Source organism: Miscanthus floridulus, chromosome 14, assembly GCF_019320115.1.
Source record: "Miscanthus floridulus cultivar M001 chromosome 14, ASM1932011v1, whole genome shotgun sequence".
Classification (NCBI taxonomy): domain Eukaryota; kingdom Viridiplantae; phylum Streptophyta; class Magnoliopsida; order Poales; family Poaceae; genus Miscanthus; species Miscanthus floridulus.
Genome location: NC_089593.1, coordinates 41,215,299 through 41,287,387, shown reverse-complemented (window position 1 = coordinate 41,287,387; position 72,089 = coordinate 41,215,299). Strand labels below are relative to the sequence as shown.

The window sequence follows — 72,089 nt, the reverse complement described above, 5'->3', positions numbered from 1 at the left end:
ATCACATGAGTCAACCTACACATAGACTCCGTCCGGCCTCTAGTTACATTACCCATGGTTTTGTTCCACGATAGCAAATATAGCCAACCATGCTTTGGTATCCACCTATATCTCGCAGATGTCAGGAAATCACCCGACTTCTACCGGTCTAAGCATATATTCGATCCTAGACCTACATAGGGTTAAAGGTATATATATATGGACAAGGTAGTTCTATGCATCAAGTGTTTCCAATCAACTCTTATAACATAATGCATCAAACATAAAGGACTCAAGTGATATTTTATAAAACATGGGAGGCTTAAAATACTTCGGGGCTTGCCTAGGATCCAACACAAGTCAGTTTAGTTAGCTCGCACCGTCTTGATGACATCTCCAGTCCTAGCACTTGCTTAGTCCTTCCATCTTCAGGGACCATACACCATCTTCGGGTTAGGCTCCAACATCACGTCCTTCACGTGGTGCATCTAGTGTACCTAGATGAGATGCAACAATGCAAGTGCATGAATGCGAAGAATGGCAATATGAGATGCCTCACATAAAATTATTCAAGATGAGCACAAGGTTGCGCCGAACATATATAAGCACTCCACGTTACTTAAGTAAATATCACACAACCTGTCATGCTAGGATAGTAAGGAAGGCAGCACCAAGCATGACACAAGTTTCACAAGGATTTAGGTATATTAACTCAACACCATCAAAGGCATGAGCCACACTTAGCAACACACAAAGCAAAGCAAGGTGAAGCAAACAATTTTAGGTACAAACACATATTCTGAACAGCAGCACCACATTGTTTTTACCATACCCAGAGTTCTAGGAATGCAAAAAGTGTGATCCTAGACTTTCTGGAAAGCTAATGAAATTATCTAAAACTTTGTTCTTAACACCAGAAGCTAATTCAACAAATAACAAGGTCAAAATACATCATGAAGTAGAGTTTATACATCTAAGGACAGAAAACTGATAGTAACTTCAGAAATGCATATCTCAAGTTACATTCATCCCACAAGCATGATCCTCAACTTTATAGAAAGATTATTAAGTTATATATAACTTTATTAGTATCATATTAAGATGATTCTATAGCTAACAAGGTTAAGCAACCCAATAAAGACATCTCTATCCAGATTTGGACAGAATATGACATTCTGCTTTGAACATCAATAACTAGAGCTATAGACCACTAAAAGTAGTGATATTAGACATTTTAGAAATTTTAGGAAAAGCAATACAACTCTCCTATTATCACCAATAAATGATTACATGTTTAAATAGGCCAAAAAATACAATCATTCAGATCTATTTAGAGCATATGCAAAAGCTGACAGCAAACTTGTAAAATCTATAACTCCTAAACCAGCAGGCCTAAAATCATGAAATTTTAAGAAAAACAATATAAGTAATTTATCTACAACTTTAGTATTCAACACATTCATATAAAACATCATTATCACCACGAAATTAATTGCTTAACCAAAACTGTACATGCAGCCCAAACAACAGAGGCATACTGCATTCATCTACCATTTAGTTGCTACAAACTAACATATTCATGACATATATGCTACCCCAAACATCTTGGAATCATATTCAAACAATCATAGCATGTAGGAATAGCTACTAGAAGCATCACATGACAATAAATACATGTATATGCTCACAACGTTCATCCTCTACTTTAACAATACAATATATGTATTATTTTTAGTACTATATGAGAACAACTAGTTTGGGTCTGAGACTTTTATGAGTGGTAGATGTTATCAAAACATAGCTACTGCACAAATTTCATATGCTCAGGTTTTATAATTTAATTGCTATGAAAAAGACAAATCTTAATTATTAATAAACATATGAGAACAAGATAAATCTAAAGATCATTATTTTCTATAATCATATAGTCATATTAGGGTTTCTCAGACCACATTATCACTATGCAAAGGAAAAGGAACCACATTTCACATTTTTGCATATATAAATTATTTATAAACCATTTAAAATCATTTATCAAGCATTAATCAAGTTAAATTAACAACTCAACCATACTGCATCTAATGAACAAGAAATTTTTACCACAACACACATATAGCATCAGTAGCCTACCATAAAAATTTCACATCATTTGGAGAACATAACTTTAGATATGAATTTATTCCTAGAAAACACTAATTTACAAAGATAAATATGTGCAATAAAAACTTTCTACTAAAACATATGATATTATAACTCTACTGCATATATATACTCTTAAGGAATCCAAAAAGTCTTCATTTGCTATTTTTCGATTTTTCTACAATTTATTATGATTTTCCAAAGTTTTAGCCGATTATATGCATGAAAAAATAAAGGAAAACCATCTTGCACAGAAAGCCCCTGAGCTATCCACAAAACAAACTACAACAGAAAGGTCCTTCTCTGTACTATTCCCCTAAGTCACGGCTATTCACTTCACCCCTGTCTTTTCTTCTATTCGAACTTGAGGCCCTTCTTCTTCTTCTACCTTCAGATCGACAGAACGAACACAGAGCAGGGTCGGGCTTAGGAACTCCGGTGGGGGAGCGGCCGACGGCAGTGGAGGAGGGGCTAGCTGGCCTGGTCGTGGCCATCTACGGCCCGTGCCTAGCTCAAGCCCGATCGGCTGTAGGCAGCCGCGACCTGGCATGACAGCAGGCGGTTCGGTGCGCCAGTGGTAGCAACCTGCAGGCGGTCACACGACCGAGAAGATGGTGAAGAGGCGGTAACACGATGCAAGGAAGGGTAGGGCAAGGTTGGTTGAGGCTGTAGGGTGCTTGGTGGCGGTCGACCATGGAGCTCCAGTCCCTGTCCATGCCGAGCGCGTGCTCTAGCACGGAGCAGAGCGAGGAGGAGAGAGCGAGAGGTCGATGGAGTGAGTGAGGAGTGTCTGGGGTAGCTCGGCATCTTCACATCGCGAGCGACGATGTGTGGGCACGAGGTCGGGGACGCGGCGAGTGCATGAAGGCCACGCGTCCATAGCACCGAATAGGTGGCGGGCGTGATTCATCTGATCATGGAGGCTGTGTTTGGGCTGGCTACGGGCTGAACTAGGCCATGGGCCTTAAAGCAAAGTGGAAGCCCACAAACTGCTCTACAAATTCTATTAAGGGTGCCCAGCTAGTAGAGTTTCCCATTAGCGGCTAATTAAGCTCTAATTTGACAGTGTCAATGACTTAATGAGGGTTAAGCCTTGCTCTGCTTGAGCTCGAATTACTTGGTCAAAACATGGACAAATTTCATCTAACTTTTGTGTGTCCTTCTCCAAGATGTAAACTCCAACTTTTATATTTGGCTCAACTTGAGTTGTTTAACAAAAATCCGAGAACACGAAATGCCAACCATCATCAACATTGAAATCTCGGACTTAGCCAAAATTTCAAGATCCCAAAACAATACTGGATTCGATCTTGGGATCCTTAATTGGCTAGGTTGGAGGCTAAACCAGGTCTTGGTACCTAAACAAAAGTTGTTCTACTTAATGTAATCTGCAACTTTGCTTAAAGGATCATGGACTAGTTCAGCCTGGTTAGGAAGACATAAGGCTCCAAAGTGGGGTACACAAAATTGAAACCGAGATTCAGTTAACTCCTGGAAACAGTTAGTCTTTGCTAATTTTGAAACTAACTTCGAAGATCCAAATGAACTCCAAACTTGATGAGACTTGCTTCATTATTTCCAGCACAAAGTGTACTTCAACTCTTATTAAGGAATCCAGTTGGGTTACCATATGAATTTGGAAGATAAAAATGTCACAACATGTCAACTCCCAGCTGTCAATCAGGGACTTAGAAATATTTCAGAGAGGCCAAAACAGCACTGCATCCAAACTTGAGGCCACTGTTTGAGCCACTTAGGAGTTGAATCAGGGCTTGGTCCAAAAATAAAGTTTGTTGTACTCCATTCAAACTTCAACTTTTATTTAAGGTCCAACTCCATGCAAGCACTCCAAACAATTGGTCAACACAGGTCAAAACCATACCATGAAAAAGATAATTTTAGCCATTCCCACACTTAGAAGCATTTTCTTGACATTTGCTCAACACGAACCCTTCATGATTTTTGTTCATGAGTTTTATTAGAGTTTGCAAGGTTTAGTTGACATCCCATGTTATAGTTCACTTAATGAAGCAATTCAAGCAGGGATATAATACATCATTCCATGTGACTTCTTGATTCCAAACTTCATGAAAATTTTCCACTGGTCAAGATAGGTGCATGTTGATGCAATGTACATGAAATAAGCATGTTTAGCATTACTCATGCCTAATCTTAACCAGGGTCCACATGTAAGCAAAGGTGTGTAGTCCAAGTTCAAGTTGGGAGTCAATTTCATAGATTGGACCTCAACACCTTCATCATCGCTTCAAAATTATGAACTAGAGATCATAATCATTGCTTGACATATCCTACATAAGTCCAAATTTGCTGCTTAACTTGTGACTAACACCTGGGATGTGTTACAGAGAGCACCCAAGAAGCAAAAAATAGGGGTGATAAAGAAATGACAAACAAATGAACTTAGTATTTACAAAAACATTATATTGTCTTGGGGACAACACCTCATAGTTCGACCACAGAACACATGCTGGTTGATCTCTTTTATCTCGCAAGAACGGAGGAGGCACCGTGTGTGACCATCACCCTTCGTGATCCGGAGAAGGGTCATGGAGGACCGCCTCTAGCGGGCCAATCTCTAGGACGGTGTTGGTGGCCTCCTCCAGGCGGGTCATCATCAACGCCATGTCAGCAGCCCTGTTGCCCCTAGGGAGTCCCTCTACCACTTCACTAATGTCCACCAGGCCGGGGAAGCGGAACTACACCACAGCCAATGCTGAGGCTGCCCCCTGCCAGATGACATCCTCCATGGCCTCGTGGAAGCGCGCTGGCATGGCGTGGAGATGCTTGTTCACCTCCATCGCATTATCGCGCACCCCTCACGGGATGAGGGCATGATAAGCCCCTAGAGCCATGACCTGAAGCTCCCTCGACTCCGTGCCTCGAGACTCGAGGTGGGCTCGTAGCCTACCAGCCTTTTCTTGGGTCCCATGAAGTTGCTCCATCAAGCGACATACCTCCTCCCTTGACTCTACATCGACAAGGACATGGGGCGTCAAAGCTTAACACTAGAAGCGTAGCCCGTAGGTTGGTATTTGTGTTATGAAAGAGGGGAAGGGAATGACCCATACCTTCAAGCTCCATCCTCATATGGGCCACCTCCACCTACGCTGCATCACGGATGTTCTCTGCCATCACCGCTACCAACTGCTCCTCCTTGACCTCCCTCCAGGAGTCCTCGGTGGCCCCGAGGGCATCCTTTGGCTCCTTTTGCAGTGCCACGACCACCACCACGTGGAGTGTGACTGAGGCACCATGGGAGAGCACCCCCAGTGAAGGAGCACACCGATCTGATTTAGCCATCGATGAAGAGGGTGGTAGCAGGTAGGCCTAGAGTTGAGGAGGCTCACCGCCGCTCGAGGAACCGACCTTGATGAACGTTGTCCTAGGAAAGCCCCTACACGTGACAATGACACTATGTCAAAAGTAGTGATGAAGATGAAGAGAAGCAAGGACTACTCTTACCTATCCCTTCAAGGGGATGACGGGTGGGATGGACTCTACCCATGCTTGGCAGGACTCCTCCGGTGCCTTTGTGACCCTCCGCCAACCTCCACTACGTGGACCGCTAGAGCCAGAACCGCCATTGGAGCTAGAGTCGCTGCCGGAGGTGGACTGAATGCCAGCACAGGAGCCTCTAGCATTCCCATCGGGGGCGTCATCATCCACATCCACTCCACCCCAAAAAGGGAAACTAGGGGCTCTAACACCATCCTGGCGAGCGGATGGCCCATGGGAGGGGGTGTTTGGCGTTGAAGGGAGGAGGCCCGACACCCAACCTGGGTACTCTATGCTGATGGCTCTGATCATCAGCACTCTAAATAGCCCCCTCTAGGATGGGGTAGGGAAACTCCATCATCGAGTCGGTGATCCCCTAATGCAGCCACAATGGGTGCGCCCGCTTCCTCAGCGAAAGGATCCGGTGATGGAGAGACCAATTAATTCTAGAGATTTCTCATGTGAGCATGGATTTGATGAGGTGTTCATGAAATAACTTCCATGCTCATTGATGTTATCTTCCTTTTCAAGCTCTAAGGGTGTTTTTTCATGAATGTCTACAGGCGGAAACAGTGTCTCTATCATTCCATGCCTATGACATTCATTGGACTTATTATTGTCCAAGATTTCCCATGGATTGGTGGCTCTCGGGTTGATCTCATCTAAGGCCTCCTCCAAACTTGGAGGAGTCATGTTTATTAAAGAGATTGATTTAAGCTCACCATTTAGATCTAAGCTAAGTTTGGATTCTACCCATAAGGCTTCGTCCTTGTCCATCCATTCTTTAGCAATGGCATACAAGTTCTTAATACATTCCAGCCATTTTCGTTGCTCTTTTTGGTCATCCTTGTGGACTTCATGACTCCTATGCTTTGGTTGTCTTAGCGGATTTCTAGGGTCATCATGAGACTTAGGAGAGAGAGCATAAGAGGGATCATTAGGGTCAAGGATGGGTTGAAAGATGGGTTCAGATGAGACATCTAATGTGGACATAGAAGGGGAGAGGATAGGAATGGCTTCTAGATGGCTCAGCTCTCCTTCTATGGTATTACTTGAAATGCCATCATTGAATTCTTTCTAATGTCCTATATGGGAATAAGGAAGCTTCCTAAGAGATCCCTTCTTGAGAGGATTTGAATTATATTCACTCGAAGGTCTCTTATGAAGATGAGAATTTAATATTCTCCCAAAATGAGCATCAAAGAGGTCATCCTTAATTTCAACAAGGATTTCCAAAGGTGGAATTCCTTCTTGTCTTGGGGGATTTTAGGGTATTGGTGGTTCAGGATTGATAGCTAAATCTTGGGATTGAAGTGGTTGTGATTTTGCTATCAGAACTTCCTCTTCTTGATTGGGAGATGATTTCTTCTCTTTCTCAGGGAGTTCATTATGAATGCCAGTGCAGGAAGTCCTTCCACTAATTCTATCAAGCAAAGCCCTTGCTTCACTAGTAGGCAAATGAAGGAAAGCTCCTCTAGAGGCTGCATCAAGGGATTCCATGGAATCCTTGCTAAGACCCATGTAAAAATGTTGAAGAACTATAGGGTCATGAATGGTAAGGTCTAGGCCAATGATGATGGGTTCATTAAAATGATCCCATGATGTACCAAGAGATTCTTCTTCTAGTTGTCTAAAATTTAGAATCTCTTTCCAAAGGCTGACTACATTAGAGACAGGAAAGAAACATAGACAAAATTTAGAGCATAACGTTTCCTAATCTCCTTGTATACTTCCTACGGTTTGACTGTACCATTGTTTAGCTCTTCCCATCAAAGAGAACAAAAACAACTTCCATCTTATAGTTTTGTTAGACATGCCAGTGATACGTAAGCATGCACAGGTCTATTCAAACTCTTGTAGATGTGAGTATGGGTTTTCATCGCCTTCTCCTGAGATGGATTTAACTCGAATCAATTTTATAAGACACGGGCGCAGCTCATAGTCTAGTGTTAGGATGGGCTCTGAAGATTTTGGTGGCTCTAGGCTTGCGCTTGTGGGTTTAGCATATTGATAGATAGGAGTGGAATCCATGCTAATTGAAAAAGTAAAAGAAAGAATATAAGATAAAAGGTTAAGATAGGCTTGTAGTTAATTCAACAACCATTTCCTCGGCAACAGCACCAGAAAGCTTGTTGGTATATTTAACGCACACAGATAAACCCACAAGCGCATGGGTACCGTAGTAGCTTTCACCCATAGGTATTCCAAGTATCATATCCATAGGGAAACGTGTGAGACTAACTATGGTCTAACTTAACTAAGGGTAGTAACAAGGTTAGGATGAATAGGAGCATAGAGAGGATAACTAAAGTTCTCTAGTTCTGACTTGGGTAAGCTTATGTCTTCTACTATTCAACTAGGGACATTACTAGGGAAAGTCACCAGCAGAGGATGCTTTCCTTTGTAGCCGCATCCTATGTGTGCCTACAGAGAGGAGGTGGACTACAAAGGATCAACGAAGCTATATAGTACAGGCAATATAGAACTTATGTCACTCACGCGATCTACCACCTTCCGAAATACAAGGTGCATCCATGATTAACCCAAGTCTAAGCACCAAGCTTACACTTATGATTAATACTCTACTCCCTATAGAATAGGAATAAAGCACTCAAAAGAGTCATGATCCTGATGAACAATATAAACAAGATGCTTACTCGAATTAGAAGTTGATTACCAGAGATATCTCGAAGGCAAGCTCAAGTAGAACTTGGATCCGCCAAGGTACAAGCCATAAAAAGAGCACCGACAGGCCGACACCTCCTCCAAACTCTTCCCTCACTCTCTATCTGACTATTTCTATTCATAAGACTAGATACTATAGAGGACTAATCTTCTCTTGATAGCTAGCTCTGATCCTGATAAGGAGATTATGAATTAGGGTTTTAGGATGGCTCTAGGGAGGGTGGCAAGGGATGGTATATATGGGCCAAAGTGTCCAATGTGAGCCCTTGGATCAAACCAACTTAAAGGACAACATAGATGCAACCTAGGAGGTGGTGGATAACTGACATAACAATGGGAGGCTAACATGGGGAGCCCACAGGTCGAGTGGCCCCTAGGTGGGGCTGGTCGGCCCCACATGTTAGAGACATGGCCTCTGCTTTGGTGATTCACATTCTAGAGCCTTTTAGAGTCTTCCCACGTCGATTACGTGGAGGAATTTCATAATTTCCTTTGACGAATAGGTCCCCTTGACAATTTTCAGGATAAACCCTGCTAAAAACATAGATTCACCAAAACTCATGGAATTTATTAGTTTAAACCCCTATACCTATGTTTGGTGATGGAATTAAGTATAAATATGGGTTATGTTGATGGTTTTATAATTGATGTTAGTGACCGCCAACAAGGACAGAAGCCCTCGTGTGAAGGGGTGCAGAGGAAGGCTGAGTCCCACCTAGTGGAAGTTAGTGATGGAAGCGATCTCCTAGCCATTGGGTGCTGGCGCCAGTGCCACGATGGTAGGAGGACGCCAGCCCACCACCAAGGCATCCTCTAGGCCATCTCGTCCTCCTCCATCCTTTAGATCTTTGCCTCGGACACCTCTAAAGGCTCCCATTCCATCACGGGGGGAGGGCAAGCAAAAGCAAGCGACGATGAGTGGTCGCACGAGGGCAGGTGAAAGCTGAGGTTTTTTGGAGGGGGAAAGATTTTGCCGGATGCAGAAGGTAACTCATCCTGTTCGTCTCTTCTATACCACTTTAGGTACTCCATGAACGGTGGCAGCCGTGCTCCCACGATCCCATGCATGATCGTATGGCACAACGGTAGTTGTCGGACTCGAGGCAAAGGTGAACCACCGCCTCCCTATTGGCTTGACCCTATTGGTCCAACCCATGCACGCCGCCCACTCCACACGCATCTCCTCACAGGACCTAAGGGAATCCGACTTCTCTCAAGCCCACCAGCTATCAAAGATAGCCTAGATCCATGCGCACCAAGTGCCGCAACTCCTCCGCCAAATCTGCTTCACATGGCCATGACGTCCCATCTCCCAGACGAAGTGGGATGGCACAGGGGTGTATGCCATAACTCCTCCACCGGGCACAATGGCCTAGACGCCATCAACTGCCTGCCCAAGATGTCAGCGGAAGGGACGTGCCCAAAAGCCACCACTCCCGCTGATAGGGAGGCCCCACGATGGCCTCATGGGCTATGCCAGCTCCCTAGAAAGAGCAACCTGACCCCTCGATCGACGGGCGCTCAGCTGACGCACCCCCAAAAAACCAATCAACTCCCTAGAGTTGGGGTGGGAGAAGCTGAGAAATAGGCCCAATGAGGGCCTCTGTCCAAGGCTCAGCGCACTCCCCGCACCCCGATCTATGGCCGTAGAAGGTCAGCCCCAAAAGGCCAGCTCGAGAGGATCGGGACCTGCAATCATAGCCTTAGAAGGGCATGGCGCTCTGGATGATCAGATGGCCCCGAGTTAGAGCCCAGACGCTCTTGATCACCTGACCCATGGTAGGCTCCGATCAAAAAGGAGGGCACCCTAGGCCTAAGGTTGGCAACTCCTAGATGAGTTCGCCAAGCCCTTGCTCAAGTCGAGGACCTATGTGACATATACTCATGAAGGGATTAGCACCATCATCGCTCGGCCTCGACAGCCAAGCAACACCCATCACATTGGAGAAGAAGGCCCCAAGCAGGGCATAATACCCTTGTCAGTGGAAGCCATCCCCGCCATGGAGGGTTCGGTCACTAGAAGATCGAATTTAGCCCTTCATCGCCATCACACCAAGTAAGGCCATGATGGGCTCAGGGCTCCTAATGAGATCCTAACATATGGGTATGTTAAATGTTAGGTCCAATGGTTCCTGAATGAAGAAGACCCCCTGAATGACCCCTCTAGGATCACCTAGGGGCTCAGGTGCTATACCCATTAGGTACGCTCTTGTGCACCCTCTAGCGAAGAAACCCTACTGAGCTTGACTACACCATGACCTCCGCTTAGGGCTTCGGAGCTCGCCCGAGCCCTAAGGCTCCTCATCTACGATGACACCCTAGACTAGCCCATGGTTCCTACCCAGCCCACAATGCCAGCCAAGGCCCAGGCCCAAGAAGACACGCCTTGAGCTAACAAGGCTCGTGGGGCTCCCCGATGCTGTCCCTTAGGCACGACATTGCCGGTCACTTTCCTAACAAGGTCATGCATGGTGCATGACAGAAGAATACAAAAAGCTTCCCCACCACCTCCAGGGGCTCAGAGGCTCCTAAACCCGCATGTCATCTCCTGGACCCAACCTCCTTCATTGCCACGAAGACTCTAGAATGTCCACCTAGGGGAGGCCGGTCCAAGCCGACATAGCTTGACACACAGAGTGTCAAAATGGAGCAGTCAGATGATGCCCAAGGCTTCTTCAGCTCCATGACATCGCCTGTCAATGAAATATGGTAGGTAATCTACCGAGGGCTATGCCCACAGTTGTAGATGAATTGGTGGAGGTGCGTGTAATTGGAGCCGGATGGTGACACAAGCGCAGAGACAAACAATTTAGATAGGTTCAGGCTATCTGATCGATGTAATACCCTATGTCCTATGTCTTTGGTGGATTGTATTGAATATGAGATGCATTCGAGGGGGTCCCTACCTGCCTTATATAGTCTAGAGTGTAGGATTATAGGTCGGTTTAAGTCTAGATCTATTTGGCTATATGGTAAGTATTTACATGGAATACGATATCTATCATATCTGAATAGATCTTCCTTCATCGCCAAGATGTCTTCTGATTGCCTTGGGGTGCACGCCGACCAGAGCCGAGCACTATAGGCCTTGATCTTATGGGCTGGACCTCCCCTGGTGGTGCGTCCCATGTCCATTGCCATGGGTACCTAGGGTTATACCCCCCACAACTAGTCCCTGAGCACCTTGTTCCACTGAGCAACGCCATCTTGAGCAGGTCTGAGCAGTTTTAACTTGGAGTCAGACAGTTAATCTGGCAATCTGACCAGTTTAACTGGTAATCCAATCAATAAAATGAAGTACCGACCAGTTTGACTGGTAATCCGATCAACAAAGTGAAATGCCAACCAGTTTGACTGGTAATCCGATCAACAAAATGAAGTGTCGACCAGTTGAACTAGTCAACAGGCCTCAAACATACTCAAGTAAGGCTTGCTAGAAGGATGTAAGGAGCTCAAGTTTAAAATTTAAAAAAAATTCTCCACCTTTGGTGAAGTGTACACACTTAGGCTTCGTTGGCAAAGTTAGATGATCATCATCCATGACTTAGTCAAAGAGGATGTTAGTATTGATACATGCGCTGTTAGGTATAATGTATACATTGTAGTCCCCAAGCCTGACAATAGGTGAAGAAGACACCTGGTGTCAAGATCAAAGAATATCAACGACTGAGAAAGAAAAAGGAAACTTAGCCAACCGTTAAATTTGATACAAGCACCGCAAGGTGCAATGTATACATTGTAGTCCCCAAGCCTGACAGTAGGTGAAGAATGCACCTAGTGTCAGGATCAAAGAAGTACAATGATCATTTATTTAGAATAACTGAGTCCCAGCTTAGCCAAGCACATAGCCAGCCCCAAGCTTAGCTAAAGACCAGTAAGAGGAAAAACAGTGCACTCACTGCTTGGTGAAGTGTACACACTTAGTCCCCAAGCCTACTATAAGATAGAGCAGCATCTTGTAGCAGGATCAAAGAAATAAGTGAAAAGGATGAAATCCCCATGCTGAGCACTGGACATTGAAGTAAAATTTAGAGAGTGCTGAGCACTTAAAAATGAAGAAAAAATGAAGAGTGGTTATCACTTTTACCATTGGAGAACATGGAGAGTGCTTAGCACTATACCATGGCGAACATGGAGAGTGCTTAGCACTATACCGTGGTGAACATGGGAAGTGCTTAGCACTTAACCATCGCAAAATTTGGAGAGTGCTTAACACTATACCATGGCGAACATGGAGAGTGCTTAGCACTTAGCCATGGCAAAAATTGGAGAGTGCTTAGCACTATACCGTGGCGAACATGGAGAGTGCTTAGCACTTAACCATGGTGAAAATGTAGAGTGCTTAGCACTATGTTGTGGAGAACATGGAGAGTGCTTAGCACTTAACCGTGGTGAAAATGGAGAGTGCTTAGCACTATGCCGTGGAGAATGTGGAGAGTGCTTAGTACTTAACCGTGGTGAAAATGGAGAGTGCTTAGCACTATGCCATGGAGAACATGGAGAGTGCTTAGCACTTAACCATGGCAAAAATGGAGAGCGCTTAGCACTATACCATGAAGAAAATGGAGAGTGCTTAGCACTTAAACCGTGGAGAAAATAGAGAGTGCTTAGCACTATGCCATGGAGAACATGGAGAGTGCTTAGCACTATACCATGGAGAACATAGGAGAGTGCTTAGCAGTATATTAGTGTAAAATTGGAGAAGTAGACCGACAAAATAAGCTCAGCCGTCTAGTATGCCCAGAGGCCCATTAAAACGGCCCAATAACCATTGAAGGAGAAGTTGGAGGGGTGTAAACGACATGGTGGAGTCAGCGTGGTTTCTCAAAAAATCTAAAGGTGAAAGGTCGGGGTCGAACCATATGAATCCGCCCGTCGCGGCCCACTTCCCTCATTCCTCGTTACGCGTCCGCTTCCTTATAACCGCAAAATACTTGGCACTTCACCTTTGCACACCCTGCTACAGTCGCATTACAACCACAGCGCCTCCTCAATCGAATCTGAGCATAGCCAAATCGAATCAGATCTGATCCATGGTGAAGGGTGGGAAGAAATGCAGCCGCTCAAGCCCGAAGAAGTCAGGGAGGGAGGTGGCGGAGAGTACCGGCGAGGTTTGCCGTGACCAAGAGTGGGTAAGATCTACCATCACCCAGGAGACCTTGGAAAAAATGGTGTTCAAAGGCATCCTTCAAGATCAAGTAACCGCAGGATGGTACCCCGCTGCAGGTGAACCGTTCCCAACCCCCAATACCAACGAACTTGTTGTATTCGAGGCTTATTTCATTCATGGATTTGGGATTCCTGTGCATCCTTTCCTTTGGAAGCTTCTTGGGTATTATGGCAATAACCTTTGCCATCTCCATCCCAACAACATTCTTCATATATCCCTCTTCATCAATCTATGCCAAGTATTCATCAGAATCGCTCCGCACTTCAACCTCTTTCATTATTTCCAAAGTTGTCGGTGGAGTTTATCTGCAGCTGAGGGATGGTATGGTGAAGGAATACATACAAGTGCCTCTCAACACATCGTTGAAGGGATGGAATCCTAAGTGGTTCTATATCTGAAATGCTAAACCGAGCCTATCGGCCGACATAGACCATTTAGCAGTGCCAAGGGAAAACTGGTCGGCAAGACCAAGCAGTTCAAAGATGACCTAGGCCGATGAGCTTCTACAAATTCTAGGTCAGATGCATAACAATCTTGATAGAGTTGGTGTAGCCATCAACTTTGTCGTACGGCGGATCCATTCGAGCAAGGAGAGGTTCCACCCTATGTATGAATATACAGGTGATGAAGATACCACTCGGGAAGCCCCTAAGAAGACAAATAAGGGTGACGCCTATGTTCGCCTCCTAGAGCTTTTTTCAAGTAACACCAAACTGAGCAACATAGGGTAGCAAGTGGCATACAACATCATGAATCCACCACCTCTGGTAAAAGTGTACCATTGGCAGTCCTTGTAATGTCAAATCTTGTTGATGTTGAAACGTCTTCTTGAAAACTTATGGATAGGATCATGTTGTGTATGTCTCCGACATGACGGATGGGACCTAGCCAAAGGGCGTAGATGATCGTGCAACCCAAGCTTCGGCTGGTCCTCATTCGGAGAGTAGCTCGTCGTCCTCATCCAAGGACATGGTGGAGAAAACTCCTAGGCATCGGCAGCCATCGCGTAGTAAACAACTGACCCGAGCAGGGCTGATGAAGAAGAAAAAACTGAACATTCCGCCAGCACGCAAGAGTGGTGGAGTCTTGATTAGAGAGCCTTCAGCAAATCGATAAGTCATCGTGGACAGGTCGGATGATGATGAAGACGTAGGTGAGATGCTACAACAATGAGCTACGTGGATGACCGCCCCAACACCGACTGCTAGAGCCTCCGACCGGCCAGCCCAAGGTGCAGCCGACTAGAGATCCACTAGGGGTGAAGTCCCCGAGCCAAGATGAGGGGCTTTGGCCAAGAGAGCCGCCGCGGTGAGGTTAGAAGTGCCGGAGGCGAACCGGCCGCGTCCAGTATTCTCAAGATTCATGTCGGCAACTAAAGGACAAGAGAGCTCCCACAAGCCCCGACAATTTAGAGCTGCACATAGGTGATCCAACGAGTAAGTGTCTCTGCCCTAGACTTAGTCCAAGCATAACCAAAGTGGAAGTATTGATGATAAGATATCATGTTGCAGGGAAAAGTCGACCGAGGACCTTGACCCAATCGACATCGATGATGCTCAGTCGGACGCTAAGCCGAGTGCCATGACTGCCGGTGCTCAGGGCACTAGGGCGGGATAGCTAGAAGAAACATGAGAAATACCTAAAAACCAGACTGGTCCCTAAGCTAAAGTCCTGAGCATCAAGAGCACATGAATGAAGATGTTGCTACCGAGCTGACCAGTTGCTCAGAGCCAAGGGCCAATCCTCGGGCTCAGATGCCAGTGATGGATCTTGGCCCTAGTGTCTGACCACAAGCCAACTGGGGGCCAAGGCAGGTGAGGGAGTCCCCCGAGGTGATTGAAGAAATTGAGCGCGAAGCGCAAAATACCCGGGATCCACCTCCTCAGCTTTTGCGGACCTTCATGTGCTGCAGAGATACGATGGAGGTGGTGGAGGATGAGGAGGCAAGCGAGCAGGTCAAGGAGCTTAGGGCGGCACTAGCATCAGTGTCTGGCTGGATTGAAGTTAGTCTACATGACCTATTGAAGTTTGGGATTACGCCAATTAACTGTTGTTTGCCACAGGAGCTAATGAAGATCTCTGAGAACCACGCACACTAGCTAAAGTAGTTGGTTTCATCAATTGCTGAGAACCAGAGGCTGTGTGAGTTTGTGGAGACTCTAGAGAAGATGCTGGCTAAAGCACACACCGACCAGGAGAAGTTGCAAGCAGAAAAGATGCAACTAGAGGCAAAGAACTAGGAGCTGACAAATCAGCTAGGCGATGGCATAGACTGGGAGAAAAGTAAGGCCTTAGACCCTAGGATGTATTGCTTTCATATCCTGAATTCACCCATGCTAGTAGTAATCCTTCATTGGTGTAGAGCTTGATGAAGCGAAGAAGCGGGCGGAGACCGAAGCATTCCTAGCGCGTGATGCCGAGGTGGAGGCAGAGACCCAAGGTCTGCTAGCGCATGAAGCCAAAGCGCTAGTAGAGAAAGAAATAGATGAAGCTCTAATGGCAAAAAAACAACTCGCCAAAGAAATAAACCCTAAGTTATTCCTTATGTCAATACCCCTCTTGCTATGAGAAATGTGTTTAAGACGATTGCCCTTCTTGTCTGTAGTGATCCGAACCAATAGTCAGGCGCAGTTCCATGACTTCGACCATTGGCTGGAGGCCAGTAAAGAAAACTTGAAGACCATCTCCAATGGGATAAAGTGTTAATATTTAATATTAACGATGCATTGTTAGTCCTTTATCTTGTTATCAGTCCCGGCTATCCCACACCCCATGGCGTAAAGAGCTTAGCTCCTGTGCATGCTTAGGAATATAGGCATCACCAAAGAGCCACTACCGACCGCCCATGACACAGAATGCTACTGCCCATGCACGTTTAGGTGCTAAATCGAGAACATGACTACTTCTGGATAACACGAATGAGAACGTGGCTGGTCGGCAAATCGAATGGCGATAGAATGCATCAACTTAAAGATGTTTAGCATGGACAAAAACAAAAGATAATTGGAGGAAAATTATGGAGAAAACAATAAATGGAGAAAACATCATGGAGAAAATCATTATTGAAATGCATAAATACATAAGCGGTACATATCTTAGTAGGACGTCTCAAGGATAGAAATGCCTGAGGTGTTCGATGTGCTAGGAGTTAGGGATGTCTACGCTGTCTTGATCGCAGAGTCTATAGGATCCTGGTCAAGTCACAGCCTTGACAATGTATGGACCCTCCCAAGGGGAAGATAGCTTGTGCATCTCATCGGTCTTCTATTTCCTATGAAGTACCATGTCGCCGACCGCGAAGGATCGCTCCTAGATATTGCGGTTGAAGTATTTATGCAAACTGTCCAGGTACTTGGCCGTCTGAACACATGTGACCAAGCATTCTTCCTCAAGTCGGTCAACATTGTCTTGTCGTGCCTGATTGTTGTTCTCTTTATCATAGTTCGCTATCCTTGGTGCTTGAAAAGTGACGTCGACGGGTAACACAACCTCTGATCCGAACATCAAGAAATAGGGGGAGACTCTAGTGTTGTGACTGGGCTAGGTCCTTAGTCCCTAGACCACAGTTGGTAGTTCTTTGAGCCATTTGCCCAGATGTTTTTGATCCTTCTCATATAACCTCTTCTTCAGGGCGTCTAAAATCATGCCGTTCACTCGCTCAACCTGGCCATTAGCCCTAGGGTGCACAACTAATACATACTTAATGGATATGCACCGATCCTCGTAGAAATCCTAGAAGTCACTACCGGTAAATGTAGAACCAAGGTCGGTGATGATACTGTTCGGTAGCCCAAACCTATGGATGATGTCGTTGAAGAGCTCTGCTACTTTCTTTGTTGTAGATTGAACGAGCGGCTTTACTCGATCCACTTGGAGAATTTGTCAATAGCAACATAAATCCATCAGAATCTACTAGGGATGTTCTTGAATGGCCCAATCATGTCCAGTCCCCAGCATGTGAATGGCCAAGAGGCAGGAATCATCTACAGAGCCTAAGCTATAACGTGGATCTGTTTGGTGAAAAATGGCATCCCTCACACCGTCGGACAAGCGTTTGGGTGTCTTCGACTACTGATGGCCAATAGAAACCTACTCAGAAAGCTTTGCCAACCAGACTTCTAGAGGTTGTGTGGGTGCTATAGGATCCACCGTGGATTTCTAGAAGCAATGCCACTCCTTCTTCCCAAGATATGCACTTCTGAAGCAATTCCTCCTTTGCATTCTTCCACATTAGCTTGCCAATGACTAGCATGTAATGCTTGCTATGGCGAATTAGGTGTTCCATCTTGGTCTTGTTAGCTGGTATATCTATAGTGTCAAGCACTTGATAAAAGGCTTTCGCTAATCACTACTCGGCGCAGGAATTACCAAGACCAAGTGCTCGGTTGGGGAAGATTTGTGTACTACTTGCTCCTGCTTAATGGATGGTGTTTGAAGATCCTAGATGAAGACACCAGCTAGGACCTCAACTCTAGTCGACCCTAGCTTGGATAGCTGGTCGGCTGCTTGGTTCTGATCTCATACGACATGGTGGTATTCAATACCATAGATTTTTCCCTTGAACTTTCTGATTTCTGAGCAGTAGGCATCCATCTTGTCACTGGTACAAGACCAATCTTTGTTGACTTGATTAATGACCAGTGCAAAGTAACCATATACCAAGAGGTGTTTAACACCAAGTTCGACGGCAATACGGAGACCATGGAGACAAGCTTCGTACTCGGCGACATTATTAGAGGCTAGAAAATGAATTCAGAGCACATATCGGAGGTGATCCCCTGATGGAGAAATAAAAATGATACCTACCCTAGCACCGTCAAGGTTGAGGGAGCCATCAAAGTACATGACCCAGTGCTTGGGTGAGTCGGTTGAGATAGGAGCTTGCATGTCGGTCCATTCGGCGATGAAATCGGCGAGCACTTGAGATTTTATTGTCTAGCAGCCCCTGAAATCAATGGAGTATGTGCTGAGCTCTATGGCCCATTTAATGATGCGGCCATTGGCTTCCTTATTATGGAGGATGTCGCCCAGCGGATACTTAGTAACCATTGCTACTGGATATGTCTCAAAGTATTGGTTGAGCTTCCTAGACATAAGAAGGACAGCGTACAATAGCTTCTAGACCTAAGGATACTGAGCCTTAGACTCATTCAGGACTTCACTGATGAAGTAGATAGGGCATTGAACTTTATAGGCAAACTCGGCTTCTTCTCGTTCAACAACGATGGCAGTATTGACGACACAGTTGGTTGCAGCGATGTAGACCAATAAGGTTTTGCTAGTTTGTGGTGCCATCATGACTGGAGGCATTGTGAGGAATTGCTTGAGCTCGGGAAAGGCCTTGTCGGCTTTAGGTGTCCAGGTAAATTTCTCTGAAGCTTTGAGCAGCTTGGAGAACGGCAAACCCATTTCGCCCAATCGGGATATGAAACGACTTAAAGCCACCATGCATCCCATTAGCTTCTGGACATCCTTCACGTAGGTCGGTGGTTTCATCTTGATAACTGCTTCTATCTTCTCTGGGTTTGCTTCGATGCCATGGCGACTAACGATGTTGCCTAGGAGTATACCAGATGGAACACCGAATATGCACTTAGTGGGATTCAACTTCCATTGGAATTTCTTTAGGTTTTGGAAAGTTTCTTCGAGGTTGACGATGAGGTTATCGGCAGTCTTAGACTTAACTACCACATCGTCGATGTAGGCCTCAACATTCTTCCTGATTTGGTCCTAGAGGCATCGCTGGATAGCCCTCTAGTAGGTGGCACCGGTGTTTTTTATCCCAAAGGACATGGTGTAGAAATAGGCACCGAAGGGTGTGATGAATGAAGTTTTGATCTGGTCTTCCTCCTTTAAGGAGATCTCATGATAACCAGAACAGCAATCGAGAAAGCACAAGAGCTCACAACTGGCTGTTGAATCTATGACCTTGTCAATGCGAGGTAAGCCGAAGGGGTCTTTTGGGTAGTGTTTGTTGAGATCGGTGTAATCAACGCACATTCTCCATTCATTATTCTTTTTTCGTACAAGGACCAGATTAGTGAGCCACTCTAGGTGATACACCTCTTTAATAAAGCTGGTTGCTAATAGCTGAGCTATTTCTGCCCTAATGGCCTCCTTTTTGTCTTGCGCAAATCATCGGAGCTTTTGCTTGATCGGTTTGGCGGTCGGCAAGACGTTTAAGGAATGCTTGATCCGCTCCCGAGGAACACCAGGCATGTCAGTAGGTTTCCATGCAAACACATCAAAGTTTTTGCGGAGGAAGCTGATGAGCGCGTCTTCCTATTTGGGGTCAAGATGGGCCCCAATCCGGGCCATCTTGCTTCTATCGCCGATCACGAGCTCAACCTCCTTTGTGTCTTTGGAATTAGTTGCAGATCAAGGTGGCTTCTGAGTCGGGATCGCCTGCTCCTCCGCTGGGACCTTCTTGGAGTCAGCGATGCAAGCCTCCATTCTGGCCGAGAGATCCATCACATCAGTGATGGCGAGTCCTTCTCTTTTGCAGTCGTAGGCGATGGAGATGTTGGCACATAGGGTGAGAACGCCCTATTCCATCAGGATCTTCAACACCAGGTAGACATATTGGGGCACGACCATGAACTTGGCGAGAGCTGGTCGGCCAAGGATGGCATGGTAGGTGGTGTCAAAGTCTGCCATGAAGAAGTTCACGTAATCAATACGAAAGTGGTTGGCGGTGCCAACTGGACTGGCAAGGTGATCTGCCCCAAAGGTTGGGATGCTCTGCCAAGTACAATCCCCTAAAATGGAGAATAAACAGGGACGAGATCGTCCTTTGTGAGGCCTAACTCAGTTAGGGCTCCAGCGAAGAGGAGATTGAGGGCACTCCCACCGTCAATGAGGACCTTCTTGAACCGCACGTTGTAGATGGTGGGATCCAGCATGAGTGGGAAATGCCCTAGGTATGGGATATCCGTCCATTGGTCAGCCCTACTAAAGGTGATAGGGGACTCCGACCAGTCTAGATATTTAGGATCGGTAACCGTGTCATACTTGGTGATCGACATGACCTTCGAGCGGTGAGTTTCTACTGGCGTTTGCTCTCAGAGGTGGTGTACCCTCTGAAGATTGTGGTGATGGTCTTGTTGGAAAGCAGGTCATGCATCCTTAGGACGCTCCTCCCCCTTGTCATCATCTAACTCGTCATCCTTGCGCCGCTGCCATTTCTACCCCTCATCGTGGAAAGCTTTGGCCATGCCATAGCATTGCCGCATGGTATGCTTGTTGTCCTTGTGAATTGGGCATGGACCGTCAAGGAACTTTTTGTTGGCAACATTGAAATTGCGCTTAGCGCATGGCTGCTCTATGTTGTTGATGAAGTTTTTCGTTCAGCAGTGACATGGTTGTGCAACCCTTGATCCCTCTGGCCGATCATTATGATGGTGTTCGCGATCGCCGTAGCGCCTGCCATGATCTTCATAACACTATTCTTCACGGTGATCATCATCATGATGTGGGTGGTGATCTGAGCGGGAAGCATGAGCAACGTCGTCCTTGAACTACCGATCAGCTTCTTCAGAGTCTACGTATGAGTTTGCAACCTTGAGGAGTTCACCGATGGTCTAGGGCCTCTTGCGGTAAAGTTTGGAGCGTAGCTCCTGATGGTGATGGAGTCCTCTGGTGAAAGCGGAGATGGCCTTACTATCCATGATGTTGGGTATGGTGTTCCTCATTTCTGAGAAATGCCAAATGTAGCTTTGCAAAGGTTCCCTAGACGTCTGATGGAGTTTCTCCATATCATACTTTGTGCCAGTCTGCTGACACTTTGCCATGTAATTCTCAATAAAAACTCTCTTAAGATTTCCCAAGATTCAATGGAGTCCTCCCCCAAGCCCATAAGACAATTATTGGCAGATTGGGAGAGCATAACAGGCAGATAGTTTGCCATTACGTCGTTGTTTCCCCTGGCGGCATGTACGATGATCTCATAGTGCTGCATCCACTGCTTTGGATTAGCCTTGCCATCATAGGGATTGACCCCGAAGACCTTGAAGCCCACGGGCCACTGTATAGCTTGCAGCCTTGCTGTGAAGGGGCGAGGTCCCGTTGGCTCGATAGTGGGGAGTGGTCGGAGGTCGACGGGGTTGCCATGTTTGTCGTTGTACTCCTATCGGCGTTGGAGTTCTACCCGATGTCGCTGGGCACGACTGTTCTTAACGCGATTGAGGGCATCGAGATTGGCATTGATACAGTCATGGGTGTCACCATGCAGGGGTTGATTAACCTCCTGGTTGGCATCAGGAGCTGGTTTGCCACGCTGATTTTGTGGTCCTTGTGATCTAGGGTTGATGGCAACATTGCCGGTGGACCCTCCTTGGGCGATCTGGATACTATAGTAATGGCTCCCCCCATCATGGCAAGAGCCATGGGGGTTACGACTACATGCGGACGCTATAAAAAAAGGCGAAGCTAGGTTCCGGATGTCGTTGACCTGAACCTGAGCTGCTTTAAGCAGTGCTTGAATCTTGAGTACCTCCGGTGTTGGTGGATGTCTAGCCAACTCCTGGGTGGCCATAGCCAGATTTGCGCTCGACATCTGCTCCACTTACTGGTTATCCACCATGAGGAACTCTTATTGGAGATTACGAGCGAGAGGTGGTGGGTCACCTCTGGTAGCTTGGGCGGCGTTTTCTGCTTCTTCATTGCAACGTCATTGGCGATCAACGTTCCTAGCTTTGCGCTCATGGCGCTAGACACTGGTTTCTCCATCGACAGCAACGCTGTCATGGCTAATCATAAAAAGCCTAGAGGGAAAGGTGGGCAGTTACTAGTAGAGCCCTCAGAGTATGGCTCGGTGCTTTCCTCTAGGATTGTATGGAGCGTGTCATCCGAAAGATCTGTTCAGATTTGCACCATGTTTACCATTGGCACAAACTGGTCGGACTCAAGGAGGTCAATCTGGTAGAGGTCATTGGTGTAGCTATGCATGGTGTGGTCAGCGAAAAGATGGTGTAGGGCATCCCAATAGATTGGATCCGCACCTACCAGCCCAAAAAATAGGGCCTCGACATGTTCTCTGTCGGGGTGGGGAGTGGTCGGCGTTGAATAGTACGCCCTTCTAGAGTTGCTGTGGTCACCAAATCTTCATCTCACCACCTCAGATGATGTGCACGAGCAGGGTGTTGGGCATTAGTGGCATGGTGACCTTGGTGTGCAGGAACGTCATCCCTTGCTCTAGATTGATCTAAGACCGAATCCATGAGGAGCTGGCATTCCGCTAAGCGGTCTATGACCCGATCGATGGATGCGATCAGATCCTCATTGCTGATGGATCTCCTAAACCAGCAGCAAGGCACCGAGATCAGAGAATGTCATTGTAGATGTTGGCACATTCAGTGCAGGGTGATTCTGCACTGCCTCCATGATTTCCTCGACATCATCGGCACCGATGACCTAGGTCATAGATTCGACAGTGAAGGTCTGACCTAGCTCGGGAAGCAGACCATCTGGATCACCATAGAATCAGCACGCACACCCCCTACCTAGCATGCCACTATCAATGAAATATGATCGGTAGTCTACCAAGGGGTATGCCCATGGTAGTAGATGAATCAGTGGAGGTGCGCGTAATAGGAGCCGGATGGTGACACAAGCGCAGAGACAAGCGATTTAGATAGGTTCAGGTCATCTAATCGACGTAATACTCTACGTCACGTGTCTTTGGTGGATTGTATTGAATATAAGATGCATTCGAGGGGGTCCCTACCCACCTTATATAGTCTGGAGGGTAGGGTTACAGGTCGGTTTAAGTCTAGATCTATTCGGCTATATGGTAAGTATTTACAAGGCCAATGTCCATTACTGTGGGTACCTGGGGTTATACCCCCCACACCACCACAGTCCACATCGCGTCACTACAAGGCCCTCCTGGATTCTGGCGCATGTAGACCATAGACTCATTCCCCTAAACCGCTATGTACCCGACCTATCTTGTTATATAAGGGATAAGGTCGAATCTAGGGGGGACAATCATCAGAAGACAGATCATTCCATTCCACTCCATCCTTTGGCCTCTGCTCAGTATCGAGAGAAAGGCAACCCAGAGAGGGGCACCGAGAGCTCCTGCACTACATCTTGTCATCTTCCTCCACTCTGACGAGGCGAAGACTCCACCGGTGACGAGGCAACCATAGGATTAGCACCTAGCTAACCCCCTACCAAATCTCTCTCTACAACCCTATTGTAACCCCCCGATTTTGGGTGCTTTTGAGTATAAGGATCATCAGTTATTGGACATAGAGCATTGATTGGCCTGAACCAGGATAAATCGTTGCATCCTCTCTATGATTCTTATGTTCTTGAGTCTACCTGAGCCACCAGAGATCCGTACTCTGACACCGACTTGAACAACAATGCTTACTATGGTTTTGACCCCATGATAGAGTGTAACACCCTAGTATTAAGCATTGCATTTGGCATTTGCATTTCATGAGCACAAGCATCATCCAAGCATTCATGAGCATGAGCATATGAAGTTTCATTTCATTTACCTTCTCTTTATCACATGTGATGTTGCTCATATACTTAATTAGGCTTGTAATCATGTATGACCAATGTATGAAATGGTTGTGAGGTCATGAAAACACCTTAGACACATCTAGGATGGTAAATGGAACAATGTTTGTATTCATGACATGGGCCAATTTTGCTTCTAAGTGTTGGTTTACTTTGAAATGCCTTTTACATGATGCTAGTTTGACCAAAGTTGAACAGTAGCTTAGATTGTTTGCATGGATGTGTGACCTAAATAAAAGTTGTAGTTTAAATCAAGGGTAACAAACTTTCTTTAAGGGTCATGACCTAATTCAGCGCCTAACTTAGTCGAAAAGAGCTCACAAGTTTCAACATAATGCTGTTTGTAACTTAGAAAATTTGGCAAAGTCCTCAATGGACTGAAACTGAATTTTCAGTTTTGAGGTACCCTACTTTGGGGAAACATATTGCGCAAACCAGTTATAATTTGACCAAGATTCTTTTAGCAAAGTTGTAGTACTCATGTAGCACTACAGCGAGAATCTTTTGGTTGATCGAATTATCAATCTGTTTGGGAATAGAAGGGGGAAGGAAAATGGAGTTTCAGTCGATTTTTCATGCACTTTTGAACTGCACAGGTGTGGTTCAGTGGCCCTCAGGCCCAGCCTGCTCGTGCCGCGTGGAAGTCATACACCAGCGTTGGCCCTTGACGCCTCGAGTCTAGAGTGGAAGGCTGAGCGGGCGCTCTCTCTCGCTTCCCCTTCCCACTTGCTCGCTCTCCCTCTGTACATTCTCTCTGTCGTGAAGGAGAAAGGGAAAAACTTGTGCTGCCATTGACTCCCACGTCATCGGCCAAAAATCCACCGCAACCATGTGCCATCCTTCGATTCCTCGTAGCCACAGCAGCGTAATGAGTTCCTCTACGTCCCTAACTTAGCTACGACGCTGTTCAAACAAAGGTGAGGGCCCTAGGGCTGAAGTTGCTGCCATGGCCACCATTGCCGCTGCCAAGCTTGAGCTCGACATGGCCGGGCCGTCTCAAGCTGTCTCTCTTCTTCCTTGTGCTTGCAGTGAGTCCGAAGTAGTGCGTAGAAACTCCACCGAGGTCTCACCCACGCCATCATGGCGAGCAGCAGCGAGCACGCCGCCGTGCAGCGTCGCCATCACTCGCTCCTTCTGTCGCTGCATGCGGAGAAGTTAAAAATTCGTTCGCTAACCTATCCTAATAGATGCGTCTCGGTGAGAGGAGTCGGTTGGAGGTGGTCACATCGCCGAAAAGTTCACCGCCGATGAACTACGACCAGTCAAACGTCGCCCCTGCTTCTATCCCTAAGACATGTGGGTCCAGGTTGACCTCAGGGCCCAGCAGTTAGTGCCTCTGGGTGCAATACACCACGTGCATATAGCAGCTGCTAGGGTTTAGGTTTTAGTTTTTGTTTTATCTTTTCCAGATTGTATGCAAATCTTGTAAAATTGATATCTTGAGCTAGGAGTATCCAAATTGAGTGAACCAAATTTTGTTGGATTAATCTTGAAGAGTACTACTATTTGATAAAAATATGAAATAAACTATTTAGGGCATTTTTCTGGGAGAATTAAATTGAGCAAGATAAGTGCTTTTAAAGTAGTTTATATCTTGTAAAATGCATAACTTGAGCTAGGAAAGTGATAAAAATTGGGATTAAAATTTTTCTGGTCTTGTGTTGACATGCTCTAGCTAAGAAAAATATTAAACCTACAGTAAACATAATTGTAATATGGTCTTCCTATTTAATCTTAATTAATTGCTAGATTCTAGTGAAATTAATTGGGGTAAAAATACATAACATATGATCATGCGAATTTTTACACAATATTATCATCCTAGGAGGAAAGTAAGAGAAATATTAAATTTGTTCCTCGACACTTTTCACTATGCTAAACTATTTTTGCTAAAATAAGCATATGTAAATTGTCATTTTTTAGAGGTAGCTATACTTATCCAAATGGCATGAAATTTGTACAGTAGACTATTAGGGTCATGTGTAGCCTACTGTAATCTTCTAGGAATTTATTGAGCACTAGAAATATTTACTTTGTAAATCACCATATTATATAAGGAAATTAATAAATGAATATAAATAAATTAGTTAGACTTAACCGTGATGTTTTATATGATTTGTGTGATGCATATAATCTGTTGATACTGTTAGTGATGCTTAGAAGTATTTGTTTATAGGCAACTAGTTCATTTTTGTTTTATAATTCAACTAGATGACTTCATGTGTAGTTTCTGTTGTGGTGATGATTTCATAATGATAATGATCTTTTATGTAAAGATGGTTAATAACAAAGTTGTAGATAACTTACTTATATATCTTGTGTTAAATCTTCATAGTCATAGGCCTTATGCTTTCAGAATTATAGCTGTTAAAATTCTGCTGTCAGAAATACTTGCTGTCTGGATAGATCTGAAAGATTGAATTGTTTGACCTAGATAACTGCTGAATCACATTAAGATGATTAAAAGAAAGTTGTAGGAAACTTTATAAGCTTTCCAGAATGTCCACAACCATATTATGTTGATGTGTATAACTCCAGTTATTGTCAAAACAAGTGGCTGCTATCTTGTTGTCTAGAGAATGATTTACATAAGTGTTTGTTTAAGTTACTAGAGAAGAGATATGCACCTACTCAGTAAAAGAAAATGTAACCTGTAATCACCTTAATGCAATGCTGCTAAGAACACTTATGAGGATGCATTCATGACATTATATCACATTATACATGTCATTATATATGAATTCATGATATCTTATTTCATGCTCATGCATATAGGATCGTCCGAAGGGCTATTGGAGTTCGAAGAAGAGACAGAGGAAGAATAGGAGGCACCTTAGGCCATAGCTCCAGAAGTAGAGGAGCAAACTCTTGAAGACTTACCTGAGTGCCTAGACCACAGGCCATCTTCTTTTATCAAAGGCAAGCCCCGGATCATTCTAAGTCTCACATGTTTTACAAAATATCACTTGAGTCCTTTTATGTTTGATGCATTAGGTTATAAGAGTTGATTGGAAACACTTGATGCATAGCACCATCTTGTCCACATATATATACCTTTAATCCTGTGTAGGTCTAGGATCGAATATATGCTTAGCCATGCTTAGACCGGTAGAACTCGGGTGATTTCCTATCACCTGCGAGATATAGGTGGATACCAAAGCACGGTTGGCTATATTTGCTATCGTGGAAAAGAACCATGGGGTAATGTAACTAGAGGCTAGATGGAGTCTATGCGTAGGTTGACTCATGTGATTCCGTCTGTGCCAATTAAGGACCGTACCGTTGTTGGAACTTCTGTCGAGATTGAACGCATGCCTCTCACTTAGCTGCCCGGATAACTTATTTCGATCGCGAAGCTAAGTTGCTCAACTCAGGCCAGGCTCCGTTCTATGAAAGTACACACTCTAGATGGTAGTAAGGATGTGCGGGGAGCTAGATGTGAGCCCAAGGGTTGGCCAGGCCTGAACGTACTGGCAGCTGGTTGTCCCTGATTGTGCGGCGCTGATCAAACCCACAAATTGGACCTGAGGTGTACCAAAGGTGACTAAGACTACCTTGGCGCAGGTATGTCTAGGTTTGTGTTAGGAATAAATTCCCAGCTGGTTGAAATTGATTTGAATCGTCATCTCTCCCGGACAGTGAGAAACTTGGCTAGCTCTAGCATCATAGTAACTGTGTTATGGAATATGATGGTTCAGATGAACATGGAATTATTATACCAGCTATGGTTACTACTGATGAGGATATGACACCCATGCATATGATCATGTTTGGCACATGGTATGGAGGGGTAGGAGGACATCAAGGGTGTCCAAGTCAAGAAGGAGGTCCGAGGCTAATTCGGTTCGAGTCCCCGAGGTGGAGGCCCAAAGCAACTCAAGTTCGAGTCTACCTCGGCCTCCAGGACCAATCTGCCTTAAACTGGTCACCCAGGACGCATCCAGACTCCGTTTTTAGCGATCCACATATGGTTGAAAAGCGAATTTGATAAGGAAGCCAATCCAAGTGGTTTCACATAAAAAAACCTTCAGAATCAACATGAATCATTGAAACAAGTCAGCATCCATAATCTGTCAGGGTGCTGCGACACCGTCTTTTGGTCCGTTGGACCGTGTATTGTGTTTGGGCCCATTAGGGGTCGTGTCCAGGGGGTGACACCCAAGACTCTATAAATAGCTGCCGTCGCTCTCCTTAGGGTTTGGGTTTTGTTTAGTTCTTGATTTCCACATGAAACAGACGTTGTTTTGCTGCAACTGTCGCCACCAAGGCCGCTTGCTGTGAACTAGGGCCCTAGTTCTTGATCTTGTTCTCCTATGGCGATTAGTCCTTTCGAATAAAGACTTGAACTCTTTCTCATTGTTATAAGCCTCATATTTATTTGCAATTTTAGATTGTGTTCATCTCGTTCTTGTTTGTGTTCTTGATTCGCTTGCAGGAAAGCCTTCTCGGCGAGGTCAATCGCGTTTGCGTGGTTGATAACCAATGGAGCAGTGGTGTAATGGTTGTGTGGGTCCGAATCAATCTTGGTTCGAAGCCTAGATCGTGAATGTCGAGTCTCCACCAATCGACGCTATCATACCCATCGGAAGATCGGGCCTAGTCGACATCAAGTGGTATCAGAGACCTTGTTGCCCATTAGGTATAATTTTGTTTTCCCCTTTAGATTGTTACTGTTTTTGCATTACCTATAGTCCACAAAAAGCCAAAAAAAAATACATCGTCACATATTCCCTGTCCTATAGCCTCATTGTGTCGTGCAATTTCGTCTCTGTTTCGCGTTGTTGAGTTTGTGCCCTAGGTCAAGTTCTGGTTGCTGGTTTTAGATCATTTTTTAGTCCAGTTTGTGTTTTCCCCTTTGTTTTTCATCATAATCCATGAACATCTCCAAGTCTTGTTGAGTTTCCTTTGTATCCATCAAACCCTAGTCCACGCCATCTAATTTCCTACACTTGTCTGCACTGTTTCCATCAAATCATTGTTGTCGTGACCAATTTTGCGCACATTGTTCTCGATTTGTCCTCTAATTCAGAGTCCGTTCTTAAAACTGGTCTAGTTTTCGCATACGAACTCGGATTTCGACATTCCATATATCAAAATCGATCAAAAATTTTTTTTGGATCCGTCCATCCCCCGCAAGTAACGGGGTCGGAGATTTTTATTTTGGTCAAAAAGTGGTCACAAGATCCTCTTTTCGTGGTCACAAGGTTTTTGTCGATTTCGAGCACGTCTTCTGGAAATTCCACGGGCCATGTTTTTCACTTGTTTAAGCTCATATTTTCTGTGGTTACTTCTTTTGTGCTCCTAAGTGAAGAAAAAATATAAAAAAAATAAAAAGAAAGAGTCAAAGAATCCTAAAAAAACAACGACAGCCAAAAAATAGAGAAAAAAGAGGGGCAAAAGTGGAACAATATCTAGAGGAGCACATAGAGAGCACCATTTGAGTTGTGTTTGCGTGTGCTGATTTCTGCCTTGTTCCTAATCATATTCTTGCTATTCACATCACTTGATACATCTGGTACTTGGAGTGTGAGTAGGCCAGCAACTAAGACAAGTACTTGGGATACTTATTCAGCTTTGCTATTCAGTTGTGAATTTTGCTATTCCTTGCTACTATATTGTGCCTGTCCAAGCTTCACTTTCTTCTAACCATATATAGGTTCGCCTTGCAACTGTTACACTCAAGCTACAACGGTATCATAGTCACTGATCGATTGCACCGCCTGTTGCTTTGGTAAGAACACTTGTAAGACCATGGTAAGACGCTTGAGAGTTGAGTGCCTTGTTTTTTCCTTGTCCACAACCTAAGTAGTTGATAGGGATAATACTTTTGTGTTATCTTTTGCTGTCTTCTAACAATGATAGGTTGTTCGTATCCACCGACTTATAATGGTATAGGTGCTGATGAGTACATGGAGTGGGAAATTGCCATAGATAACATATTTGCTACTCGCTTTATGTGTCCAAGGAGGATGGTAACAAATGTAGCTAGTGTTTTACGACATTCTGCTTTATCTTGGTAGGAGTCTTTAGATCCTTCTGATAAACCTCAAACTTGGAATGATATGAAACTTCTTATGTGAGAAACCTTTGTTAATCCACCTCCTGTTTTGACTTCATATGCTGAGGTGCACCATTTAGAGGATGAGTTTGTTGTTATTCCTCTTGCTATGACTAACCTTCTGCAGGATAATGTACATAAGCGAGAGGATGACATGGAAGAAAATGAGGAACTCACAACCTCATATGCAAATTCAGAACCATCACTTCACAATGCACCTATTACTCCTACTGAGAACATAGGTAATGCCCATGGTGCTACACTCATAGAAGGTGAGAATAATTTTAATGTACTAAATTCTTCCACAAACCATGCTATTATAGAGCAATTATTAGTGGAACCCTCTCTTGATTTATCTCCGTCCCATGATAATTTGCTTGAAGTTCCTTATGATAAAGATGAATTGGTTGATGATGCCTCAGTTTTACATGTTTTGAAACCAGTCACTTGTTCTGAAAATAAACATGTTATTCATATTGCTACTAAAATTGATGAGTTCAAACTATTGTCTTCTTTACATACTTTGGGTTACATTGAATTTGATGTTTTGTGTAACCTAGATTGTTTGGAGGAGAGCCTATTTAAATATGTTGATTTGCCTTGGTTTTCTAAACATATATATCATGTTATTGGCAAATATAACAACAAGGGACAATATATGATACATCGCGTATACATTCGCAGTAATATGAATTCTCCTTTTGTTGTACAAGACTATGATCGTTTAGAGGTCAGCCATAATAATACAAACATTTTCTCATGTTCCTCAAAGAAACAAGTTCACTTCCAAGAAGGGGAGCATTGTTGGTTGCTACCTATGTCTGCTAGATCATCTATTCCTACATTCTCTTTGGTTAGTTCTAATCTTTTGCAGGATAGTGTTGACATACATCGTGTGCGTTCGGATCGTGGAGTCTACATGCTTGCTGAAATTTTTATGCGAGATGACATGCTACAAACTTGGAAACATGGTCATGTTTCTTCTCACAATTATTTCAGTTCCCTTTGTTTTTGCAACCCCGTTCTTCTTTATGTTGTGCAGGATCAGTTTCAAGCACAATCGACACCGAGGACGGCTTGTCGTCAAGAAGAGGAGGATGATGAGGACATGACACCCATGCATATGACCATGTTTGGCACATGGTATGGAGGGGTAGGAGGCCAGCAAGGGTGTCCAAGTCAAGAAGGAGGTCCAAGGCTAATTTGGTTCGAGTCCCCAAGGTGGAGGCCCAAAGCAACTCAAGTTCGAGTCTGCCTCGGCCTCCAGGACCAGTCTGCCTTAAACTGGTCACCCAGGATGCATCCGGACTCTGTTTTCGACGATCCACATATGGTTGGAAAGTTATTTTGATAAGGAAGCCAATCCAAGTGGTTTCACATCAAAAGACCTTCGGAATCAACAGGAATCATCAAAACAAGTCAGTGTCCAGAATCTATCAGGGTGCTGCGACACTGTCTTTTGGTCCGTTGGACCGTGTATCGTGTTTGGGCCCATTAGGGGGCGCGTCCAGGGGGGTGACACCCAAGACTCTATAAATAGCAGCCATCACTCTCCTTAGGGTTTGGGTTTTGTTTAGTTCTTGATTTCCTCGTAAAACAGATGTCGTTTTGCTACAACTGTCGCCGCCAAGGCCGCTTGCTGTGAACCAGGGCCCTAGTTCTTGATCTTGTTCGCCTGTGGCGATTAGTCCTTTCGAATAAAGACTTGAACTCATTCTCATTATTATAAGCCTCATATTTATTTGCAATTTAAGATTGTGTTCATCTCGTTCTTGCTTGTGTTCTCGATTCGCTTGCAGGAAAGCCTTCTCGGCGAGGTCAATCGTGTTCGCGTGGTTGATAACCAATGGAGCAGTGGTGTAACGGTTGCGGGGGTCTGAATCAGTCTTGGTTCAAAGCCTAGATCGTGAACATTGAGTCTCCACCAATTGACGCTATCATACCTATCAGAAGATCGGGCCTAGTCGACATCAACTACTGTATGATACTAAATGATATACCACATGTTTGACACAGGTTAGTTGCTAATCTAGAGATGAATAGCTATAATTAAGTTGATGAGTGCATTATAATTATATACTTGAATTGGTAAGATTTTTATGCAAAATGTTGTCAAGCTAGCTCCACTTATACAGCCTTGCATAATCCTTGGAGTCACTTTATTTTTGGTTTATGACGGGTAAGTCTAGTTGAGTACCTTCTTGTACTCAGGGTTTATTTCTCATTGTTGTAGATAGTACGATGTATCATGGCTACTTTAAGAACTGCTTCTGTCCCACCATGGATGAGAAGTAGGGCCCTAGGCAAGGCGCCTCTTGTTAATCCCTCTATTATGCTTTTGTGGTTGTGATCTTTAGCTGGCACAATATTTGAACAATGATGTGAGATGTTGGTTTCAAACTTTATTTGCTTCCGCTAATACTTTATTTTAACCTAGTTTGTAATAACTTTTAATCATACTCTAATGTATGGAACTATATTTGTGAACTTTATGTAATGTGTGACATGTATGGTGAATCATGTACGATCTTGGTTGTATGTTGATGGTTAATCGAGACCCTTCGTGGTACTTGATAGACTACCAGGTTTATATGGGCTCAAGTATAATAGTGCGACCGCTTGCGGGCTGCTATTGTACTTATGCTCTTATAAATTGGACAGTTCTGCTACACAGAGGGTGTAGAGCTTGGTGGAGAAGTGCCCCAGTCAATTCCAAGCTCTCCAACCTTATCTTAGCTTTCTAGCGTAGCATTAGCTATAGAGTAGTAGTCTAGTAGTGGAGTAGAACAAGAGCAGGAGCTTCTCTTAGAGTCTAGAAGAGTCTTCTGGGTATGGTATAGCTCTTTTGTAATTCTTTCATTTTGCATTTACGTTATTCAGTATTTATTTTAGTACTTTATTCTAGTATTATTGCTTTTCTTTACTTAAGTACTCAATCATTAGTGTTCATCATTGGTGAGCTTAGGTGCATATTGTTTAGCATTAGTAGCATAGGTTATCTCTTAATTAGTAGCTATTTGTTAGTATTGGTTGCGCCATCTGGTTTGGGTGCCTTGATCTCATTTCATCAAAGCTCGGATCAAAGTAGTAAGTTTATAGATTAAGTGTGGTGCTTAGACTATAGATTACCTGTAGATACAGCTAGGTCTTAGTATAGATTGTGGTAGGTGGCAAGTGGTGACAACCTTGTCCATCCTCTGTATTCCACCTTGATAGGTCTAGTGATTAAATCATAGGGCTCATGGTAGAACTTGTATATTTAACCCTCCAAGTTGGAAGGCAGGCTGTGTCCGAAGTACTAGCGCATTTCTCCTAGTCATTAGTTTACCCTTAGTTGTTACTTGAAAGATAAATCGCTCGCTCTCCCACCTAGCTTTCTCTAGTGTAGCTTGTTTAGTAGTTTAGTTTAGGTAGTTCACATTCAACTTCCACTATCGTTCACCTACCTAGGATACACTTAGGCTTCCTTTATCAATCTACCAGTAAATATAAATTCTAGCCTTCCTGTGGGAAAAATATAAATTCGACACTCGATACTCACCGAGTGAAGTGCTATGCGATAGTTCTGTGCGCTTGCGGAATTCCTTCAATAGTTGTTAAGAAGTATCAACAAGCATTTTTGGCACTGTTGCTGGGGAAGCCAACTAGCCTCGAATTTATATCGCTAGTCTTGCTAACTAGTCTTTTAGTTATCCTAAGTAGTTTATCCTTTTTTTCTCACACCCTATCACTACCCTACATGATCATGGGCGACAAGTCCATTCATGATTTTTCTGCACCCTCGATTGCTAATCTAGCCACTAGACCTAATGTAATCAATGGGGATGCTAACTTTGAGCTTAAACCAGCGTTAATTACAATGGTTCAGGCTAGTCCGTTTTGTGGGAAAGCCCACGAGGATGCAAATGCTCACGTCCAACACTTTTTGGAGATTTGTAGCACATTCACCATTAAGGGAGTTAACCAAGAGGCTATACGTCTTCGCCTTTTCCCCTTCTCTTTGTTAGGAAATGCTAAGCAATGGTTTTACTCTAACCGCAATGCTATAGACACATGGGACATGTGCTCCAACACTTTCCTAGTTAAGTTTTTCCCTATGGGGAACCTAACGCTCTTCGCAATAAGATCTCTAGTTTTAAACAACTAGCAGATGAATCGATTCCTAAAGCTTGGGAACGAATGCAAGAGTATGTCTCTACATGCCCACACCATGGCATGGAAGACCGGCTTTTGATCCAAAACTTCTACCATGGATTAGTGCCATTAGATAGGAGCCATTTAGATGCTACTGTTGGTGGAGCATTCTTTTCGCTAAGTGTTGTAGATGCTAAGACACCGATCAAGAGATGGTTTCCAACCAAGGATGGAGTGACAATCGACTCCAACCCCGTGAATAAGGTATGCATCCAGTTAAAGAAATTGACATGGTTGCAGCTAAGATGGGTCTGCTTGTGAAGCGAGTAGAACATTATGAGAAGGTGAGTGCCCAAGAGACACTCAAAGCCATGAACTCCCACATGACTTGTGAAGTCTGTGGATATGTTGGACATTAAGGCAATTCCTGTCCTGAGACCTAGGAGGATCTCAACTTCATCAACACCGATAACAAGTTTCATCCACCACAACATCAAGGCTGGAATCAGCGCTCCAACAATCAGGAAGGTAACAATTATTACTCTCCTCCTCGCAAAATCAAGGTAATAATAGTTATGCTTTCCATAAAGATCTGTTTATAGTCAGAGTAGAATGACTGATAGCATTAAAAAAGTTGCATACTCATGACAAGATGTTGGAAAATATAAATGCTAAATTAGATGAGTTTTCTTCTGCTTTAAAGAATCAACTTAGTTTCAATAAAATGATAGAAACCTAATTAGCTCAAATTATTGTTGCTACCCCATCCTATGAAAAAGATAGAATTCCTAGCAAACCTGAAGGAACCATGGAGACATCCAACCTTGTCACGGCAAGGTATGGCTATGCTTTAAGTTCTTGGGGTTCCTACTTGGTAGATTCCCCATTTACCATTAAGAAAGGTGATCCTGGAACCCCCGCGATTACCTGCTCTATTGGAACTCATACCTTACATAATGCTTTGTGTGATATTGGATCTAGTGTTAACATAATGTCTAAGAAAACTTATGATAAATTGTTCTACACTACTTTAGCTCGAACCTCAATTTACCTACAACTAGCCGATCAATCTATCTATTATCTCGAGGGAGTAGCCACTGATCTATTAGTGAAAGTTAGGAGTGCTTATGTTCCACCAGATTTTATGATCTAAGACATGGGCAATGCCTAGGATACACCTTTAATCCTTGGTCGACCTTTCCTTAATACTACAAATGCTTGCATATATGTGGCTTCTAGGCAAATCCAATTCCACTTTGCTAGAAGAAAAGAAATATTTGCTTTTGCCTCTGGACAACCCCTCTTTGATGCGAAATAGGAAAAGAAGAAGTATCCAAAGATAATCAAGATGAAGAAACCAAAGCCGATTGAAGAACCAGAGAACCCTATCAAGAAGATGAAGAATAGAAAGAGATGGTTGTTTACGGTAGTTAATGACAATCATAAACCATCAATATACCTTGCATAAATGACTAAAATGGATCACCAACATAGACTTAGGGGTTTAAACTGACGAATTCCATGAGTTTTGGTGAATCTGTGTTTTTAGCAGGATTTAATCAGAAAACCATCAAGGAGGACTTATTCGTTAAAGGAAATCACATTTATCCGTGATGGTACTAACTTGGGAAGACTTTAGAAGACTCTAGAAAGCAAATCACCAAAGCAGACCTTGAGACACTGACATATGGGGCTGGCCGGCCCCACCTACAAGCTGGCCAGCCTATGGGCCCCACATGTCAGCCCTCCTTGCTACGTTGGTTCTCCATCGCCTTAAAGATTAAATCTACGCTGTTGTTTTAAGTCAGTTTGATCTGATGGTCTAGAATTGGTGTACTCCCCTATATATATCTGCCTACACCCCTTCCTAAAGGCAATGGTCCTGAGTTCTGAAATCCAAAAACCCTAATTCATATCCCTACCAAGATCAGAGCTAGCAATCAAGAGAAAATTAGTCCTCCAAGTTAGGATCTAGTCTTGTATTAGAAACAGAGAGATAGAGTGAGGGAAGAGTTTGGAGGAGTTTCGGCCTGTCGATGCTCTCACTATGGCTTGTATCTCGGCGGAATCAAGTTCTTTTTGGCTTGCTTCTAAGATTTTTCTGGTAATCAACTTCTAATTCAAGTAAGCATCTTGTTTATATTGTTCTTTAGGTTTGTGACCCTTTTGAGTACTTTAATCCTTGTCGCTCCTGGGTTAAAGTAGTAATCGTAGTGTAAGCGTGGTGCTTAGACTCGGTTACTGGTGTATGTACCGTATATTCTAGATCGGTCGTACCTCACGAGGGTGTCTCTTATAGCCTCATTGAATCCTTTGTAGTCCACCTCACATTTGTAGGCTGAGCAGGACCTATTTACTATAGGAAACATACTTTGCCTGTGTTTTCCATAGTAATATCCCTAAAATTGAACAATAGAAGACATAGCTTACCAAAGTTAGAACTAAAGGACCTTAGCGATCTCCCCTATACTCCTGTTATCTTAAGTCTTGTTGCTACTCCATGTTAAGTTAGACTTGGTTATTCTCACACATGTTTCCTTGAGTTCGATATTCTGGAATACTTTCTGGTGAAGTGCTATATCGGTATCCATGTGCTTGCGGATTATTTTGTATGCGTTAATATATTGTTGGCATTTATTAACTGTTACCTGTTTAAGTAGCCACCTAATGTTGTTGACATTTCTTAACATCACTTTTGCTCAGTTTTCATCCCCAGCTATGATGCCAGAAATGCTTGTTGGTACTTTCTAGCATCACCTCTGGAATGACACTAAGAAGTACTTAAGTATTTTATTGTGACTAGAAAGAATATATATATATATATATATATATATATATATATATATATATATATATATATATATATATATATATATATATATATATATATGAAGAGATCTGCAAGCGCATAGATAATGTGCCATGGTAGCACTTCACATGGGAGTATTGCAGGTATTGTTATATATATTTTTACCATAGGGAAGGACTGATAGATGGAATATATTGATAACTTATACATATGATGAAGAGATAAACCATAACCATTACTCTACTCACAACAGGGGTAAGTCAAGAGATAAATATATATATGAATGGTAAATGATAAATGATATTGATCACTCAGAGTACTCCTTTCTATGGCATTAGCATGACTAAATAGATATTAGATAAATAATTCCTAAGTCATTCTTAATTACAAGTCAAAGCATACTATAATTAGTGCGATTACACTTAATAATCATGGCTTAGATCAACTCCATATCTACACATAAGGGATATTACTAAGGAAGATTAAGAACAAAGCATGACTTCCTTCGTAACTAGATCCTACTTGACCTATATTTGGGGGAGTGGACTACATAGGACTCAATGGGAGTGTCACATCCATGATCTACCACATGGCCCAGAATATAGGGTGCATCCACAGGTAAACAACATATAAGCACCACGCTTACACCATGTCGACCAATCACCCCTTGTACTTTGGAGCGAGCGCTATATGAACTTATGCTTAAACATAAAGATAATTGTTGATATTTCTTATGACTATTGGACTAATTCCTCAAGCGCAAAGAATATATCGATGTAGCACTTCACTTGGGAGTATACCAAGTATCATATTTATTTCCACAAAGAAGGGGTAGTATGACTCAGACAAATGGTTAATTAAATTCTAATGAATTTCCTAGGCACGAATGTGATGAAATAAATAAAAGTAAACTACACTAACTAAACTAATAAAACAAAGAACACTATAATGGTCATAGAGTAGGTAAGGTAAATTAAGTACTATCTTAATTGATTCAACCTATCAATTGTCTAGCAAGATAAGCAATGAATATACTTCGTAGCGTACCTACCCTAAACTCACCCTAAGGTTGATTAGGCACAAAGCACCATGAGCCCTATGATGTAATAACTAATTCATGGTGGAATACATAGGATGGACAGGGCTGTCAATACCTGCCACCTACCACAATCTATCCAGACAATTAGTCACAACCCAAGGTACACTATAGTCTAAGAACCACGTTTACACTAAGTGTCGGGGACCTAATACCAGGGTACCCCAGAAGGTGGAACCAATAACCATCGAATGTTAAAAACTTCTGGATGGACAAGGGCGCCGCTACGTTCCTTGCCCGAATGACGGGAGTTTGGTTCCGCCTCGCTCGATGCCTTTGGGCCAGCCCCACCTTGCCCGAGGGCTAAGGGCTAGTCTCCACCTCGCCTGACGCCTTTGGGACAGCCCCGCCTCGCCCGAGGTCTAAGGGATAGTCTCCACCTCACCCGACGCCTTTGGGATAGCTCCGCCTCGCCCGAGGGCTAAGGGCTAGTCTTAGTCTTTAGCCCGATGCCTTTGGGACAGCTCTACCTCACTCGAGGGCTGAGGGATAGACTCCGCCTCGCCCGACCCCCGAGGGGCGGGCTCGGTCTCGCCCAAGGGATAAGGACTGGTCTCCACCTCGCCCGACGACCGAGGATGAACCTCACCTCACTCTATGTCTAAAGACTGGTTTCGTCTTGCCTGACAACTTCTCCCCATTCCCTCATGATCATAGGTACAGGGCAAGACAAGACATTCGGGTCAACCATGGCTTCAAGGACCATACCCTACGCCCCGATAGGAAAGGTACTGCCAGGGAACGACGAGATGGGTGCTTTAGACCCTTCCGGGTATAGCAGAGCCTGAAAAGTACTGCGGGTGCGTGCTCTTCGCCCTGTAGAGTTGTAGGTGCCGCCTTCAGCTCTGGGACACGGAACCCGACGAAGATATACGACAACCACTACGCTCCAGAAAAGGATTCACGACCTCCACAAATGATGGATATGCCGTCACCACATTATGGTCCCAAGGGAGCGCCACCCACTTCCCGCCCCCTTGGGTTCACCAGATCGGAGCACACGCTTCAGCCTCCGGACGCACTCTCCAATTAGAAGACCTTGCCCATAGCGCTACTCCAGACCCTAACCCCGCGTCCCTCCGACAGAGACTCATAGGAACCAGAAGGCGTGCAGAGCAAGACTAGGCAAGGCTCATAATTCAAAACCACTATACCAAAGTCCATACCCTGTGTGGGCAGTACTCTATAGCCATCCTGACATTCTACAGAGGCATCGACAATATTGTAGGCGTTTATCATCCTTTCGCATCCACCAGAATGGGCAACAAGACTAGGTAGACGTGAGCAACAAGGCAAGGTAGTATACGAACCCTAGCCCTCTCACTTGTAAAAGCCATCCCCTTCATCTATAAAAGGGGATGCGCTTCCTCCAACAAAGGGACGGACTTCTGACGACACAACACACAACACACATAGTCAAGCTGCAACCAAGCTCTTGGCCTCCTTTCAACCCTTCCATCAGAGACTTGGGACCAGTCCCTCTCTCGATCGTTTCTACCCCTACTACGAACCATTATCAGTGCGAATAACACGAGCAGCAACAAACTAGACGTAGGGACATTTAGCCCGAACCAGTATAAATCTTGTGTCCTTTAGCACACCATCCGAGCCTAACGCGCATCACTATAAATTTACTTGCCGGTGCTTGTACAAAACACCGACAGTTAGCGCGCCAGGTAGGGGACTTTGCGCGTTCCAAATCAGGCCTCAGATGGCCACCCACGCAATCAGCTAGGTCCTAGGCACACACGTGCATTTCGGTAACTTAGATTTCATCGTTACACTGGGAGGAGAGCTGGCACTGGCCCACACGGTCGCACAGTCCCTCCCTTCCGTCAGCCTCAGCCACAAGAGGCTTGAGGGCTAGTCAGGTGACTCCCTTGGATCCTAGTTATCTAGGGAGGACCCGCACTGCATCATCCTATCCCCAGAAGACCCTGTACGTAGCGCCCCAACAACATTTCCATTTGGTCTCCACAACGCTGCGGCGACCGCTGGCCACCTTCTGGCACTACGTATGGTTCAGCCGCCCATGGACAGCGAGTTCGTGGGGACGATTGAACATGATATGGAGACTCTCCATAGGCTCCTCACGGAGGAGCCAGTATCGTTCTCCAGCTTGGACTCTAGCAGGGGGAGCCACCACCCTTCTCGAGAATGCTTCATGGCGCAGACCCCCGAGGGGCACGTCGAAAGTGTCTCCAGGGAAGAGGCCACCCTGACAAGCAACCCTGGCAGCAGGTCTAGGGAGGAGACGGTGGCCCCATCTTTCCTAAGGATGGAGCAACTGAGGGCCCACAAGCTGGAGATCGATGAGGCTAGGCAAGGGCTCGTCCGGGAGTACGCGGTCATCAATCGCGAGATTGAACACCACGAAGACAGGGGGCGCGCGCGCGCCACGGCCCTCACCATACACCAAAGGATCCTCACCGATGACGGGACCCTTCCTCACTTTGCTCAGGCGAGCCAAAACATCGCCGCAGCAACCGCCTTGCTGCACGGCCTACCGGAGGCCACGATGTCTGAGGATCGCCACGCCCGCCGAGAAATTCACACGCTGCTCGAGCGTGCGGCGGCGCGGCAGGCAGAAAGTTCGTTGTCCCAACAACGTGAGCTCGACGCTAGCCAGTGTACGCCCTCGGTGCACCCCACCAAGGACGCATCCGTTCACCAGACACCGCCAGGCGGCAGGCAGCCCTCCGCCGTCCCGGTGCATCAACGTCTCGGCCAGGACCGCGACGTGCGGAGCACCATCGACGCCTGCAGGCGTGCCCATGGCGATGCAGGAGAGGCAGCCCGCCACGGCTACCATCCCCGATGCGCCAGACACTACGACAGCGATGAGGACCGAAGCCCGACCCCTGGCCTGCCAGGCCCTCAGGCTTTCGGCCGACACATCCTCAATGCCGTGTTCCCACTAAGGTACCGACCGCCTACCAACATCCCTAAATATTCTGGGGAAACAAATCCTGGGCTTTGGCTTGAAGACTATCGGCTCGCATGTCAGGCTGGTGGTGCGAGTGATGATGATTTCATTATTCGCAATCTCCCACTGTTCTTGGCCGATTCGGCACGAGCATGGTTGGAGCACCTACTGTCGTAGAACCGATCAATTTATAAGAGTACAAGTACAATGGCGGCCCGCAAGCGGTCACGCTATCATACTTGAACCCATATAAACCTGGTAGTCCGTCGAGTACCACGACGGATCTCGATAAACAATTTACCACAACCAAGATCGTACATGATTCAACATACATGTCACATATTACATAAAGTTCACAGATACATTTCCATCATCAGAGTATTAATAAAAGTTATTACAAACCAAGTTTGATAGATAAAGCGGAAGCAAATTGAGTTCAAAAAATAAAGTTTCCAACATAGTTTGATATAGTGCCAAATTATGATCACGGTCCACAAAAGCATATAGAAAGATTTAATAAGAAGCCTGCCCAAGGCTTACTCCTCATCCACGGCGGGATAGAAGCAACTCTTGCAATAACCATGGTATACAGTGCCATCTGCAACAATGGGAAATAAAACCCTGAGTACGAGAAGGTACTCAGCTAGACTTACCCATCATAAACCAGAAATAATTTGACTCCAAGGATTATGCAAGGTTGTAAGTGGGGATAGCCTGACAACATTTTTGCAGAAAAAGCGGTGAACTCAATTATACAATTATGATTCTGTTATCAATTAATTATGGCTATCCATCTAAATTAGCAACTATCCTATGCCAAACATGTAGTATGTCATTTTAAAAGCATACCATAGTAACCATAGCAAGTATTGTAATTTCATATTCATTCGAACCATCATATTCCATAACACAATTACTACGATGTTGGAACTAGCCAAGTTTCTCACTATCTGGGAGAGACGGCGATTCGAATCGATTTCAACCAGCTAGGAATTTATTCCTAACACAAACCCAAGTCTACCAGCCACGGTAGCCTTAGGTCACCTTTGGTACAACTAAGGTACACATTTCACGGGTTCGTACCACACCGCACAATCGAGGACACCAAATGCCAGGATGTTCAGGCCTAGCCTGCCCGTCATCGGCGCTAACGACGACGGCGGCGAGCATGGCTGAACGGCGGGGCAGAACGACGGTGGTATGCTGGTGGTTACAACGGCGACGCAAACACAAGCTCGGATGAGCATCTACGAGCTATGGTGGACCTATTGCGCGCTCTAACGTGGCACGCGGTGGTCGGAGTCAGCCGGACCACGGTGATGGAGTGTGGCGGCGGAGCAACGGCGAGCTCTTGTGTGGTGCGGTGGCTTACCGAGCGCTATCAGCGGGCACTGGTAGATGCAGCAGGTTGCCGGAGTGGCGGTGGAGCTACTGCGGTGATGGAGAAGTGGCGAGGGTGAGCTGGCGATGGCGAGGTGCTCGGCTGCAATGACGGAGAGCGGCGCTGCTATGGGCGGGGACGGAGAAAGCCAGAAAGTTGGAAATCAGGGCGCGGCTCAGTGCGGGCGGGCGCTGGGGAGTTGAAGGCGCGCTCTGGCCTGGCTCTGTCGTGCTGGGCAGGCACCGGCGACGCGTGGCCAGCCGCTGGTTCCACGTGGCGCGTGAAGCCTGCCGGTGGTTGGCCACTGAATCGCTGCCTCCGTTCAATTCAGTCCGCGATGGTAATGTCTGACAGCGTGTTTTTGTGAGGCTCTATCTTTGTATCCGTGACGAATTAGCGCACATAATCTACATCAAAGTCATGGCCCTACATAACAGCTTCAATTGTTCTTAAAGGATCATGCTCTAATTCACAACCAAAACCAAGTTATATCATCCCCAATGTCAGCCTATCAGTCGGTCAATGAACCAAGACTTAGAAAATTTTGTTAAGTGTTGAAATGTTGATTTTTCTGATTCTTGTGATCCAAATTCAAGCATGTTAGGAGCTAAATCAGTCAATGACCCAAAAATAAAAGTTGTTCCTTATATCAAATACTACAACTTTGCTTTAGTGACCACCTCCATGCAAGGTCTCTAGCACCTAGTTCAAACTTGGTCAAACATGTCACACTTAAAGAATGGTATGCTTCAAACTAGGGCTTAATGACCTATTTACCCCTAACCATGAATATCAAAGTTGTTCATAATGATACTCTAAACATGTTTAGGCTAATTGCAAGGTCATACAATCATTTCATGTATTAGTCACTCATAGTGCTATTTAGCTTAATCACATGAAATCTTAAGTGTTGGTTCATGAAAGGTGACCATGAACAATGTCCTATTTGCTAACCTAGGTGTTGCTACATGTTTTTGTGACTTACATCTACCAAGTACCTGTGTACACTCATGATCATATGCATATACACATGGAGACATGAAATAATGAGAAAAGTTGCATATGTTCAAGGAAACATGCGATAACAAGCAAATGTTGTAGATGTTTCAATCCAATGTTTCAATTGTAAATGCTTGTTTATGAATGCTTGATGCTCATGCTCATGTTATGCAAGTCAAGTTATGCAAGGCTAACACCCAAGGTGTTACAGCCCCTCCCCCTTATAAAAATCTCGTCCCGAGATTTGCAAGGCCCACCATTCTTGGAAAAAGGCGAGATAAACTTCTCGCAAATAATCCTCCCATTCCCACGTAGCATCTTGTTCACTGTGATTGTTCCACACCACCTTATAGAACTTAATAATCTTACTTCGTGTTACTCTTTCCATCTCTTCTAATACTCGAATTGGCTTTTCCTCATAGGTCAAATCCGATTGAAGCTGTACATTGGTGGGTGCAGTAGCTTCTTTAGGCACACGAAGACATTTCTTCAACTAAGAGACATGGAAGACATCAAATATTGCACTCATCTCTGGTAGAAGTTGTAACTTATAAGCAACATTTCCTTTCTATTCCACAATCTTGTATGGCCCCACATATCTAGGTGAAAGCTTCTTTTTCATCCTAAATCTCTTCACGCCTTTCATGGGTGATACTTTCAAGTATACATAGTCACCCACTTCAAACGTCAGTGGTCTTCTTCTTTTATTAGCATAACTCTTTTGTCTGGATTGAGCTGCCTTCATATGCTATTGGATAACACGTACTTGCTCTTTAGCTTCATTGACAAAGTCAATACCAAAGTATCTCCTTTCACTGGGCTCAATCCAATTCAACGGAGTCCTACATTTTTGGCCATACAAGGCTTCAAATGGAGTCATCTTGATACTTGCTTGATAACTGTTGTTATAGGAGAACTCAGCCAAAGGTAATCATTTCTCCCATGAACCTTTGGAAGATATAACACAAGCTCTTAGCAAATCTTCTAAGATTTGGTTTACTCTCTCCGTCTGTCCTGAAGTTTGTGGATGGTATGCCGAACTTCTGATCAATTTGGTTCCCAAAGCCTGGTGTAAGTGCTCCCAAAAACGAGCTATGAACTATGGTCCTTGATCTAAGATTATAGTCCTAGGTACCCCATGCAGTCTCACGATCTGAGAAACATACAGTTCAGCGTGTTTTGCTACGCGGTCTGTGGTGTGCACTGGTATAAAATGGGCTAACTTGGTGAGATGATCCACAATGACCCATATGGAATCATGTCCTCAAGGTGTCACTGGGAGGCCTATGATAAAGTCCATGTAGATTTCTTCCCATTTCCAACCTGGAATAGGCAATGGCTGAAGTAATCCGGTAGATTTCATATGAACAGCTTTTACTCTGCTGCAGCTGTCGCATCTTGCGACATAGGCTGCGATCTCTTTCTTCATCTTAGTCCACCAAAAACGGGTTTTCAAATCTTGGTACATCTTACTACTACCTGGATGGATAGACAATTTGGATGAATGAGCTTCATTTAGAATTTGATCTCTAAGTTCGCGGTCCTTCAGTACCACAAGTCGGTCCTCAAACCATAGTACACCCTTTTCATCCACTTTGAAATGTTTAGTTTCTTGCTCTTGCATTTTTCTCTTGATGTGACTGATACCCACATCTATCTGCTATAGCTCTATGATTTTGCTCTCTATTGAACAACTGATCGTAATATTGTGCAGTACAGCAGGGTGTAACAAATTGAATCCATCTTCCAATAATGCTTCTATAGGGTTGCAATGAGACTTTCGACTGAGTGCATCTGCTACTACATTAGCTTTTCCTGGATGGTAATGCACTTCTAAATTGTAGTCCTTAATTAGTTCCAACCATCTTCGCTGTCTCATGTTTAGCTCTGGTTGAGTAAAGATATACTTGAGACTTTTGTGGTCAGTATATATATGACATACTTTGCCCAACAAGTAATGTCTCCATATCTTTAATGTATGAACAACTGCTGCTAGTTCTAAATCATGTGTAGGGTAGTTGACTTCATGCTTTCTCAATTGCTGAGAAGCATATGCTATAACTCTTCCCTCTTGCATAAGCACACACCCCAAACCTATTCCCGATGCATCACAAAATACATCAAAAGGCTTTTTAATGTCTGGTTGTGCTAGCACAGGTGCTGTAGTTAATAGAGTTCTAAGGGTGTGAAAAGCTGCTTCACATTCTGGTGTCCATTTGTATTTTTCATCTTTTTGAAGTAGTCTAGTCATTGGCTTAGCCATCTTTAAGAAATCTGGAATGAAACGACGATAATATCCTGCTAACCCTAGAAAACTCTGAACTTCATGAACCAAAGTTGGGGCTCTCCAATCCATGACCTCTTGTACTTTTGATGGGTCTATAGAGATTCCATCCTTTGATAAGATATGACCTAAGAAAGGTACTTTGCTTAACCAAAATTCACACTTGCTGAACTTTGCATATAGCTTATGCTCCCTCAGTCTGGATAGGACAATCCTCAGATGCTCTTCATGATCTGACTCATTTTCCGAATAAATCAATATATCATCGATAAACACGACCATGAACTTGTCGAGTTCGGGCATGAATACCGAATTCATCAGGTACATAAAGTAGGCAGGAGCATTTGTCAGTCCGAAAGACATAACCAAATACTCATATAAGCCATACCTAGTAGAGAAAGCAGTTTTAGGTATGTCTTCTGGCCTGATTTTTATCTAATGATAGCCTGATCTCAAACCAATTTTGGAGAATACTTTTGCTTTTGCCAACTGATCGAACAAGATGTCGATGCGGGGCAACGGGTATTTGTTCTTGATGGTTACAGCATTGAGTGGTCTGTAATCTACACACATTCTTAGTAACTTGTCCTTCTTTTTCACAAATAATGCGGAACATCCCCACGGAGATGAGCTAGGTTGGATAAGACCCTTGTCCAATAGATCCTGTAATTGAATCTTAAGTTCTGCTAACTCATTGGGCGGCATTCTATAGGGCCTTCTTGAGATGGGTGCCGTATCTGGCACTAACTCAATCTTAAATTCCACATCCCTATATGGTGGTACACCTGGTAACTCCTCTGGAAATACATCTAGAAACTCACAAACCACAGGGATATCGCAAAGGGTTGTGGTTTGGATAGCACAAGCTAAGTGTTGGAGTTCAAAGTTGCAGGAGAGTGGTACTAGAAAAGCCTTCCCTCCCCTGGGTTCTCTCAACATAATAGTACGAGTGCTAGTGTCTATGAGAACACCATGATTCTTCATCCAATTCATGCCCAAGATTACACTTATCGATAACCCGGGCAATATTATCAAATCTGTGGTATACTCCCTCCCTTGAATAGAGATGAGCACATTTTTTACTATCTTATTTGTGGCAATAGTAGCCCCTGTTGAACTTATATTATAACCCCCTTTGCTTACTTCAATTATTTCCTGATCATGCCTAGATGCAAATGCTTGACTCATAAATGAATGAGAAGCTCCCGAATCGAATAAAACAACAGCGGGATGCTTGTTGACAAGAAACATACTAGCCGTGACAACTTCTCTGGTGGGCACTTCCTCAATAGCGGTATAATGCACGTATCCCGGACGTGCCCTGGCATAAGCCTGCCTCTGATTGTTCTGATTCTGGTTGCCATTCTTCTTGGGGTGGGGGCATTCCTTGGCCCAATGACCCACTTGATTGCAGTTGAAACATGGTTGATTATTCCTGAATCCGGTGGAGCTGTCCTGACTGCCATTTCCTTTGGGTAAGGCAATAGTGAATGCCTTACGGAATGGTTTCTGTGGCCTATTATTCTAAGCTTTAGGTGGTGGAGGCCTAAACTTGGATGCAGGTGGACGGAATTGTGGCCTAGCTGGGATAGGCGCTCTAGAATGTGAAGATCCGGAGGCACCTGCCTCAAATGCCCTCTTGCGACCCTTAGCAGCCGCATGCATGTTATTGTGGTTTTCTTGGGTCAAAGCATCACTAATAAACTCGTTGTATGTGGCACATCTAGAATTGGCCATGGTCTTCATCAGTTTGGTGCCCAGACCCCTCTTAAAGCTCTCTATCTTCTTCTCCTTAGTATCCACAAAACCGGGAGCATATCTGGACAGGTTGTTGAATGCGTGCATATATTCTGTGAGGGTCTTTGTCCCCTAAGTGAGCCTCATAAACTCAGCCACTTTCATGCACATTAGACCCGGAGGAATATGGTGTCCCCTGAAAGCTAGTTTGAACTGCTCCCATGTCACTCGCGCATTAGCAAGTAGAGACGACAAGAAGTATGTCCACCAGATCCCTGCTGGTCCTTGCAGCTGGTGAGAAGCATACTCAGCTTTCAGATGCTCAGTGACCCTTAGCAGATGAAACTTCTGCTCAATGGTGTTGAGCCACTCGTCAGCCTGCAGTGGTTCCTCAACCACCTTGAAGATAGGAGGCTTTGTATCCAGAAACTCCTTGAATATACTATGCTGATTTGGCTCGGCCCCTTGTTGCTGTGGGTGGCCACGAGCGGTGTTCTGCACGATGAGGCGCAGAGCTTCTTCCAATGTCCTTTGGCTCCCTAAGAACTAGGCAAAGAACTCCTGAGCAGACGACAGTGGTGGCGGTGATACGTCCTCACCATTGCCATCCTGGCTGCTACTAGCTCCTCCACAGGTGCGCGTCATGTGCGAAGTTGCAACAATAAGCGATTATTGGTTGATGTCACAAGATTGCAGATGAATTTATAATCATGCCAAACTGAAATTACTGGAGACAATCTCAAACTCATACAATAAAAACAGAGGCATAATAATCCATTCTCGTAACATGACACCACCAAATTTTATCACTTATCGGACTCATCGCACGTTAATGTTCAAATCATGATTTCTGATAAATCAATGAGGATTCGCATTAGCGTTTAGCCAAACATGCAATAGTCATGCAAATAACAATATTAAATGATAGTTCAATTTACCAACACCAAATCCAAACTACAAGTCCATTACATAACCGACGATGATACATTAAGCACTTCTCCTAAGTACTAAGCGATCTAATCCTCATCATGATCGCTATCGAGGTCAGAGATAGGATCATCTCCTTCCTCAGGCTCCACCTCTTCCTCTTCATCTTCTTCATCTTCCTCCATGTTTGGACCATCTTCTTCCCCATCGAGGATAGGGTTCAGCTGGTTGTTCAAATAGTGCACCTCATGCTGAAGGTTCATCACTTGTAGTTGACCTTTGCAAGCTGCTGACATAAGCCTCTTTCAGCACGGTCCTGCTCATTACTTAGAGCACGGTGCCTATCCCTTTCTATCCTTATGGTGGCGACACAGTTTTCTGTCGCATCACACTGACGTCTAGCGGTGGACACCTCCGCATGGGCGGTCTCCAACTGTTCCCATAGTCTTGCAAGCACGGCTTGATCATTAGCTCTAGCTTCTTGGGCTGTTGCTCGCTGCTGATCCACTTGCTCCATTTGGGCATGAAGAGTGCCCAAGCCTGCATAAGCTTGGTCAGATTCCCAATAGGCTTTACTTGCGGCTTTCTTTTGCTTGCGCACACATTTCTTGAGCTTATGCTGCGCAACTTTAGCTCTCATGAGTTTGTCCATGCAAGTGGTGTACGATTCCTGCCAGAATTCCTTGGTGTCCTGGCGTGCACAAAACATCTTTATCACCGCAAACATTACACTCATGGAGGGATTAGAGCTATTTGCTTGCTCATCCCGATCTCTGATCAAAGCATTTGGATTATGTTGTTCCCAATTGGTGGTGGAGGGATCCACCCAAGGAAACATACTCACTGCACTGCCAGTAAGTGCATCTCCATGCTGCTGGCAGATTTGCCTCAAAACCTCAAAGGCCACAACTTGGGCAGCCTCCCAAGGAGTCTTCCCTTCCGATTCTGCCTTCCACTCCTGCCAGAAGGGCGGTTGTGTGCAGGCTGGTATAGTGAGCTGCACCTCGTACCATGGCTGTCCCTCCACGTACTCTTCAATCCAATGATAAAGGGGCGGTTCATGGTACCCCACAAAGTGTAGAACTCTCCACAATAGGGTAGGTGTCCCGAAAACCATTAGGAAATTCTCACATCCAACTGGTGCTGCCATCTGTACCATTAACACGTACAACTTTGTGAGATAAGGCCATAATGGATAAGAGTTACATAACCGAGTAAGAATTTTATAAGGGGAGGAACAATGTAATTATTGAATGATAATTAACATGATGCATGCTCGTTCCGTACGTCCTCACAAACTTAGGAAAATTATTTATAACGGTAGACATGGTGGCATACATATGTTTTCTCATATATAGCGTAACTAGTCGAGCTACACGTTTCGTTGTTAGTGTACCTGCATAAGAATTTCATTTCAGCCCAAACCCATAATGAAATATGCAGAATGTAAATTTAAATACTTCCATATATGTATACCCATACATATACTTCCGTATCAAAGCTACCCGAAACAGCTTATACCCACAATTAAATACGTACCATATACACATGCAATCATGCATACATAGCTGTACCAAAGCTAACTCTCCCCGACCGCACGCTCACATCTTGCAGTCATACCACTCATCAACTTACCTTGGCATAGAGGCATTTGATCCATACATTACCATTCAAGTGAATGGCATCCATACAATAGCATGCCGTATGGACGATGAAGTAAAAACTCCCATGTTAGTACTTAAATAGCCACCTAATAGTCCTTAATTTGGGCATAAGGAAAGTGATCATTGGCACACTTTAGATTTCAAACACCTATTTATATAGCTATTAGTTGCTAGAAAGGGTTTTGGAAAACAAAAACTTTTGTTTTAAATACACATGTGACAATTCACGTTGAATCTTGCTCTGATGCCAGCTGTCGCAGAACCGACCAATTTATAAGAGTACAAGTACAATGGCGGCCCGCAAGCGGTCGTGCTGTCATACTTGAACCCATATAAACCCGGTAGTCCGTCGAGTACCACGACGGGTCTCGATAAACGATTTACCACAACCAAGATTGTACATGATTCAACATACATGTCACATATTACATAAAGTTCACAGATACATTTCCATCATCAGAGTATTAATAAAAGTTATTACAAACCAAGTTTGATAGATAAAGCGGAAGCAAATTGAGTTTGAAAAATAAAGTTTCCAACATTGTTTGATACAGTGCCAAATTATGATCACGGTCCACAAAAGCATATAGAAAGATTTAATAAGAAGCCTGCCCAAGGCTTACTCCTCATCCACGGCGGGATAGAAGCAACTCTTTCAATAACCATGGTATACAGTGCCATCTGCAACAATGGGAAATAAAACCCTGAGTATGAGAAGGTACTCAGCTAGATTTACCCGTCATAAACCAAAAATAATTTGACTCCAAGGATTATGCAAGGCTGTAAGTGGGGATAGCTTGACAACATTTTTGTAGAAAAAGCAGTTAACTCAATTATACAATTATGATTCTGTTATCAATTAATTATGGCTGTCCATCTAAATTAGCAACTATCCTATGCCAAACATGTAGTATGTCATTTTAAAAGCATACCATAGTAACCATAGCAGGTATTGTAATTCCATATTCATTCGAACCATCATATTCCATAACACAATTACTACGATGTTGGAACTATCCAAGTTTCTCACTATCCGGGAGAGACGGCGATTCGAATCGATTTCAACCAGCTGGGAATTTATTCCTAACACAAACCCAGGTCTACCAGCCACGGTAGCCTTAGGTCACCTTTGGTACAACTCAGGTACACATTTTGCGGGTTCGTACCGCGCCGCACAATCAAGGACACCAAATGCCAGGACGTTTAGGCCTAGCCTGCCCTTGGGCTCAGTTTGATCGCCCCCGCAAGGAGCGCACAACAGAATGCGGCCTGGCCTGAGTTGAGCTACTCGGCTTCGCGGTCGGAACGAGTTATCTGGCCAGCTAAGTGATAGGCATGCGTTCAATCTTGTCAGAAGGTCCAACAATAGTACGGTCCTTGATCGACATAGACGGGGATAGATCCACACCCAAGACCTCCATGCCTTGTTGCTTCTCTATCGATATCCCGCCCGGTCTCGATTTACTTTTACCCCATGGTTCTTTTCCACGATAGCAATATAGCTGACCGTGCTTTGGTATCCACCTATATCTTGCAGGTGACAGGAAATCACCCGACTTCTACCGGACTAAGCAGGGCTAAGCAAATATTTGATCCTGGACCTACACAGGGTTAAGGGTGTATATAACTGGACAAGGTAGTTCCATGCATCAAGTGTTTCCAGACAACTCTTATACCTAATGCATCAATCATAAGGACTTAAGTAAAATTTTGTAAAATACTGGGAGACTTAGAATGCTCCGGGGCTTGCCTCTCAGAAAGGATGTGGTGGTCAGGGCACTCCGGAAGCTCCTTAGGGATCTGCTCCTCGCCTTCGGGAGCTATGGCTTGAGGATTCTCCTGCTGGTCCCTTTCCTCTACTTCGTCGAACTCCAGCAACGTGATCTCCTCTGTCGATCCTAGATGCATAAGTATGGCATAAGATATTGCGAATGCATATATGTTCACAAGTATGGCATGATGATACCTGAAGAATGCATTCTTACAAATATTCTTTACATCATGGTGCTGGAGTAACAACAAGTGCATCATGTTCTATTGAGTAGGTGCATATCTCTTCTTGATTATTTAGTTAACTATCTCAACAATGCATCTACTATGTCACAAATAACAGCTACTTGTTTTACTCATAAATGGAGTTCTAATTGTCCAAATACAGTGATCCTGGACTTTATGGAAAGCTTATAAATTTATCTACAACTCTTATTTAATTTACAAAAGCTAATTCACAACTTATCTTAGCCAAAACAGACAATCATATCAGTGCTGTCCAGAAATTCCAGAGAGCAAGCAATTCGGAAACACTAACTTTAAAAAAGCTATAACTCCTAAACCGTTTGACCCATGGTCCTGAAATTTTAACACAAGACATATGATGAAGTTATCTACAACTTTGTTATTAACTATTTTTACAGGAAACATCATTTTTATCATGCAACTTATCAAACTACAGAATCTGTCCGGAAGCTCTTCCAATTCACATTATAAAGTAACAATACTTCTACCTCATGTAATCACTCAAAATTTGACAACACAAAGTTTACCAACAGTTTAAGCATACCAATTACACTCAAGAAAACATAATGGTGAAGCTAAAACTATTTATTTAAATGCCTTTATTATTTTACTTAGATACATAGGTTAATTAATAAACATATACCAAATGTACTTCATAAATTCTCAAAAATTTACAGTGCCTTATTAATGCTACCAAAAGACTACTGTAAAAGTTTCATGCCATTTTATTCAGTAAAACACGAACACAAGCTCGGATGAGCATCTACAAGCTATGGTGGACCTATTGCGCGCTGTAACGTGGCACGCGGTGGTCGGAGTCGGCCGGACCACGGTGACGGAGTGTGGCGGCGGAGTAACGGCGAGCTCTTGTGCGGTGCGGTGGCTTACCGAGCGCTATCAGCGGGCACTAGTAGATGCAGCAGGTTGTCGGGGTGGCGGTGGAGCTACTGCGGTGATGGAGAAGTGGCGAGGGCGAGCTGGCGACGGTGAGGTGCTTGGCTGCAATGGCGGAGAGCGGCGCTGTTGTGGGCGGGGAAGGAGAAAGCCAGAAAGTTGGAAATGAGGGCGCGACTCAGTGCGGGCGGGCGCTGGGGAGTAGAAGGCGCGCTTTGGCCTGGCTCTGCCGCGCTGGGCAGGGCGTCGGCGACGCACGGCTAGCCACTGGTTCCACACGGCGCGCGAAGCCTGCTGGTGGTCGGCCACTGAATCGCTGCCTCCGTTCGATTCAGTCCGTGATGGTAATGTCTGACAGCGCATTTTTGTGAGGCTCTATCTTTGTATCCGTGACGAATTAGCGCACATAATCTACATCAAAGTCGTAGCCCTACATACCAGCTTCAATTGTTCTTAAAGGATCATGCTCTAATTCACAACCAAAACCAAGTTATATCAACCCCAATGTCAGCCTATCAGTCGGTCAATGAACCAAGACTTAGAAAATTTTGTTAAGTGTTGAAATGTTGATTTTTCTGATTCTTGTGATCCAAATTCAAGCATGTTAGGAGCTAAATCAATCAATGACCCAAAAATAAAAAGTTGTTCCTTATATCAAATACTACAACTTTGCTTTAGTGACCACCTCCATGCAAGGTCTCTAGCACCTAGTTCAAACTTGGTCAAACATGTCACATTTAAAGAATGGTATGCTTCAAACTAGGGCTTAATGACCTATTTACCCCTAACCATGAATATCAAAGTTGTTCATAATGACACTCTAAACATGTTTAGGCTAATTGTAAGGTCATACAATCATTTCATGTATTAGTCACTCATAGTGCTATTTAGCTTAATCACATGAAATCTTAAGTGTTGGTTCATGAAAGGTGACCATGAACAATGTCCTACTTGCTAACCTAGGTGTTGCTACATGTTTTTGTGACTTACATCTATCAAGTACCTGTGTACACTCATGATCATATGCATATACACATGGAGACATGAAATAATGAGAAAAGTTGCATATGTTCAAGGAAACATGCGATAACAAGCAAATGTTGCAGATGTTTCAATCCAATGTTTCAATTGTAAATGCTTGTTTATGAATGCTTGATGCTCATGCTCATGTTATGCAAGTCAAGTTATGCAGGGCTAACACCCGAGGTGTTACACCTACCGTCCAACGCCATTCAAAGTTGGGCGGATCTGACGGAGATCTTCGTGGGAAACTTCCAGGGCACGTACAAACGCCCCGAAAACCCATGGGACCTCAAGAACTGCCGCCAGAAGGCCGATGAAACCCTCCACGGGTACATCCAGCACTTCTCTTGGTAGTGCAACGAGCTCCCTAACGTCACCGATGTCGACGTGATAGGAGCCTTACTATTCGGGACAACCTGTGAATCCCTAGTCCACAAGCTAGGATGCAGGGGCCCACAGACTACCAAGGAACTCCTAGACATCGCCACCAGTCACGCCTCAGGAGAGGAGGTGGTCGGAGCCATCTTCGACCGCTCCGACGGCAAGGCGAGGTGGGACGAGGACGCCGGCGAGGGCGCCTCCAACCGTCCCGCCAAAAGAAAGAATAAGAAGCAACGGCGCGACAACTCGCTCGTGGCCACTGCCGACTACAAAGGTGGCCGGAAGCCCACGGAGGGCACTCTGAACCACTTTGAAAAAAATGCTCGAGGGGCCATGCCCAAACCACGCCTTCCTGGCCAAGCATCTATACAAGGATTGCGGCCTCATGCGCAAATACTTGTCCGGGGGCCTCAACAAAGGGGAGCAGGGGAAGGAACCTGCCCCCACCATAGACGACGCAGAGGAGAAGGATGATGTCTTCCCGACTCCAAACGACGCTCTCCTGATCTTCAGAGGATCAGCGGCCTACGATTCCAAACGCCGCCAGAAGGTTGCGCGCCGCAAGGTCTATACGGCCGAACCGGCCACGCCTGCCTTCCTCCGGTTGTCAGAATCCACCATAACCTTCGACTGGACCAACCATTCAGATGCCGTCCCACACCCGGGAAGGTACTCGCTTGTCGTCAATCCGATCATCGGCCCAAAGCGGCTCATGAAAGTACTGATGGACGCAGGCAGCGGCCTCAACATCATGTACACCAAGACGCTCGATGAGATGGGCATCGACCGAACGAACCTCCGCCCCATCCGAGCGCCTTTCCATGGTGTCGTGCCTGGTAGGCAGGCCGTGCCACTGGGGCAGATCAATCTGCCTGTCACTTTCGGGGATCGGTACAATTACAGGACTGAGACCCTCACCTTCAACGTAGTGGGGTTCCCTAGAACTTTCCACGCCATCCAGGGACGACCATGCTACATGAAATTCATGGCCGTCCCCAACTATACGTACCTTAAGCTAAAGATGCCGGGCCCCCGTGGGGTCATCAGCATCGGCACCTCCTTCCAGCGCGCTTACGAGTGCGAAGTCGAATGCTGCGGTCACGCCTCCGCAGTCGTCGCCTCTAAGGAACTCGCCACCCTCAGGGAGGAGGTTGCCAAAAAAATGCCCGACGCCAAGAAATCGACTGGGTCATTCAAATCGGCAGAAGGCTCCAAGGAGGTCCTCGTGGACCCCAGCAGCTCCGAGGCTAAAAAGGTACGCATTGGTACTACGCTCTCCTCCGAATAGGAAAGCACGCTCATCGACTTCCTCCACCATAACAAAGACATCTTTGCGTGGAAACCCTCGGATATGCTAGGCATTCCGAGGGAGGTCGCCGAGCATACCTTGAAAATCCACCCAGGCTCCAAGCCAGTGAAGCAACGCCTGCGCCACTTCGACGAGGAAAAGTGCAGGGCCATCGGTGAAGAGATAGCAAAGCTGTTGGCTGCTGGGTTCATTAGGGAAGTATACCACCCAGAGTGGCTAGCAAATCCCGTTCTTGTACGAAAGAAGAGCGGGAAATGGAGGATGTGTGTTGACTACATGGGCCTCAACAAGGCGTGCCCAAAGGACCCGTTTCCTTTGCCATGCATTGACCAAATAGTTGATTCCACCTCAGGGTGCGAAACCCTCTGCTTCCTTAACGCATACTCCGGCTACCACCAGATCGCGATGAAAGAGTCCGACCAGCTCGTGACGTCTTTTATCACCCCCTTCGGATCGTTCTGCTACATTTCAATGCCATTCGGTCTGAAGAACGCTGGGGCAACTTACCAGCGCTGTATGCTCAATTGCTTCAGGGACCTCATCGGGCGGACCGTTGAGGCCTATGTCGACGACATCGTAGTTAAGTCCAAACAGGCTGACCACCTTGTCGCCAACCTTGAACAAACCTTTGTGAAACTCCGGGCAAACGGCATCAAATTCAATCCCGAAAAATGTGTTTTCGGGGTTCCTAGGGGCATGCTGCTCAGCTTCATTGTCTCCGAACGCAGCATCAAAGCCAACCTAGAGAAGATATCAGCCATCACAAGGATGGGCCCGATCCAGAACATAAAGGGGGTTCAGCGGATCACAGGGTGCCTTGCCGCCCTTAGCCGATTCATTTCACGCCTCGGCGAACGAGGACTCCCCCTTTATCGACTCCTGAAGAAGTCCAACTGCTTTGAGTGGACAGCCGAGGCTCAGGAGGCGCTTGACATGGTTAAGCAATTTCTAACTAAACCCTAGGTTCTAATCCCTCCAAGCAATGGAGAATCCCTCCTCCTATATATAGCGGCCACCACGTAAGTGGTTAGCGCCGCCTTAGTAGTAGAGCGGGAAGAAGAGGGGCATGCCTTCAAGGTGCAGCGCCCTGTATATTTCATCAGTGAGGTATTATCCGACTCCAAGACCCGCTACTCCCAAATCCAGAAACTCCTCTACACCATCCTCATCACCAAGAGGAAGCTATGCCACTACTTCGAGTCACACCCTGTGACAGTCGTGACGTCGTTCCCCCTCGGCAAGGTCGTCCGTAGCTAGGATGCTATAGGAAGAACTGCAAAGTGGGCACTCGAGCTGATGGATCAGGGCATTACTTATGCCCCCAGAACAGCGATCAAATCCCAGGTGCTGGCTAACTTCATAGCAGAGTGGACCGAGGTCTGGATGCCACCAGTAGTCATCGATCAAGAGTACTGGACGATGTACTTCGATGGATCGCTGATGAAGAAGGGCGCTAACATGAGTACTAGTCTTCGTATCTCCCCTCGGGGTCCGCATGAGGTACATGGTTCGGCTCCATTTCCCCTCATCAAACAATATCGCAGAATACGAAGCGCTCATCAATGGCCTATGAATCGCCATCGAGCTGGGCATCCGACGCCTCGACGTCAGGGGCGACTCCCAGCTGGTCGTCAACCAGGTCATGAAGGAGTCAAGCTGCCATGACGCCAAGATGGAAGCATACTGCCAAGAAGTCCGACGGCGGGAGGATAGATTCGACGGCCTCGAACTCAATCACATCCCAAGGCGTCTCAACGAAGTAGCCGACATGCTCGCGAAAGCAGCATCCGACCGAGAGCCAGTCCCGGTAGGTGTCTTTGCCAGCGATCAACATAAACCTTCGGTATGCTACACGGGGTCAGAACAGGCTGACGATGGCCCATCTAATCTGACCCTAGGGGCCGATCCGCCAACTGCTCTGCCCGACCCTGAGGTCATGGAGCTTGAAGAGGACCCAGCAGCAGAGTCCGACCCTCCCGATGACTGGAGAACGCTCTACCTCGACTACCTCCTCCGTGACACACTACCAGCTGACAAGACGGAAGCCCAACGTCTCGCACGTCGCGCCAAGTCCTTCATTCTTGTAGAAGGCGAACTCTACAAATGGAGCCATATGGGGATCCTACAGCTCTGTATCCCTAGCGAACAGGGAAAACTTCTGCTAAGTGATATCCACGGTGGGGTCTGCGGTCACCATGCCGCACCAAGGACCTTGGTTGGGAACACATTCCGACAGGGCTTCTACTGGCCCACTGTAGTAGCCGATGCCGAGCAAACTGTACGCACCTGCGAAGGGTGTCAGTACTACGCTCGACAGATTCACCTTCTAGCCTAGGCGCTCTAGATGATCCCCATCACGTGGCCCTTCGTGGTCTAGGGGCTCGACTTGGTTGGGCCACTCAAAAAGGTGCCCGGGGGCTTCACCCACTACTTGTCATCATAGACAAGTTTACAAAATGGATTGAAGCTCAACCGATCTCCATGATCAAATCCGAGCAAGCTGTGTTATTCTTCCTCGCCATCATCCATCGCTTCGGAGTACCGAACTCCATCATCATAGACAATGGCACGCAGTTCATCGACAGGAAATTCATTCGATTCTGCGATGAACAACACATCCGGATTGATTGGGCAGCCGTCGCGCACCCCTGGACGAACGGGCAGGTCGAGCGCGCAAACGGCATGCGCCTACAAGGCCTTAAGCCCAGAATTTTCAACCGGTTGAACAAGTTCGGCGCACGCTGGCTCGCTGAGCTTCCGGCCGTGCTCTAGAGCCTAAGGACAACTCCTAGCTAGGCCAGCGGCTACACACCCTTCTTCATGGTCTATGGTTCCGAGGCTGTTCTCCCAATGGACCTTGACTATGGAGCACCAAGAATCAAAGCGTACGATGAACAGGGGGCCGAGGCATCCCACCAAGATGCCATGGACCAGCTAGATGAAGCCCACGACATCGCCCTCCTCCGTTTAGCTAAGTACCAGCAGGCGTTGCGACGGTACCACAGCCGACGGGTGTGGGGTCGAGCCTTCAACATCAGGGACCTCGTCCTCCGCCTTGTGTAGAGCAACAAGGACCGCCACAAACTCTGCCCACCCTAGGAGGGACCCTACGTCATCACGAAAGTACTTCACCCGGGCGCCTATAGGTTAAAAACCATCAACGGCGAGGTCTTCACCAACGCCTGTAACATTGAGCAGCTACGTCGTTTTTACCCTTAAATAAACGCATGTTTCTTCTTATCAGTCTTTGTCTTTACAAAACCCTGATCTTTAGTGACATCTGACCCCTGCAAATTGTGAGGGGCCGGACCTCACTCGGGGCTGATACAAGTACAAGTACGTTTATCTTGCAAACACTTCCTGTATTACCTTTGAAAACTTTATCTAAGTTTTCCGATCTTCTCGTAAACAAGTCCTAAGGACTAAGATTTCGGGAACAAATTCCAAGTACAACTGGTAGGACTATGGGAGACCCATGCCCCAGCAGCTACAACCTCTTTGCTCACCAGCGTGATCAGAATTAATTCACCCGCACTCCTAGTTTCTTACAACTTGGGCCACAGGAAGCGTTGGAGGGCACCGAAACCTCTTCTACCAGAAGAGAAAACTGAAAAGCTGTTTGCCGTAACAAAAGATGAAAATTTGTTCATTTTTGCACAAATTAACCACTTACAAAATGATTTCATCACGCAAAAGACTATTGTACTCCTAAAATCCAAAGGACTGTTCACTCGGGGGCTCCTCCAAACTTATTCAATTACATTCTCTACCAAACTTTACTATGAGTACTACTACGGCCGCCGCGCCGAGCTCTCCATCGGCAACATCTGGGCATGTACATGGGCCAGTTCGTCTACTGCGGCCACCACACCACGCTCTCCATCAGCAACATCCCACCGTGTCGCGGGACCTTCGAAGGCACCGTCATCTGCAACGTCGAGCACCACACCGGCGAATGCGGTGCCCCTCCATCGGGACGTTCAGGGACTACGCCATCATCATTAGCCCCAACCCCGACAATGGCGTTGAGGCAGAAAGCGCCTCCCGCTGAAGGAAGGCCACGACCAATGGTGGCAAAATCAACAACGCTCATCGCCCTCCGGCGCCTCTTCTCCTCCGGCAGCGGCGACCCCTCCTTAGCACAGGCAAACCACGCCATCTCATCTATGTTGGATGACCTCCTGCTCGACATCACGCTCTAGAAACATAGACGGACCTATGAGTTTATCTCTCCCTAGTATTACCCTCTCTTACTTAGGAACCGATACATTCGGTGGAAAGGAAGGAGAAGAGGTGGCGGCTCGGAGGCTGGCGAGGAGGTGCGGCGAGAACTCTTCCCCCCCTTTTTAAAGAGGGGGCTTAGTAGCTAAGGAAAGGCGAAAGGTTCGAACAAAAAACTCTTTGCCTTCCCCTATTCAATACAAATGCGAAATCAATGATGACAGAAAGCTGAGGGGACGCGCCGGAAACGATGGGACGTGCTCTGGTCAATGGGACGCTGCCTGGCAGGACCAGGGGACGACCCAACGATGGAACCTTCTTCTAGGGAAAGCCCAAAGGGCCTCCTAGGTCGATCAGGTGGCCTAGGCAAAACAACGAACGAACGACCGACTCAAAGATAAGCACCCCTGTTTATTTACTTTGAGTATTGAATTCTTTGCCGAGCTTCTGACCCCAGCAACGGCAGGGACACGGACATCGCTCGGGGGCTACCGAGGGCGCATGTTTGTTTAAACACCCTCTTAGCCCAACCCCTCCTTATGTTTGGGAAACCAAAAGCACGGCGTGTGGGAATACAACGATGAGTACAACTGGACGAATCACCGGACCCGACGCTCCGTCGGCTACGGAGTCTTTTTGGTTCACCAGCATAATCACGTTCACAGCTCCTCACACTGCTAGCCTTAGCTCCCACCTTCCCAAAAGGACTTTGGAGGGGTCCACCTACAGAGCCCCCCCTTCAGGGGGGAAGCTAGTAGATCGCTTAAAAATCAATTGCAAAAACAAAAGTAGCAATACTCATGCAGTTTACGCCGGCCTCGTCGGAAACATCAGACCCGAAATCTGGCTCGAACACATCTGGTAAAAGCTTTCCATCACTTGTGCTACCAAGGTAATGTTACCGACCCCGCCTTCATTTTGATTAAATTATACATTCAAACATTGCATATGCAAAACATTGCATCCCAACGCTTCATGTCGTGTCACAAAATGGCAGTCGCCTCATTCGATATGGGTGGCAGCAGGCCGAGGTTCGAAGGTCGGCCCATGAAACAGAGCCAGGGAGAAATAACTGAGATGAGCCCCAGCAGCCCTACCCGATCCCGCTCAGAAGCAGACAGGGATGTCTCAACCTTTTCTCGTTCGATTCTAACCCCAAGCCAAACCCATAGAATCTCCGTCGAGGAGAGGCCATCGGTCCACCTGAGCCTATTGAATGGCTCGGGCATCTGCCGGGAGGCGGGTTAAGAAGTTGTGGAATGCCACTAGAGGGCTCTTTCGACCCCATCAGCAAATGATGGACTCGGATTCCACATGAACGTACCCGTTAGCGAGCTCATTGAGCACAACACTCGAGCCACCGAGGCAAGTGTTGTCTACTTGGCCCCTTCGATTATGAAAGTCGAGGACGGGGTAACACGTGAATTATGGCTGACCCCTATCAGACCCTGACAAGGCCCGGGGGCTTGAGCCGCTCAATACAGGGACAGAGGTTCGAAGGCCCCCCTTGCCGAGCCCATAGAGTCCCCATTTGGGGAATTCTGTTGGAAGGTAGGGCGGGGAATAGTGGTGTCACAAAAACCATGGAATGGGATTCCATCTGAACACTCCGGTCTCCAGTAACACCTGACCCTAGCGGATGCAAGGGGTTGGATCTCACTCGGGGGCTGGTAAAGACTAGCGGCAAGATTCGGGGGAACAGATTGGTAAGACCGCAAAAAAAAAACCAAACGACCAGACGGCTACAGTATGTTTTGCTCAAGTAGCACAACCCAAAATTTTTTCCCCTGAAAGCACCACCGGCCCTGTGGCCTTAGACAAAGGGAAGGGTCAGATCGAATAAACACTCTTTTTGATTGCAAAAAGGGAAGAAGGTGAAATCAAACAAAACAAAATTACGAAGCAAAATCATGAAACTGCTTCCAGACTTGAAAGTACCGACACTTGTTCACATATTACATATAAGTGTTGTTCAAATTTGTTTGACTAACTACTTCCGTGAAGGGAGAACCATTTCTTTCAGATTATCCACCAGGTTCTTCGCAAGAGGAGCCACCACCTTCTCAATCGCGTCCAGCTCATCATCCTCATAAGTAGGCAGGAAACCTTCGCTCACCACCTCCAGGTTGATCTCCTTCTCATAATGAGAATGGGCGACGGTGAAGGCCTGGGTGATCCCAGCGTGAAAAGCACTCTCCTCAAGCTAGCCCACCTGAGCCGTGATACTAGCGGCATGGGCCGCAAGCGAGCTGGTCCCCTCCTCTTGTGCCACCTGTAGGTTGTGGCAGACCACCAGAACGGCGAGGGACAGGCGATCATACTCATCACCTTCAGCTTGGAGAAGCCCCTGCACCTCGGCGAGATCGGCGCGTAGACCAACAGAAACTTCCTCAGCATCCAGCTGTCGGGCCACCTCGACTCCAAGATCCGCCTGGCGTGCCTTGGCCTCCTGACGCACTTCGTCACGCTCTCGGATGGTCCGATCGACCACCACAACATCCTGGTTCACCTTCTGCTGCAACGTCGCAGACCTCTCCTTAGCCTTCAGCTTGAGGTCCCGCTCCGTCTGTAGCTCTGCCAGGAGCTCGCCGGCCATCTCACTAGCCATGGCATTCTTCTGCAATAGCTCGTCTCGCTCCTTTTGGAGCCTAGCGATCTCCTCCTCATCCAGCTTTGTCCTCGCTGACAAGTCCTCAAACATCCCATGGGCCTCCTCTGCGTCCTGACGCGCCTGGGCCTCCCGCTGCTGGGCGGCAGCAAGCTGCGCGCCCACATCTCCTGCAGCTAGGCCTCCTCAGCAAGGCGATCCCATTCCGCCTTTTGTTCACGGAGGAACTAGGATTTGCTTCGACCGCGAGCAACAATGATCTAAAAAGAAGACCAGTATCAAAAATACGAAAACACAAAAGTACTTGAAGAAGGAGGAAAACGAGGAAGAACGAGCAGATACCTGGCTAGTAGGAATGACAATTTCACGCAGGGCCCCTCTGACCTAGTCCAGGGCATTCATCATAGTCAAAAGCCCGAAGTCGAGACTCTCCCACTCCATGCTCTCGGCATGGTCGTCGAGCGTGAAAAGAGACGACATTGGGTCCTGAGCGGCCATCCACTGAAGCGGCGGCTCACCCCGTGCGGGGGAGCGGCTGCCTCCCAACAAAGGGGCCAGGGGCGACTCCCTCCTAGTCCTCCGCACCACCGCCATGATGCCCGAAGACCCTCCGACCGGATCCTCCTCCATCTGGGCCGCTTCGAGCGCCACGGGCGGAATCGCCTGCGCCCCCGATGGCACGAACTGCACCGCGCCCTCGGACACCACCATGGCTACGTCTAGCTTCTCCCAGCACGGCGCGGTCACGGCCACCCCCACTGGGGCCCCTGGTGGCGCGGACTACACTACGCCCTCGAGCACCACCGTGGCTACGCCCAGCTGATCCTGGCTTGGCATGGTCACGACCACCTCCACCGGTGATACGCGACCCTCGGCCGGCGGTGCCACACCCACTACGGAAGATCCCGCCTGCTCGGCGGCCACCAAAGGTGCGGGCACCGCCACAGCCACCGTCGAGTCGACCAACACAGCCGTAGCATCGTCACCACTCCTGCCCGAAATAGGAGCAACGTCGAGCGATGCCGCCCATCCCACCTGACGGGAAATGCTCTTCTTGGGCGCCGTCCCTAGAGGGCGGCCCATCCGCAAGAGTCTACACAAAAGAAAAAGGCATAAAGTCAAAACAAAAAAACAAAAGAAAGATAGGGGAGTCAGTGGCTTACCCCGACGCCTTCGGCCGGTGGGAGAGCTTTGGGGACGAACCCCCAGACTCCTGCCCCAACTCATCGGGACAGGACCGCTTCGAACCTGCCCCCTGCTCCTAGGTAGGGGAGCTCATCTCCCTCGTCTCTGAGGGCGCGGCTGCAGAGCCACCCCTCTCGGTCAACACCTCAGGCTGGGTGGTAGATCCACTCACCTCTGTCCTCTGATGGGACGCAGCAACAGGACCGCCCTCCTCCATCAGCACCTCGGGGGCCTCCTCGGATCCAACCACCCACCGATCCTCTATCGCCACCCCACGCGAAGCGGCGGACTCTTCGGCTCCAACCTCCGCCAACCTTGCGGACTCACTTCCCTCCGCGCGGGACGAGTGGGGTTCATGCATAGATGGAGGGGCACTGGTCAGCGTGCCGTCGTCCTCCAGGACACCCCAATCCACACCGGCAGCAACCTCATCAACATCATCATCATCGTCATCACTGCTTACATCCTCTCCTTGATCCCGTGCTTGGTGCTTCCGCTGCTCCTCAGCTTTCTTTTGCATTGGGGGATGCCCTGGCACCGGATACACATGTTCGAGGGTAGAGCTAGAGGTGTCCTTCGTAGGCTCCATCGCCTCCCTGATATGCTGTGCCACTTCAGAAGGAGTAAGCGCCTCATCAACGAGCACCATTTCTTTGAACGACTCTCCAGGAACCATCCGGTACAAGGGAAGCATGCGCGCCATTAGCAGCGCCACCCTCCTCGCATGGTAGGCACCAATGATCCCCGACCCCTTCACGCCCTGGACCTTCAGAGCATGAATGGCGGCGAGAAGGTCGGCAAGGTGTTTCTTCCTTGGAGTCGGATAGCCCCACTGCCATGACTCTAGGGCCTCGTCGATGAGGCGCCCAGAGTACTTTGGCAATGTGGCACTTAGGTCATCCCTGATGTAAAACCACTACGAGTGCCACCCCTTATTTGCGGTTGACAGACGCATCAGCGGGTAGTCCCTCGACCGGGTGGGGCGCAGATGAATGCTGGCACATCCCATCAGCACTCTCACATCCTTCCCCCTGATCTTCCTCTTCGACAAACTAACAGTGAAAAAGTGCCGCCACAAATCGAAGTGGGGATCGATCCCTAGGAAACCCTCACACAGGGCAACAAATGCCGCCATATGTTGGACACCATTGAGGGTAAGATGCTGCAACTCCACTTGGTAATAATCCAACAACCCCTGAAGAAATCTATGCGCAGGTACGGCAAATCCCCGCTCATGAAAGATGGCAAATGACACGATGTACCCATCGGGTGGCGCTGGCTCACTCTCATCACCGGGCAACAGCCACTCCCCAACGGCGGACAGCGGGCGGAGGAGGCCACGGTGGACGAGGCCCTCCAAACGCTGAGAAGTAATGCTGGATCTACCCCACAGCTCCATCAAAACGTCGGGAGGAAGGTGGGTGCGAGCTCAACGAGGGCGGCAGCACGGACGCGAGCTCGACGGCGGCGGTAAACACGGATACAAACCTAACGGCGGCAGCAGTCTTGGCGTGGGAAGCTAAGGCGATTGGCGACAAAAGCTGCAGATGCAAAGGTGAGGAAGCGAAGTACGGAACCCTGGGGGTGAACCCTGTGGTTTTATAGTGGCGACGGATGCGAGAAGAGCAACCGTCCACCTCGATCTTCGGGCCGGCCATGCGCACCATCGCGTCACGTCGCGGGACACGCGCCCACGATCCCTATCCTCTCCCACCAAAATCGCGCTAGACGGTTTGCTTTCCTGAAGCGGCCGGACTCTTTTCCCATAGAGGGGACGTGGACCAGAAAAATCTCTTCACTAAACCCGTCTGGGCCCATAACGACCGGAGGTCGGCCCACCTAGGGTCCTAGAGCCAAAGGGCCGTCCCAACGAGGGATAGGCCCGCAAAATACCAGGACTCAAGGATGCAAGCATCACCAAGGCCTCGATCCACAGTCGGGTCCCAGCCGGGCCTACACTGAATAAAATTCCCACGAACAGAATACCACGATTCCCTTAAAAATATCCAGTTGACGAAAAACCAAGCCTTTCAGCCTTACCCGCAAAGGGTCCGATACTATCCCTAGGCGACTCTACTTGAATCACCTGGGGGCTCAGCAGCTACACCCATCGAGTGCGCTCACGCGCACCCTCTGGCAAATTAACTCCGACGAAATCGAAAACACCCCCCAGGCGATCCTATCTGAATCACCCGGAGGCTCAGGGGCTACTGTCAGGGACCTAATACCGGGGTACCCCAGAAGGTGGAACCAATAACCATCGAACGTTAGAAACTTCTGGATGGACAAGGGCACCACTACGTTCCTTGCCCGAATGACGGGAGTTTGGTTCCGCCTCGCCCGACGCCTTTGGGCTAGCCCCGCCTCGCTCGAGGGCTAAGGGCTAGTCTCCGCCTCGCTCGACACCTTTGGGATAGCCCTGCCTCGCCAGAGGGCTAAGGGATAGTCTCCGCCTTGCTCGACGCCTTTGGGATAGCTCCGCCTCGCCCGAGGGCTAAGGGCTAGTCTCAGCCTTTAGCCCGACACCTTTGGGACAGCTCCGCCTCACCCGAGGGCTGAGGGATAGACTCCACCTCACCCAACCCCTGAGGGGTGGGCTCGGTCTTGCCCAAGGGATAAGGACTAGTCTCCGCCTCGCCCGATGACCGAGGACGAACCTCACCTCGCTCAATGTCTAAAGACTGGTTTTGTCTTGCCTGACAACTTCTCCCTGTTCCCTCATGATGATACATATAGGACAAGACAAGACGTTCAGGTCAACCATGGCTTCAAGGACCATACCCTACGCCCCGGCAGGAAAGGTACTGCCAGGGAACGATGGGACGGGTGCTTTAGACCCTTCCGAGCATAGCAGAGCCTGAAAAGTATTGCGGGTGCGTGCTCTTCGCCCTGTAGAGTTGTAGGCGCCGCCTCCAGCTCTGGGACACGGAACCCAACGAAGATATATGACAACCACTACGCTCCAGTAAAGGATTCGCGACCTCCACAAATGATGGATATGCCGTCACCACGTTATGGTCCCAAGGGAGCGGCGCTCGCTTCTCGCCCCCTCGGGTTCACTAGATCGGAGCACACGCTTCAGCCTCTGGATGCCCTCTCCGATTGGAAGACCTTGCCCACAGCGCTACTCCGGACCCTGACCCCACGTCCCTCCGACAGAGACTCATAGGAACTAGAAGGCATGCGAAGCAAGACTGGGCAAGGCTCATAAGCCAAAACCACTATACCGGAGTCCATACCCTGCGCGGGGCAGTACTCTGTAGCCATCCTGACATTCTACAGAGGCATCGATAGTATTGTAGGCGCTTATCATCCTTTCGCACCCACCAGAATGGGCAACAAGACTAGGTAGACATGAGCAACAAGGCAAGGTAGTATATGAACCCTAGCCCTCTCACTTGTAAAAGCCGTCCCCTTCATCTATAAAAGGGGATGCGCTTCCTCCAATAAAGGGACGGACTTCTAACGACACAACACACAACACACACAGTCAAGCTACAACCAAGATCTTGGCCTCCTTTCGACCCTTCCATCAGAGACTTGGGACCAATCCCTCTCTCGATCATTTGTACCCCTACTATGAACCATTTTCAGTGCTAATAACATGAGCAGCAACAAACTGGACGTAGGGACATTCAGCCCGAACCAGTATAAATCTTGTGTCCTTTAGCGCACCATCCGAGCCTAACGCGTATCACTATAAATTTACTTGCCGGTGCTTGTACGAAACACCAACACTAAGTGATACCACTCTAAGAAAACTTATGATAAATTGTTCTACACTACTTTAGCTCAAACCTCAATTTACCTACAACTAGCCGATCAATCTATATATTATCTCGAGGGAGTAGCCACTGATTTATTAGTGAAAGTTAGGAGTGCTTATGTTCCACCAGATTTTATGATCTAAGACATGGGCAATGCCCCGGATACACCATTAATCCTTGGTTGACATTTCCTTAATACTACAAATGCTTGCATATATGTGGCTTCTAGGATAATCCAATTCCACTTTGCTAGAAGAAACAAAATATCTGCTTTTGCCTCTGGACAACCCCTCTTTGATGCAAAATAGGAAAAGAAGAAGTATCCAAAGATAATCAAGATGAAGAAACCAAAGCCGATTGAAGAACCAGAGAACCCTATCAAGAAGATGAAGAATAGAAAGAGATGGTTGTTTACGGTAGTTAATGACAATCATAAACCATCAATATACCTTCCATAAATGACTAAAATGGATCACCAACATAGACTTAGGGGTTTAAACTGATGAACTCCATGAGTTTTGGTGAATCTGTGTTTTTAGTAGGATTTAATCAAAAAACCATCAAGGAGGACTTATTCGTTAAAGGAAATCACGTTTATCCGTGACGGTACTAACTTGGGAAGACTCTAGAAGACTCTAGAAAGCAAATCACCAAAGCAGACCTTGAGACACTGACATATGGGGCTGGCTAGCCCCACCTACAAGCCGGCTAGCCTATGGGCCCCACATGTTTGCCCTCCTTGCTACGTTGGTTCTCCACCGCCATAAAGATTAAATCTACGGTGTTGTTTTAAGTCAGTTTGATCTGATGGTCCAGAATTGATGTACTCCCCAATATATATCTGCCTGCACACCTTCCAGAAGGCAATGGTCCTAAGTTCTAAAATCCAAAAACCCTAATTCATATCCCTACCAAGATCAGAGCTAGCAATCAAGAGAAAATTAGTCCTCCAAGTTAGGATCTAGTCTTGTATTAGAAACATAGAGATAGAGTGAGGGAAGAGTTTGGAGGAGTTTCAGCCTGTCGATGCCCTCACTATGGCTTGTATCCTGGCGGAATCAAGTTCTTTTTGGCTTGCTTCTAAGATTTTTCTGGTAATCAACTTCTAATTCAAGTAAGCATCTTGTTTATATTGTTCTTTAGGTTTGCGACTCTTTTGAGTACTTTAATCCTTGTCACTCCTGGGTTAAAGTAGTAATCGTAGTGTAAGCGTGGTGCTTAGACTCGGTTACTCGTGTATGTACCGTATATTCTAGATTGGTGGTACCTCACGAGGGTGTCTCTTATAGCCTCATTGAATCCTTTGTAGTCCACCTCACATTTGTAGGCTGAGCAAGACCTATTTACTATAGGAAACATACTTTGCCTATGTTTCCCTTAGTAATATCCCTCAAATTGAACAATAGAAGACATAGCTTACCAAAGTTAGAACTAAAAGACCTTAGCGATCTCTCCTATACTCCTGTTATCTTAAGTCTTGTTGCTACTCTGGGTTAAGTTAGACTTGGTTATTCTCACACACGTTTCCTTGAGTTCGATATTCTAGAATACTTTCTGGTGAAGTGCTACATCGGCATCCATGCGCTTGCGGATTATTTTGTATGCGTTAATATATTGTTGGCATTTATTAACTTGTTACTTGTTTAAGTAGCCACCTAATGCTGTTGACATTTCTTAACATCACTTTTGCTCAGTTTTCATCCCCAGCTATGATGCTAGAAATGCTTGTTGGTACTTTCTAGCATCACCTCTAGAATGACACTAAGAAGTACTTAAGTATTTTATTGTGACTACAAAGAATATATATATATATATGAAGAGATCTGCAAGCGCATAGATAATATGCCATGGTAGCACTTCACCTAGGAGTATTGCAGGTGTCGTTATATATATTTTTACCATAGGGAAGGACTGCTAGATGGAATATATTGATAACTTATACATATGATGAAGAGATAAACCACAACCATTACTCTACTCACAACATTGGTAAGTCAAGAGATAAATATATATATGAATGGTAAATGATAAATGATATTGATCACTCAGAGTACTCCTTTCTATGGCATTAGCATGACTAAATAGATATTAGATAAATAATTCCTAAGTCATTCTTAATTACAAGTCAAAGCATACTACAATTAGTGCGATTACACTTAATAATCATGGCTTAGATCAACTCCATATCTACACATAAGGGATATTACTAAGGAAGATTAAGAACAAAGCATGACTTCCTTCGTAACTAGATCCTACTTGACCTATATTCAGGGAGTGGACTACATAGGACTCAATGGGAGTGTCACATCCGTGATCTACCACATGGCCTAGAATATAGGGTTCATCCACAGGTAAACAACGTATAAGCACCACGCTTACACCATGTCGACCAATCACCCCTTGTACTTTGGAGCGAGTGCTATATGAACTTATGCTTAAACATAAAGATAATTGTTGATATTTCTTATGACTATTGGACTAATTCCTCAAGCGCATAGAATATATCGATGTAGCACTTCACTTGGGAGTATACCAAGTATCATATTTATTTCCACAAAGAAGGTGTAGTATGACTCAGACAAATGGTTAATTAAATTCTAATGAATTTCCTAGGCACGAATGTGATGAAGTAAATAAAAGTAAACTACACTAACTAAACTAATAAAACAAAGAACACTACAATGGTCATAGAGTAGGTGAAGGTAAATTAAGTACTATCTTAATTGATTCAACCTATCAATTGTCTAGCAAGATAAGCAATGAATATACTTCGCGGCGTACCTACCCTAAACTCACCCTAAGGTTGATTAGGCACAAAGCACCATGAGCCCTATGATGTAATAACTAATTCATGGTGGAATACAGAGGATGGACAGGGCTATCAATACCTGCCACCTACCACAATCTATCCAGACAATTAGTCACAACCCAAGGTATACTATAGTCTAAGAACCATGTTTACACTAAGTGATACTACTCTAAGAAAACTTATGATAAATTGTTCTACACTACTTTAGCTCGAACCTCAATTTACCTATAACTAGCCGATCAATCTATCTATTATCTCAAGGGAGTAGCCACTGATCTATTAGTGAAAGTTAGGAGTGCTTATGTTCCACTAGATTTTATGATCTAAGACATGGGCAATGCCCATGATACACCTTTAATCCTTGGTCAACCTTTCCTTAATACTACAAATGCTTGCATATATGTGGCTTCTAGGCAAATCCAATTCCACTTTGCTAGAAGAAAAGAAATATTTGCTTTTGCCTCTGGACAACCCCTCTTTGATGCGAAATAGGAAAAGAAGTATGCAAAGATAATCAAGATGAAGAAACCAAAGCCGATTGAAGAACCAGAGAACCCTATCAAGAAGACGAAGAATAGAAAGAGATGGTTGTTTACGGTAGTTAATGACAATCATAAATCATCAATATACCTTGCATAAATTACTGAAATGGATCACCATCATAGACTTAGGGGTTTAAACTGACAAATTCCATGAGTTTTGGTGAATCTGTGTTTTTAGCAGGATTTAATAAGAAAACCATCAAGGAGGACTTATTCATTAAAGGAAATCACGTTTATCCGTGACGGTACTAACTTGGGAAGACTCTAGAAGACTCTAGAAAGCAAATCACCAAAGCAGACCTTGAGACACTGACATATGGGGCTGGCCGGCCCCACCTACAAGCTGGCCAGCCTATGGGCCCCACATGTCAGCCCTCCTTGCTACGTTGGTTCTCCACCGCCTTAAAGATTAAATCTATGCCGTTGTTTTAAGTTGGTTTGATCTGATGGTCCAAAATTGATGTACTCCCCTATATATATCTGCCTGCACCCCTTCCTGAAGGCAATGGTCCTGAGTTCTGAAATCCAAAAACCCTAATTCATATCCCTACCAAGATCAGAGCTAGCAATCAAGAGAAAATTAGTCCTCCAAGTTAGGATCTAGTCTTGTATTAGAAACATAGAGATAGAGTGAGGGAAGAGTTTGGAGGAGTTTTGGCCTATCGATGCTCTCACTATGGCTTGTATCCTGGCGGAATCAAGTTCTTTTTGGCTTGCTTCTAAGATTTTTCTGGTAATCAACTTCTAATTCAAGTAAGCATCTTGTTTATATTGTTCTTTAGGTTTGTGACTCTTTTGAGTACTTTAATCCTTGTCGCTCCTGGGTTAAAGTAGTAATCGTAGTGTAAGCGTGGTGGTTAGACTTGGTTACTCGTGTATGTACCATATATTCTAGATCGGTGGAACCTCACGAGTGTGTCTCTTATAGCCTCATTGAATCCTTTGTAGTCCACCTCACATTTGTAGGCTGAGCAGGACCTATTTACTATAGGAAACATACTTTGCCTGTGTTTTCCTTAGTAATATCCCTAAAATTGAACAATAGAAGACATAGCTTACCAAAGTTAGAACTAAAAGACATTAGCGATCTCCCCTATACTCCTGTTATCTTAAGTCTTGTTGCTACTCCGGGTTAAATTAGACTTGGTTATTCTCACACATGTTTCCTTGAGTTCAATATTCTGGAATACTTTCTGGTGAAGTGCTACATCGGTATCCATGCACTTGCGGATTATTTTGTATGCATTAATATATTGTTGGCATTTATTAACTTGTTACTTGTTTAAGTGGCCACCTA

General features: G+C 45.9%; 1 protein-coding gene and 1 non-coding gene across 2 annotated transcripts; one reads left to right on the top strand and one right to left on the bottom strand.

Annotated features, from left to right (window-relative positions):
* Positions 1-34,188: 34,188 nt before the first annotated feature.
* On the bottom strand, positions 34,189-34,297 carry LOC136506377 (small nucleolar RNA R71). Its single transcript, XR_010771586.1, has one exon. It is a non-coding gene; the product is annotated as a small nucleolar RNA R71 (small nucleolar RNA).
* Positions 34,298-59,493: 25,196 nt separating this feature from the next.
* Positions 59,494-59,862, top strand: LOC136503382 (uncharacterized). Its single transcript, XM_066498476.1, has one exon. It carries the CDS (start codon positions 59,494-59,496, stop codon positions 59,860-59,862), a length of 369 nt encoding a protein of 122 aa, XP_066354573.1.
* The last annotated feature ends 12,227 nt before the right edge of the window (positions 59,863-72,089 follow it).

Excerpts from the sequence above, each read along its gene's own strand:
- LOC136503382 (XM_066498476.1), top strand. The coding sequence starts at position 59,494 with ATGTACATGGGCCAGTTCGTCTACTGCGGCCACCACACCACGCTCTCC.